This window comes from Benincasa hispida, chromosome 11 (genome assembly GCF_027475165.1).
Source record: "Benincasa hispida cultivar pf3 chromosome 11, pf3_genome.v1.1, whole genome shotgun sequence".
NCBI lineage: Eukaryota > Viridiplantae > Streptophyta > Magnoliopsida > Cucurbitales > Cucurbitaceae > Benincasa > Benincasa hispida.
This window is the reverse complement of record NC_143488.1, coordinates 68,328,151-68,400,239: the sequence shown is the minus strand read 5'-3', so window position 1 is coordinate 68,400,239 and position 72,089 is coordinate 68,328,151. Positions and strand designations below refer to the sequence as shown.

At 33.9% G+C, this 72,089-nt stretch overlaps 1 protein-coding gene across 1 annotated transcript; it reads left to right on the top strand.

Annotated features, from left to right (window-relative positions):
• The first annotated feature begins 45,290 nt into the window (after positions 1-45,290).
• Positions 45,291-53,993, top strand: LOC120090470 (Leucine-rich repeat protein kinase family protein). Its single transcript, XM_039048163.2, has 15 exons — positions 45,291-45,661; positions 46,411-46,942; positions 47,161-47,666; positions 47,799-47,928; positions 48,027-48,098; positions 48,219-48,287; positions 48,368-48,439; positions 48,620-48,688; positions 49,064-49,215; positions 49,296-49,537; positions 52,236-52,362; positions 52,437-52,505; positions 52,603-52,789; positions 53,055-53,190; positions 53,404-53,993. The coding sequence occupies exons 1-15, from the start codon at positions 45,595-45,597 to the stop codon at positions 53,734-53,736; spliced, it is 2,763 nt and encodes a 920-aa protein (XP_038904091.1). The 5' UTR covers positions 45,291-45,594; the 3' UTR covers positions 53,737-53,993.
• Positions 53,994-72,089: the final 18,096 nt, after the last annotated feature.

The following is a 72,089-nucleotide window of genomic DNA, read 5'->3' as shown; positions in this document are numbered from 1 at the left end:
TAGGAGTCCACTCTTGACCAATCTCGCAATCCTATTGAGATTAATGTGTCCAAGTTTTAAGTGCCAAAGATAGGCATTAGGAGAAACTTTTTGCCTTTTATTTTTAGTTTCAGCTATTTTAAATATCTCTATATTTAAAATAGTTTTTGCCTTGGTTGTTTTAACATATATAAGTTTTTTTCAAGTTTTGTAGAACATAATTGGACACCTCTTGAACTAATGAACACTTCATTGATTTCAAAAGCAACTTTGTACAAATGTTTTAATAGCAGAGATAGATATTAAGTTCCTTCTTATATTAGGTACATGATATACATTTCAAGTAAAAGGTGTTTATCTCCAAAAAAACAATTCAAATCTCCCACTGCATTGGCTAAGACAACCTCTCCTATTCCTACCTTGAAAGTCATCTCGCCCTCTACAAGCTGTCTCCAGGAATTAATTTCCTGAATAAAATTTCAAATATGGTTAGCGGTGCTTGAATCTAATATCAAGGTCAAATGAGAATTCTCCACTAAACATGTTTCAATTATTAGTAAATCATATTTACCTTGTTTTGCCTTTTCAGCTTTCTTCTCAGTAAGGTATTTTGGGTAATTTCTCTTCTAATGCCCATTTTCATTGTAGTGGTAACATTTACATTTTGAAACCTCCCCTTGGCTTTCTTTGCAGGAGTCTTATTTTTCCCTTTTCTCTTATTCTTCATCTTGACACTTTTATGTTTAGAAGTTGAAAATCCAAACTTTATTCCTGAGGATGATCCCTTTTTGAACTTGTTAAGGGTGATAACATTTGCTTCCCTTTCCTGTCCCTTATTCTTTATAAGAGACTGGTAAATCTAAATCTCGTTTAGGAGAGTTGTTAGATTATACCTGATTTTATTCATCATTGCATTCGTTCGAAACTATAAGAAACTCTTCGGAAAATATTCCATGATGAAACTGACTTGACTCTTCTCATTTATGATAGCCTCGTTTGCTTCTGCCACATTAAAGTGGACCATCATATCCAGGACATGTTCTCTAATAGAGGTCCCTTCCTTCATATTGCAGTTATAAGTGTATTTGAGAGCATCGTGCCTTACCAACGTGGACGGTTGTCCAAACATTGCTTGCAACGACTGTAAGATCTCCTTAGCAATAACCATGCCTTCATGCTTCTTAGTCAAGACATCAGATATGTTTCCTAAGATGTAGGCTTGGGCCTTTTCATTTTCCCTTATCCATTTTTCATAGGCATCCTGAACATTTCGATTTGAGGTCGAGCTAGGAACTAAAGGACATTCCTCCGTTAAAACGAACCTTAAATCACCAATCACTAATATTGTGTTTATATTTGATTTCCACGTTGAATAATTTTCATTGCTAAATTTTTCAAAAGCAATTAGTTGTATAATAGAGTTCGACATGCTGAAAATATAAACAAATTCTATTAATGAAAAAGCAATCGAACCCAATTAATTTTAGCAAAAAGTAATAATGTACCCATATTTATTATTAATTGCAACGATACTTCAATGAGTTTGAATAATCGCTACCGAGGGGTGGTCAATTACTTCTTCATTGAACCAAGACATTTTTTATTAAATACTAATATCAGAATGACTCTTATTCCTATAGCATTTATTTATCAATTTTTGGTCAAGAACTTACTAACACTTAGTAATTCTTGTAAGTGGAACCCTCCATTTTCAGATCTTAGAGAACGATATCAACAAGCTACTGAGGGGCTGACAATGCTGAAGATGGAACTAAGAGAACCTATCCATTTTTGGAGTTTGTGGTGTTCTGATTCCCAAGCCACAACCCTCCCAATAGGTGGTCGCCTAAAAACGATACGTAGAAAGGACAAGAGAATCGCATGGTGCAACCTAATGGAGGAGACCGCTAATTATATTGACACATTTTCACTTACTATGAACTGAAGGTTTGTGAAAATTCTAGACGAAAACGAGATCGCTTCCTAATTTTAATTTACACGAAATTATAAAATTAGTAACCTAAATATGCATTATATAAAGAAAATTTACAGCATACTTCAAACTTCAGAGAAGAGGAGAAAAGGTTTAAGAAAAATACTAACCCTTGAAGTCCAAAAAACTTCACGAAATTCTCTCCAAACAGTCACGATCTATTCTTTGATCAACAACAATTCTACCGAAATAATTCAGTTGGCACCACCACAAGAGAACCCTCTGTATTCTCCTTAAGGTTGAGAATCGAAGAGAGAGTTGTGGGCTTCTTTCAATTGTTCAAGGAGAGAGTTAGAGATGAGAGGAATTTTTGTCAGAGCAAAATGGTTTGTGTAACTCATAGACTGTTCTACATACTGTATGAGGAAAAAGCGGTTCATCCAAAAAACCACCCACAATTTTCATTTAAGAGATGTTAGGGGGAGAGAGTTATCTCCTTAATTAGTTTTAAAAAAAGTCAAAATTTGAAAATTAATTAAATTGATTAATATATACACACTATTTTATTATGTATATAATATATATCAAACTATATGTTATATCTAGTATAACATATAACCTATAATCTATATTACATCAAATATAATATAACCTATGGTTTGAAAATCTCTCAATATCTTATGGTACTTAATATGAATCAAATTCTTATTAAATTTAATTATATGAATCCAATTCATATAATTAATATTTGAATTATATTCAAATATCTATTTCTGTCAAATAAACTTTATATTAGAATTTATCAAATATATTATATTAATTATACCACATGCAATTGATTTAAATTAATTATATCACATATAATTAATTTAAATAAATAATATCATATATAATTAATTCTCTCAATTAATTTAAACAATTAACTTGATTCTTAATAAACTGTACTCTTCGTACTACAGGTACATTTCTGTGTCCACTAGATATAACCAGTTAATAGTGAGATGACCCTTCATAAATTGCTCGTAAGTAAAACTTGGCTAAATTAACGTTTTGCCTTTGTAGTTACATCTAACTCCTTAAGTACCATTGATTCCTCTAATGAATAATAAGTCATAGTCCAACTATGACTAAACCCTTATCGAGCCAAGAGAGGGTGTGACGCCACATTGTTTAAAACCTGGAATCAACCCTTAAGGGAGCAATTTATCTATTTACCCTGACAGTAGGAAAGAAATGAATTCTATCTTGTATAACTGTGTTCTCAACTCCCTAATCAGTCGAAACCTCAAAATGGTAAGCATATTGAGTTGGTGAAATGGCCACTCTCACTCACGTAGGTCAAAGGACCGCCTTCATAGGCAGGAGTTTACAACTTACTCAAGATTCAGGTCATGTGACCTATGGTCATCCTGGTGAAATGTAAGTCTCTGCTATTGACAGTGTTATATAATGAAACTATTCATTTCATGGTCCGATCTTATACAGACCCTTTTGTATAGAACAACCCCGCTCACATATCTCTATATGAGTAATTAGGATCAGATCATTTATAGAACTTTACAATAATTGTAACATCTATAAAGTGGGTCGTATTCGTAGTGACACCAGGATAAGGTACCCAACCTTATCCATCTACTACAGACCGTTCAGGCTATCACTTAAATACAATTCACCTGTGTGTCTTTGCATACATGTTTAAACTACAAAAAATAACCTTGGATGTTTGTTTATTGGTTTTGTGGGTTAATGCTACTACATGTCGAATAAAAACTCATATTTTATTAAATAAAAAAATTGTTTATACAATATAATTACAAACTACAGAACCCACGAGATTTAGGGTATCAATCCCAACATGAACTACTTCCTCTATTCTCCTTGCCATTAACCCATGCAAACACCTTCCGAATGGAACAATTATGATAAAAGCGACATGAAGCTGAGCATGAATCCCACGATATGAACTCTTAGGGACGTGAGAACTAAGAATAATATATCATATATATTATTAGTCTCCCACTAAAGTGTTCTAAATAGTTTGGGAATATATTTATTCAAGTATACTTCGGTTAATAAATACAACCTAAGTCTAGGTGTTTATCCAAGTATAATGTTTATATTTGTATTTATACGATGTCTAAGTGATAAACCATTTTATTACCTCACATCACTCACGCATTCTTATAAAACCTAATTAACAATACTCAAGAATCGGCTAAATCCCTAAGTAACAGGTGTTCCATAAACCACTTCATTACATCCAGCCTTAGACAGAATCTTGCTGGATGAGTTTGTAACTGAAGTTTTATAAGATAATGATCTATTTTAACTATTAAAACAACTTATTATTTGTCAACCCTAGGTGAGCATGCATTTATCTTTAATATAGATTTTAAATGTCTAATTCATTTAATAACAATTATAACTTAGACAAATCTATAACATACATCATGCATTCCATAATTTAATATAATAGTTTATATCAAATCTCATGAAATCCTAAACATGCATACTATACATTATGACATTTATAACATACTTTCAATGCATGCAACATGCTTTTCTATGGTGGGATTTTAGATCTACATGGCATATTTTATGCATAAACAAGATTAATTTAATTAATACATACATTCACAAGGCATAATTAATCAAACAAACACCGAAATGGAACAATTTTGGCATCCTAATCAAGCAAACACCTAAATTATTACAATAATAATAAGTTTTCAGCTCCAAACCGCCCCTAAACTGCTCGAACGACCCGAAGCGGCTGAAAGACCCTTGAATCAGACCTCTAAGGCATGAAACCAGCTAAATCGAACCAAAAATGGCTGAACCGGTTCAATTGGACTGGATCCCTCATGAGCGCGCGTGTCTGGGCTAAAGGAAGAACGGCTTCGTGACATTGTTTCGCGTTTTTGGGCTAAAGGAAGAACAGTGTCGTAGGGCTGCTTGACAGTAGCAATCTGATGCTAAAAAATTGTTGTTGCTTGCTTCGTTTCTCCTTCAGTTACAACATAATTTCCACTCTATTGACTCTAATAAATTTATAGACCCTTAACTACACATTAAGATTCATAAACAAGAAGCCAATTACAACAATTGCAACAAAATTGAAGCCAAAACCATAATATATCCATATTAGTACCCTTTTCATACATCTCATGAAAAACACCCACCAAGCTAAAATTAATGAAAATTGAGTGCTTAAATCATGCTTTGATATCAATTGTTGGTGTTAACAATTAACATGCGGAAGCATTACATCAATTTTAGAGATTAAGCATGCATGTTCATAATGAAAATTAGGGTTTGAGATAAAACAACCTTTGAAGAACTCAAAATTCCAAAAATCTCTCCTTAAATTCTGATCATGAATAGTTCGTGGACCACCGAAAGAGTCTACCCTACTATTCTCCAACCTTTAGAACTGAATCCTATTCATGAATAGAATATTTAAATCATATCTAAATATTTCCAATTCTCCAATTTGTTTAATTATATCATATATAATATTTTAATCTCTAATCCAAATTTGAATGTTTCAAATTCTTTCAACATACTGTTCCAAGGTTTAGTTTGATATGAGCTAGCAAGGGGACTTAATGAAACTACAGATTATGAACTTCAATGGTCTGAAATTAACCGCCCAATCTCATTAACCCAATTAACCAACATTTGTTAACTACCTGGACACTCCACTAAAGCCTAGTACCTGCACCTTCCTCACTATAGATGTATTTTTGTCCACTTGATTTAACCATGATTATTAAGTCGATCCTTCATAGGTTGTTCGTAATTACAGGTGGGTTAAAATTATCATTTTACCTTTGTAATTACATCTTGTTCCTTAAGTCTCACTAATCCTCTAATGAATAATTTCGTTTGTGGTCCAACTAACAAACCGAGTCCCTCTCAAGCTTTAGAGAGGGCAGGGCCCCTTGTTCAAGACTTGAATTCAGCACTTAAGAGAACAACCTATCTACTAACCATAGAAGCAAGTAAAAGTGAATTTCATCTTATAGAACTATGTCCCCAGCTATTTACTCGATCTTACCACTAAAATGGGAGGCTTATTAAATCGAAAATGTTGAGTCACTCTCACCCATGTAAATCAAAGGATAATCTCGAATAAACAGAAGTTCATAGTTACCTCAGGAATAAGATCGAGTTACCTGGGTTATCGAATTGAAATAGTCAATCTTATCAGTAAACGTTGTTATAAAGTAAAAGTGACTATTTCGTGGTCCAGTCTTATGCAAACATTTTTTCCATAGGATGCCCCAACTTTCATGTCTCCATATGAATGATTCAGGATCACATCATTTGTAACCCTTTACAACTATTGAAACAATTACAAAGTGGGTCGTATACATAGTGTCCTTAGGATAAGGTATCCAACCTAATCCCTATACTATAGACCGTTTTGGCTATTACTTGAACTTGATCCCCTTTTACAAACTCTTTTGTATAGGATACCCCCGTTCGCATATCTTCACATGAATGACCAGGATCAGATCATTTATAGCACTTTACAACACTTGTAACATCTACAAAGCGGGTTGTATCTATAGTGTCACCAGGATAAGGTTTCCCTCCTTTATCCATCTACTATAGACCATTTAGGTTATCACTTAAGGCTCGATCCACTTGTGTGTCTCCACATACATGCTTAAGTTACAAAGATAACCAAGGATCTTAGTTTATTAGTTTGTGGTTAATGCAACTAAAATATCTCATATTTCATAGACAATAGTGAATAAAATATCTCATATTATTACATCACAAATGTTTGTTCATACATGTGTTTACAAACTACAGAACCCTACGAGATTTAGGGCATCAACCCCAATAATCTTCCATTTTTCCTAAAGTTAATGGGGTGTATAAGATGATTACAAGTACAAAATAATAAACTAGGGCACTAAGGCCCAACACTAAATCTCCCACTTGCCCTAGTCCAGCTGCAGTCAGTCTCGTAGACCCATGCTCTATAGGTGACCCTCAAACATGGTAGCCATGAGAACCTTCCTAAATGGATCAATAACATTTTGCTCCGAAGCAATCTTTGTGACTATCACATCCACTCAATGCACAATCTCGTGGATGAGATGGTATTTTCGCTCTATATGCTTGTCGTGTTTGTGACTTCTAGGCTCCTTGGAATTCGCTACAGCACCATTATTATCACAATAAAGTGTGATGGGCCTACACATGTATGGAACAACTTCTAGATCAGTCAGAAACTTTCTGACCCAAATGGCCTCCTTAGCCGCTTTATAAGCTGCTACATACTCGGTCTCCATGGTGGAGTCAGTGATACACCCCTGCTTAGTGCTTCGCCACACTATAGCTCCTCTGTTAAAAGTGAACACTGATCCTGAAGTGGATTTCTGAGAATCTTTATCAGTCTGAAAATCAAAGTCTGTGTATCATATAAGGATCAAATCCTTAGATCCATACTCAAGCATGTAGTCCATTGTTCTCTGAAGATACTTGAGGATGTTCTTGACGGCAATCCAGTGACCCTATCCTGGATTAGACTGATATCTACTGGCTATCCCCACAGCGAAGCAGATGTTAGGTCTAGTACATAACATCACGTACATCAAATTTCCGACGACAGATGCATAAAGAACCCATCTCATTTCCCCAACCTCTTGAGGTGTTTTAGGACACTGTTCCTTAGACAATGTAACTTCATGTCGAAAAGGCAGTAGGCCCCTTTTGGAGTTCTGCATCGAGTACTTGATCAATATCTTGTCAATGTACGATGCCTGAGACAGTGTTAGCACTTTGTTCTTCGGTCCCAAAAAATCTGAATCCCAAGAACAAACTGAGCCTCTCCTAAATATTTCATTTGGAATTAGGTCGCTAGCCGGTTTTTAACTGAAGTCAGTAAACTTAAATCATTCCCAATGAATAGGATATCGTCTACATATAACATTAGAAAAACTACTAAACTGTTGATGATTTTCTTTTAGACACAAGGTTCATCAACATTTTGGTCAAAGCCGTAAGATTTGATTCCAGTATCAAACCTTATGTTCTAAGATCGAGATGCCTGTTTCAGCCTATAAATGGACCGATTCAGCTTGTAAACCTTTTGCTTTTGACCTTGGGCTATGAATCCCTCGGGCTGCATCATGTAGATGGTCTCCTCAAGATTACCATTCAGAAAGGCAGTCTTGACATCCATTTGCCATATATCATAGTCATAATATGAGGTAATAGATAGGAGGATGCGAATAGACTTCAACATGGCAACAAGCGAGAAAGTCACCTTATAGTCAACTTCTTCCACCTGGGTAACCCTTTGCCACAAGTCTAGCTTTGAAGGTTTGCACCTTCCCATCAGTACCTCGTTTCCTCTTGTAGATCCATTTACAATCTATAGGTTTAACCCTATCAGGTTGATCTACAAAATCCCATCTCAAGATCTATGGCTTTGACCCATTCATCTCGATCAACATCTTCCATTGCACTCTTGTAAGACAAGGATCCTCAACCTCGCCATCGGCTACCATAGAAAGGATTTTAGTTAAACCCATATAGCGAATAGGTGGGTTTGTAACTCTCCAAATACGTCGAGGTTCTCTCAACTCTTGAGGTGGATTTGACCTACTAGATGAACTCACATTAACAACTCTTATTGATGTAGCAGGTTCTTCAACAACTCTTGTTGAAGTTTTAGTAGTTTCGTTGGAAAGTTCATGCAACATGATTTTACTTCTTGGACTGTGCTCCCTTATATGATCCTCCTCAACGAAGGTAGCATTTGTCAATACAAACACCTTGTTTTCCTGAGGATCATAAAAGTACTCGTGTCCCTTTGAGGTAGCCTACAAATAGGCACAGCCTCGAACGTGGTTCCAATTTCTTAGGATTAGCCTCAAGCACATATGTCGAGCAACCCCAGATGCGAACGTGATGCAAACTAGCTTTACGCCTATTCCAAAAATCTAAAGGTGTTCTGGCAACACTTCTTGAGGGAACACAGTTGAGGATATAAGCTGTAGTCTTTACTGCAAAACCCCAAAACGAGTCCGGTAAGGAAGCATAACTCATGATCGATTGGACCATGTCCATCAGGGTTTTGTTTCTCCTCTCTGATACACCATTCTGCTAAGGTGTACCAAGTGCTGAGAGTTGGGAATGAAGGAACTCTTATCAAAGAGTACCTCTGAGCGGAAGCGAGATCGTTCCAAACTCATTGTGATAGAATTACCACATTCACAATCAAACAGAATAGATATGCATTTAGTAACTAATTACAAGCATGCTTTGAAAATTTAAAAAAAAAACAAAGAGAATGAAAACATACCATTTGAAGAACCCTTTTTCACAGTAAAACTCGTTCTCGTCAAACGGACTGCTCCTCTCGCTCTCGCTGAGATCGTCCAAGCAATCATTAACTAAAACTTGGTTGTTTACCCACGAACTTCCTCCTCACGAACACGGCAGCAAGGAAGATACCACCACTTGGAACCCTCGGTATTCTCGGTTTGAGAATCCAGGAGGTGTAGGCTCTGTTGGATTTGGCAGAGGGAAAGAGGAAGAGGCAATCATATACCACGATCAAGAAAGTAGGAGAAGGCAGGTGTCTATCATATAGAAGATGCTTGATCGTTTAGGTAGAGGTACATTGTTGGGAATGTCTTAGAACTCGCAGTTCGTGTTAAACATTCTATTTTATCAATAATAATGACTTGGTAATTTTGCATCTTATTATGAAAATCCAATAAATGTATCCCTAGCTATAATCTGAATGTTATAATTTTATGTAGTGACATAAACAGGATCAAGTTGATAATATATAGCCTAAATGGTCTAATAGGTATATGGATGAAATTGGGTATCTCATCCTGGTAACACTATTGGATGTGGCCCACTCTGTAGTTGTTACAAGAAGTTATAAGATGCTACAAACGATGTGATCCACAAAATGTACATGTTGAGATATGAGAGTGGGGGCATCCTATGCAATGAGTTTGCATATAGACTTGACCGCGAAAATAGTCATTTTTCTTTATAACGATCGTTTACTGTTAAAACTGACTATTTCATTTATCATATAACCTAGGTTAACTCGATCTTAATCCTGAGCTAGCTATGAACTCCTATTTATTCGGGATTATCCTTTGATCTGTAAACGGTGAGAGTAGTCCAACAGCACTGCTTAATAAGCTTACCATTTTGGGGATAAGATCGGATGAATAGCTGGGGACATAGCCTTGCAAAATGGAATTAACTCCTACCCTATTTAGGGTTAGCATATAGGTTGTTCTCTTAAGTACTCACTCCAGGTCTTGAACAATCGGGGCCCCGCCTTCTCATGATAGAGAAAGGATTTGATTCATAGAGATTATGAATCAGAATTGTTCATTAGAGGATTAGTAGGAACTTAAGGAATAAGATGAATTCAAGGGGTAAAACGGTATTTTTGACCTAGCTTTGATTACGAATAACTTTCGAAGGATCGAGTTACTGATTATGGTTATTAAGTGGACATAATATATCTACAGTGAGGGAAGTTCAACTATGGGCTATAGTGGAGTGTCTCATTAGTTAACGAACGGGGGTTAGATCGGACTAATGAGTTTAGCCAATTAATCTCAAATCGTTAGAGCCCATGATCTGTAGGTTCGCGAGGTCCCCCTACTAGCTCGTAAATGGATAAGCTTTAGGGTATCTTGAGAAATTAATTTGAAACGTTTAAATTAAATGGAACAAGAGAATATATATTTAAATATGATTTAAATATATTAAGATGATTATTGTGCAAAAATTAATTTAATATTTGATAGTAAATTAGTTTATGAAATTAATTTAAGAAAATCCTTTTTGAATTTAAATGGTTTTAAAATCAGTTTTTGTTTTAAAAGAGAAATGAAAAATCGTTTTACATGGTTGCACAAAATGGAGATTAAATTTTTTTCATTTCCTTCATCTTCATGCTCACACAAATGCCATTATCCTCTCTACATTGATTCTTTAAGCATGAGTTGCAAACCATGTACTCCACTTCTTTGCAAATTCATCTACTATATATAAAAAAGATTGGAGTCATTTGAGGATGATGAATGCATAATTTTTTAGAGAAAGATTTCTATGAGAAGAGATTGTTGTGAGTTCAGAGTGATATGAGTTCTTGTTGATTCTTCACTTCTTCAAGCTGTTCTTGAGTCCCACAACTCTACCTAAAGCTCCAAGAGGATAGTAGGGAAGGTTTTGAGGTGGTTCATGGTGATATCAAGAGAAGACTACTGCTATACACCCGTTTTCTTGGAGATTTCTTCAAAGGTATGATCTTAAAACCCACTTTTCAGTAAAACATGCTTTAGTTTCTACCAAAATTAATGAATTCGAATGCTTATGGGTCCTTCATACTTCCGCTACATGTTATTTAACTCTTTCAGTATATGATCGTTCAGTAAAAAGGTCGCGATCGTAAAGACGATTGTTTAATAAACGCTCAGGCGCGCGATCGTATAGACGATCATTTAAGAAAAAGCTAGACGATTGTTTAGCAAATCCTATGTGACCGTTTAGGAACTGCGCGCGTGTATACAATCGTTAAGCTATCGTGTAGGCTCTCAGTTTGCTATGCGATAGGCAGTACACACCAAACGTGAGCGAATATATGATCTCTTAGCAAAATAAAAATGATTTTCATTTTATCCTTCAATAACGAAAACTGAAAGCAACCTCCCATTATCACACGGTTATGGAGAAAATGTCGGCACAATTATCCTATAATTGTCCAAAAATAAATAATAAATATAATCATATTATATTCATTAACCTATAGTTTAATATCACATCAAATGCAACATATGAACTATAGTCTTTTCTCCTCCACTAGATATAAATCATATTTATATCATTTTCCTCCAAATAATGTATCTCATACATAATGTCGATCATATCATATATAATTAACCAGTTCAAACATATCATATATGATCAAATTCCCTCTTGTCAATTTGAACACTTCAAACTGACCCAAAAACTTATTCTCAACTTAAATCCATTAAGGTACCAAGGGGACCTTATGGACCTATGGCTCCAAGCTCCAACGGTAGCTGACTAAACTCTTTAGCCACGAGACCCACCATTCGTTAACTATCAGGCATTCCACTAAAGACCGACAGTTGCATTCTTCTCACCACAGATATATTTCTGTGTCCATCGAATATAACCAATCAATAGTATGATAACCCTTCACAGATGCTCGTAAGTACAGTTGGGCCAATTTACCGTTTTGCCTCTGTAATTACATCTAAATCCTTAAGTACCACTGATCCCTCTAATGAACAATACAACATAGTCCTACTATGGTGGACACTCTCAGGCCATGAGAAGGTGTGTGGCGCCACATCGTTCAAGCCCTGGAATCAACCCTTCAGGAAGGAATCTATCTATTTACCCTTGCTTCGAGGAAGGATTGAATTCCATCTTGTGTAGCTAAGTTCCCAGCTCCCAAATCAGACGAATCCCAAAGTGGTAGGTTTGAGTCGGCGATCTGGCCACTCGCACCCATGCAAATCAAAGGATCACTCTCAAAGGCAGGAGTTCTAAATTCACTCAAGATTGAGGTCATGTTACCTATGGTCATCCTAGTAAAGTGAAGTCTTTGTCATAAACGGCCTTATATAACGAGACTTTAACAGTTCGTGGTCTGGTCTTATACAAACTCCTTTGTATAAGACGCCTCGCTCGCATGTCTCTACATGAATGATCAGGATCAGACCATCTGTAGCAAGTCACAACATTTGTAACTATTCTACAAAGCGGGCCGCATCCGTAATGTTACCAGGATAAGGTTTCCCTCCTATATCAAATACTACAGACCATTTTAGTTATCACTTAAGACATGATCCACCTGTATGTCTCTACATACATGCTTAAGTTACAAACGACAACTAGGAATCTTAGTTTATTGGTTTGTGGTAAAGCAAATAAAACCTCCAATGTTCATAGACAAAAGTGAAGAAAATATCATATATTATACATCACAAGCATTTGTTCAAACTGTGTTTACAAACTATAGAACACAAGAGTTTAGGGCATCATCCCCAATAGGGAAACGATTCCATGTTCTATCATATAGTTCTGGAACTCAGAATCCAAAAACTCTCCACCTCCATCAGATCGAAGTGTTTTTATCCATTTATCTAATATGTTTTCAACTTCAGCCTTGAACTCTTTGAACTTTTCAAAGGATTCTAACTTATGTTGCATTAAATAAACATACCCATACCTCGAATAATCATCAGTAAAAGTGATGAAATACTCATAGCCTCCCCTGGCTCATACATTCATTGGACCACAAAGTCTGAATGCACTAACTCTAGAAGCTCTTTGGCTCAATAACCTTTTCCAGTAAAAGGTTTTTTTGTCATTTTACCTTCAAGGTATGACTAGCACACAGGTAAAGAATTTTCCTCTAACTCGTTTAGAATTCCATTCTTCACCAACCTTTCAATCCTATTGAGATTGATATGCCCTAATCAAAGGTGCCAAAGTTGGGCATTTTCTTTAGGAGAAACTTTAAGTCATTTATTTTGAGTTACGACAGTTTTAAACATCTCTATGTTATGGAGGGAATTTGTTGCTAATGACCTTAGCACATACAAATTATTTTCCAGTTCAGCTGAACATATCTCAACACCATCTTGTAGAATAAACACTTTATTCACCGAAAATTTGAGAGTATATTTACATTCAATCAAGCACTTTACATAATTTAAGTTACTCTTTAACTCGGGAAGTACATATACATCATGCAAAATGATAAATCTATTCTGTAAAGTCAATTGGAGGCCTTCAATTTCCACAGCTGAGATGACGTGCCCGGTGCCTACTTGCATCATCATCTTACTAGCCTCAAGCTGCCGCCAGGATCTAATCCCCTGAAAAGAAGAATAAACATGATTAGTGGCCTTAGAGTCTATAATTCAAGCAGAATAATCATTTTCCACTAAATAAGTTTCCAAAAGTAGTAAATCATATTTACCTTGTTTGGCCTTGGCCTTAGCCTTTTCTTCTCCTTTAACCAGCGTGGACAGTTTCGCTTCCAGTGCCCATCCTGGTTGCAGTGGAAATATTTTCTTTTTTCAATCGACAATGTTAGCCTACGCCGCTAGCGGCAGGTTGTGGGTTAGCTGGTGTCTTCCCCTTACTACCCTTCTTTTTCTTCCATTTGTTAGTGTTGGAAGTAGAAGGTGCAAATTTAGTTTCTGAGGTCGAACCCGATGGAACTTCTTAGATGATGAAGAAACATTTGCCTCACTAACCTTCTTCTCCTTGCTATTTAGCAAGGATTGGAATGTCTGCAACTCATTGAGGAGAGTTGTAAGGGTGTAATCAACTTTGTTCAGAACAATGTTGCTGACAAAGTATATGAAGCTTTCTTGCAATGTGTGCAGAATAAATCTAACCTGGCTGCCCTCATCGATGCAAGCCCCATTCATCTCTGCCACATTAAAGTGGACCATCTTTTTCAGAACATGTTCATGAACAAATGTACCCTCTTCCATTTTGGAGTTGAAGATGCATTTAAGAGCTTCATGCTTGAGCTGCCCGGACGGTTGTTCGAACATTCCCCTTAGGGACTCCATGATCTCATGAGTAGAGACCATGGGCTCATACTTCTTGACCAAAACGTCGTTCAGACTGGCAAAGATGTAAGCTCGGGCTTCTCGTTCGCCCGTGTCCATTTCTCATATGCCTCTCGAACAGTTCGAGCGGTGGTTTGTGTTGGAATAGGAGGACACTCCTCTGTAAGGATGAACTTGAGGTCATCGATGATTAGTATGGTATTAATCATGTTTTTCCAACCAACATAGTTTTCTCTAGTCAGTTTGTCGGCAGATAATAGAGCTAAAGTGTCGATTGCCATTTTTAAAGTTGCTGAAAATAATGAACAAACTTAATAAGTCTATTTGCAATACCACTTTTAACACTAATTTTAGGTTTTAGCAAAATAGTTCTAAAGTGCCTAAGTGAAATGACATCTATTTTGCAATGATTCCCCAGCAAGGCAGGACAAAAGTCACCAGTGGGATGATCAAGTGCCCCTACACTGGGATGAGACATTCTCAACCATTAGACAAAAATAACTCTTGTAACTGACTCTAATAGTCACCATTTTTTTGGTCCAGAATTTGTTAACCTTTAACAATTCCGCGTAAGTGTAACCTCTCATTTTAGGCCCTAGAGTCCGGCCCTAATGCGCCCATCATAGGGAAAAAGCAGATTAAGACAAGAGACTAAAGTAACCCTATCCTTTTCAGGAGAACAGATAAAGAGTTGTGCAAAACTACCATCCTTTAGGGGGACACTCTCAGGGTGCCTCGAGGCGATGCACGAAAACGTTATCCAACCTAATGAGAGAGACTGCAGGATATGTTGTCACACGTCCCACTCCCATTTACAATGAACATTTTCTTCATTCATCTTGGTATTGACCTACCCAAACATCATTCTTTAGGGGGACACTCCCAGGGTGCCTCGAGACAAAGGATAGATCTCACGGTGTGAACTTTAAGGAGAAACGTGTAGAGGTTTAAGTGAAGTATCATATACCCAAAGTACCTCCCATTGAATGTTCTACCTAGGGATTCATTAACTTAGACAATCCAGCTACTGATTTTATCTAAGTGAGTTTAATTTGTTAAAAAATAACTCTTTTTTTTATATATATAATTAAACAAGTTCGAATCAAGTCCCAGTAAACACTTTAACAGACTATTATCAAATTTGCATGCATGCACAAATCTATGTAATTCACCTTTCCAGGTAGGTTCCCAGGTAGGGATGTTCCGTTTCCATCAGCTTAAATACCCCAGCCTAGACAAAACTCGCCTTAGACAAAAGGTCTGTTATAGATAGATTTGGTACATATTTAATCTTTTATTAGTCAATTAATCCTATTAAACTAATTAAAAGATTAAACTTACATTTCTAATACCATTAGAACCATGATCTTAGGTCTATCTCAATCAAAATTTAGAACTCTTTTAAAACATGATTCAAGCCTAAGTTTGCATGCACGTCTTTCTTATTGATTTTAGTTCTAATTTCCATTACAACTCTTATAAAAGGAAACAACTAAAACCATTCACATTGCTAAGCTAGACTAGGTATTTATAACTTTTATAAATTAACCTATGTGTCATGCCCCATGCAATGTTCATTCATTACTATATATAACTCTTATATAAATTGTAGTGAACCAAGCGTACATGCTTTCATACACCCTTATACTATAACACTTATAATATAAAGATGATGCACGGATATGCTTAATGCATGTATATATTATAACTCTTATATTATATGATGCATGAGTATGCTCTAAAGTATGCAAGCTACTATATTATAACTCTTATAATATAAAGATGATGCATGAATAAATACATAACCTATGGTAGGATTTAAAACTATATGGCATACTTTATGACATATAGTTTAAACATACATCACATGTACATTTATCAAAAAATTAATGGACCGGGATGATTAGCCTAAAAATACAGAAATTAAATCTATCTATTACATTAATCCATCAAGTCAACCGGTTCAAACAAGCAATCTAGGTCTTGAACTGCCCGGGCGAAGCCTCGTTCCTCTGATCGTGTAGCTTTTCCTTGTGATCATCGAGTAGCCACGATCATGTAGCATGGATCGAACGCCTTTCACTATATGATGAAGCATGAAGGCCACTCGAATGAGTATAACACCTTCCTAAACGATCAAGTAGACGACAACTATGCGATGAAGCATGATCGTCTAAATGATTGAGGAGCAAGTGTTGAGTATCACATACCGAGTGATCGAGTAGCCAGTGACTATGCGATGAGCATGTTTGCCTATACAATCTTTTAGTGTGCAGCCTACCATACAACAGGTATCCCATACTCAACGATCGTTTACCCCCATTGTTTAAACGATCAAGTAGCCAATGTAACACGATTGAGTAAACTCTTTACTCGATCTCGTAGCATCAGCTATGTGATCGTTTAACAAATGCTACACGATCGAGTGGAACTTTTCTACACGATCTCCTAACCAAATCTAAACGATCGTTTAGCCTGGGCTACACCTTTGGTCTTCTTCCTGGATATGAACTGCATCTTCACGCCTTGAAGCTTCATCACAAACGACTCTCACAGACTCAAACACTTTGAATATAGACTCGATAGCAAGTTAATATGCCCAAAAAACACAGGGGCTCTTACAAATCAACTTTGAAATGTAAAAGAAAGCAGCAAACAGAGGAAATCATTATAGAAACTCCATTAATTCACATTCACAACTACATCTAACACTTAAACGTAATGTAGACATGCTTAAAACCCACCAAGAATGTAAATGCAATTCAATACATCAATGAAAGTTGGAATATCAGAACAACCTACCTCTAATACCAATTTAAGGAACTCTATATAAAGAGAACCATTGAGCGGAAGCAAGATCATTCCAAACTCATTGTGAAAGAACAAAACATTTACAAACAAACAATAATAGTTATGCATAAACTTGAAATTACAGCATGCTTCCAATGGAAAATACTAAGGATCGAGTGAACTTACCCTTGGAGAACTTTCTTCTTGTTTCCCTCGATCTAACAGCACGAATGTCACGTTTCAGCAATCTCCTCGAACAGAAAAAAATAACACTCGACTCTCGAACAGCAAGCAGACACCACACGAGGATACCTTGGTATTCTCGATGTGAGAATCCAAGAGTTGTGGGCTCTATATGGATTTGGAAGAGGGATGAAGGATGTATACAATTAAGTTAAACAATCGAGTAAGTGGGAGAAAGGCTAAGTCTATCGTATAGACTGGGTACTTGATCGTCTAGCAAACGAGAAGTTGTCGTCTAGTAAACTTGATGCCTCGTCGTTCACTCTCTCAAAGGCTATCGTATAGCTTTTCTTTTTAACTTAATCGAATGTGATGCAATTCCCAAAAATGAAAATCATTTTCATTTTTATTCTTCAGTTATTAAAAACTGATAGTAACTTCCCACTCAAATGGTTTAAGGAGAAAATATAACCAACCACCAACGATTATCTCATAATTGTTTTATTATAAATAAATATAATAACTAATTTATCATATTATATTTATAACCTATAGTTTTAATATCACATCATATGTAATATTTAAACCATAGTTCTTTACTCCTTTATTTAATTTAATATAAATCATATTTATATTAATACATCCAATTAATGTATCTAATACATCAAATCAATTATATCACATATAATTGAATCAATTTAATTATATCATATATAATCAAATTCCTTTTTGTTAATTTGAAACTTCAAACTAACCCAAAAACTGATTCTCAACATGGATCCACTGAGCTAGCAAGGGAACCTAATGGACATGTAGCTTGAAGTTCCAACGGTACGTGAATAACTGACTAAACTCTTTAATTACATTATCCACCATCTGCTACCTATGGGGCACTCCACTAAATATTAACAGCTACACTATTTGCATTACAAATATATTTCTGTGTCCATTGCATATAACCAATCAACAGTACGATGACCCTTCACAAATCACTCGTAAGTACAGTTGGCCAATTTATCGTTTTGCCCCTGTAGTTATATCTAACTCCTTAAGTACCATTGATTCCTCTAATGAACAATACATCATAGTCCTATTATGAGTGAACACTTCTCAAGCCATGAGAAGGCGTGACGCCACATTGTTCAAGCCCCGAAATCAGCTCTTAAGGGAGTAATCTATCTACTTACCCCTTCTTTGAGGAATGAGTGAATTCTGTCTTATGTAGCTGAGTTCCCAGCTTCCCAATCAGACGAATCCTTGAAGTGGGAGGTTTGAGTCGGTGATCTGGCCGCTCGCACCCATGCAAATCAAAGGATTGTTCTCATAGGTAGGAGTTCCCAACTCAATCAGGGTTAAGGTCATGTTACCTATGGTCATCCTAGTGAAATAAAAGTCTATATCATGAACGGTGTTATATAACGAGACTAAACATTTCGTGGTCCGATCTTATACAAACTTCTTTATATAGGATACCCCCGTTCGCATGTCTCCATATGAATGCCAGGATCGGATCATTTGTAACACTTTACAACACTTGTAACATCTACAAAGTGGGTCATATTTGTAGTGTCACAAGGATAAGGTTTCCCTCCTTTATCCTTACACTACAGACCATTTAGGTTATCATTTAAGGCACGATCCACTTGTATGTCTCCACATACATGCTTAAGTTACAAAGATAACCAGGGATCTTAGTTTAATTAATGCAATTAAAATATCTCATATTTCATAGACAATAGTGAATAAAATATCTCATATTATTACATCACAAATGTTTGTTCGTGCATGTGTTTATAAACTATAGGACCCTATGAAATTTAGGGCATCAACCTCAACATTCCTGCACACATGCTAGTGACAAATCCAAAGAAGTTGGAATCACGTTCAAGGTTATGCCAATTTGTTGGTTACCCTAAGGAAACGAGAGGTGATCTATTCTATGACCCTCAAGAAAACAAGGTGTTTGTATTGACAAACACTATATTCTTGGAGGAAGACCACGTGAGAGATCATAAACCATAGAACAAATTAGTATTAAATGAAGCTACTAAAGAATCAAAAGGGGTTGTTGATGCAGCTGGTCCTTCATCAAGAATTATCAGCACTTCAGGCCAGTCTCTCCTTCTCAATCGTTGAGAGTGCTTCGACACAATGAAAGGATTATATCACAACCTAATTGTTATTTGGGTTTAACTGAAACTCATGTTGTCATACTAGATGATGGCATTGAAGATCCATTGCCCTATAAACAGGCAATGAATGACATAGACAAGGATCAATGGGTTAAAGCCATAGACCTTGAAATGGAGTCTATGTAATTCAATTCAGTATGGGAACTTGTAGATCTACTTAAAAATGTTAAACCCATAGGGTGTAAATGAATCTATAAAAGAAAGAGAGATGTAGCTGGAAAGGTACAAAGTTTCAACATTAGACTTGTAGCAAAGGGTTATATCAAGAAGGAAGAGGTTTACTATGAGGAAACTTTTTCCCCTCTTGCTATGCTTAAGTCTATAAGAATTATCTTATCCATAACCACATATTATGACTATAAGATATGGAAAATGGATGTCAAAACTGCTTTTTTGAATGGCAATCTTGAAGAGAATATCTTTATGTCTCAGCTCGAGGGATTCGTAGCCCAAGGTCAGGGGCAAAAAGTTTTCAAGCTGAATCGATCCATTTATGGGTTGAAGTAAGTGTTCAGATCTTGGAACATTAGATTTGATATTGCAATCAAATCTTTTGGTTTTGATCAAAACATTGATAAACCTTGTGTCTACAAGAAAATCATCAACAGTAAATTAGCTTTCTTGAAATTTTATGTGGACGATATCCTACTCATTAGGAATGTTGTACAGTACCTTACTGATATTAAAAAATGGTTGGTATCTCAATTCCAAATGAAAGATTTGGGAGAGGTGCAGTATGTACTTAGGGTCCAAATTATTAGGGATCGCAAGAATAAAATGTTGGCTCTGTCTCAAGTAACTTATATCGATAAAATGTTGACTTGATATTCGATGTGGAACTCTAAGAAATGTTTATTAACTTTAAGGTACGGAGTTCACTTGTCTAAGGAACGGTGTCCTAAGACACCTTAAGAAGTTGAGGATATGAGACATATTCCCTATGCTTCAGCTGTGTGCAGCTTAATGTATGTTATGCTTTGCACTAGGCCAGACTTTATTATGCAATGAGAATAGTCAGTAGGTACTAGTCCAATCCAGGATTAGACCACTAGACTACAGTTAAGAAAAATCAAGTATCTTAGGAGAATGAGAGACTACAAACTGGTGTATGGGTCTAAGGATTTGATCCTTACGGGATGCACCGACTCTAATTTTCAGACTGACAAAGTAATTAGGAAATCTACGTTAGGATCAGTGTTTACCTTGAAGAGGGGAGCTATAGTATGATGTAGCATCAAACAATGATGCATTGTAGATTCCACCATGGAGGTTAAATATGTAGCTGCTTGTGAAGTAGCAAAGGAAGTAGTTTGGCTCAGGAAATTCCTAAGTTATTTGGAAATGGTTTCAAACATGGACTTACCTATCACCTTATATTGTGATAACAATGGGGCAGTAGCCAACTCTAAAGAGCCTCGCAGCCACAAACGAGAAAAACATATTGAGAAGAAGTATCACTTGATACGAGAGATTGTGCAACAAGAAGATGTGATCGTCACAAAGATCGCTTGAGAGCACAACATTGCTGATCCTTTTAAAAAGGTTCTCTCAACTAAAGTGTTTAAGAGTCATCTAGAAAATCTAGGTGCGAGACATGTACATTGTATAATCTAGGGCAAGTGGGAGATGTGTAATGGGTATATGGATACCCTAGTTTATTGTATTTATTTACCATTCTCGTTGTTTTGGATAGTTATATTATGTACATCCCACTGACTAACGTAATGATCCACCTCACTTTATATTTGATACAAACGTAAAGATCCAACATGTTCATGTAGGTGACACACGAGTGGGGGTATCATATACAATAAGTTTGCATCAAACTAGAACGCAAAATAGTTAACACTAGATGTAACACCGTTGACTAGTTAGGTTTATATTTCAATAGGATGACCTAGGTGACTTATTCTCAATCCTGAGTATATTATGAACTCCTGTTCACGAGGGATTGTCCTTTGATTTGCATGGGTGAGAGTGGCCAGATCGCTGACCCAATATACCTATCATTTTAGGGACAAAACCGAGTGGGGAGTTAGGAACATTATAATAGAAGATGAAATTCGCTCATTCCCTCCTTGAGGGTAAGTAGATGAGTGTTCTCTTAAGTGGTGTCTCTGAGGCTTGAACAAATGGGGGTTTTTGTTTATTCGTTGGACCATAAACAGATTGTTCATTAGAGGAGTACTGGTACTTAAGGAGCCAAAGGTAGCCCAAGGGTAAAATGGTAATTGACCCAATTGGAGTTACAAACACTTGTGAAGGACTAACTTGCTAGTATTGATCTACATCCGTGGACATGAAAATTTATCTATAATGAGAAGAGTCAAACTGCAAGTCTTTAGTGGAGTGTACTCACAGTTAATGAATATTGATTAACTTGGTTAATGGGTTTAACCAACTAATCTTATATCATTGGAGCTTTTGATCTACAGGTTCACTAGGTCCCCTCATTAGCTCACTAGAGGATACTTAAGAAGGATAATTTGAATTGTTCAAATTAATTTGAGGAAATTATATAATGTGATTAATATATAATTAATTATGAATATGATCTATAATCAAATTGGAAAGTAATATTTGAATAAAATTCTAATTGATTACTTCAAGTAAATTAGATTCACAAAGAATTGGGTAATAGAGAGTTTGCACATATACATGAGATATATATGATAATTAAATGTATACATAAATTGGGTTTAATGTATAAGTAGTTATTTAATCAAAATTAAATAGGCGTGACTTAATTGTACAAATTAAATAAGTGTTATTTAATTTGGCTAATTAATTGAATAAGTGTTATTTAATCAAATGAGCCAATTAATTAAATAAATGTTATTTAATTAATTATAGAAAAGAAAAATATATTGGGAAAGATACTTGGTCCTTCTCTATATAAATACCTCCCCATGGCCTTTTGGGAATGCATTGAATACACAATTCTCATTGCAAAGAAACTCTAACAATACACAATTTCCTAGTGTTAATGTACAGAATGTTATCTGAGCCTCTCTACTCTCCAAAACCTTATTCTCCTCTCCCTCTCCCAACAGTTGGATACCACCTATCCTTCTATTGGAATCTCAGAGAATAATGAGATAACTCTCGTGGTAGTGTTCGAGATCGCTCAAGGAGTTATTCATGATCGACCGTTTGGAGATTCGTTCGTTGGAACCTTGGAGAGGATTGTTCATGGCACCTGGCGAATCTAAAAAGATAAGAACTGTTCTAATCCTTTCCCCAATAGCATGCTAGTTTACGTGTTTATCTATTCTGTCTAGTACAATGATTTTGTTTAAAATCAAATCGCAAGATGCAAGCGATCTCACATGAGAAACGCTTTTGCTTCGGGATTTGATTTCTTCAATTGGTATCAGAGCCAATTCCTTGCATCTTCTTTTTTCGTATTTTTTAAAACATAATCGTTTAAAGGTGGGTTTATTATGCATTATGAATGTTTTGAAAAATGGTTTGAAAAATTGGATGTTTTCGATTTTGGCCTTGGATTACTTTTAAATTTGACTAAATTGTATGGGCCCGTTGTATTTTGGGCGTTTTAATTCTTGCTTCAATTCTGTAAGTCCATGTCGAACGATAGAGCAACAGTTGTTGAAGAGATCGGGATCAAACAGAGGTGCTCGGGACAAGTTTGGAGCCGAAAACGATGAGAATAACAACATTCTTCTGCATAGCCTCACAACGTTGCCATCGTAGTGTTGCAACACTACAAGAAAGTAGCAATGTCTCATAAGTTGCAGCATTGCAACACTGTCCTCAACGTTGTAACGCTCCAAGAGTTGACGAAGCAAGGCGGAGATGGAGCAATGTGACGCGTGCGAGGGCTTACAACGACTGAAGATTTTAATCTAATTTTCTTTCCTTGTAATGTTTTATATTAATTATTTAAATTAATATAATCATTATATTAATTTAATCAACTAATTTTGTTTTAGGCTGCCAAAGTTAGTCCAATTTTTTCTGTTTAATTTAATTATGCATTGGATGTATGTTTTAAATTAATATATGAATTCCTATTAGATATTGTATGTCATATAGATTCAAAAATTCCCACCTTAGGATAAACATGTACATGCATCATGATTAAATATAAAGGGTTATACCTTTTAGATGCATGATTGAATTAGCATGCTCATGCATCTTAATATAAGAGTTATGTTAGTGATATATGTTTAATCAAAGCATGTCCATGCATCATACTTTATATTAAAATTGTTCTAATATATAATAGAATGATGTATGTGAATGCTTGATGTGCTTATAGTTTTGATAATTCATTCATTTGTTTTAGTATTAGTGAGATTGATTAAAATCTATAATCTAAATTACATGCAAACATAGGTCCAATTAATTTTTAAGTGGTTTAAAATTGGCTTATGTTATTTCTAATGGGATTAGGAATAGGTTAATCTTTTTAATTTATTTTAATAGAATTAAAATGAATTTCAATAAAAGATAAAATTTATAAAATAATTTCCCATAAGGGACCTTTGTTTAAGGAAGGTTTGTCTAGGAAGGGGTACTTAAGCTGATGGAAATAGAACAACTCTATCTGGGAACCGACTTGGAAGGTGAATTTGGCAAATATTCTATAAGCATGCAATAACTAATTGCTTTTATTAAAAGAGTTTAATAAATGAAATCAAGTATTGTCAAATCATTCAATATAAATGCTATATTGAGAAAATTTAAAGGACTTAAAAAAAATTATTAGCCGGGGTTTTAACTAAGTATAATAAAATCCTAATAAAATATTAGAATACTTTAGTCGGAGGAAGTTAGTCTATATGATATATCAAATTTCAGTTCTCAGGTCCTCAAGAGTCTACACCGTGAGATCCATGCTCGGCTTCGTGTCGTCCTGGGAGCGGCCTCTCTTGGGAGAGTGTTTGCATGGGCCAATAACAAGGTGAATGGGGAAAGTATTCATAGTAAATGGGATAGGCACCAACGTATCCCACAGTCTTCACCATTAGGTTTCATTGTGAGATTCCTATGGTCTGCCTGCCTGTCGTCCTAGAGCGACCATCCCTTCAGAGGGCCTCATCATAGGGGTCGGAACAATGCAATCTCAAGTAATGGATATAGTTTCTTAGGTTAATCTTCAACAGTTATCTTTTCCTTCGGTAGCCTGTTGAAGCATACTTGTGGGATTAAAAAATGGGAGGGTCACACTTACCGAAGGAGTTAAGACAGATAATGAATCCGTGATTGAATCAACGGTAGCTAAAAACTACAGGAATAAGAGTTATGTTGATATTAGTAATTGGCTGAGATTGTCTCAATTCAGGGGAGGAGTAGTTGATTACCCTTCGATGACTGTTGCTCTAAACCTTTGAAGTATCGTTGCAAAAATTGAAATCACTAGTTTAATTGAGGTTCTTTGATTAAATATGTTTTTGCTAAATTGATTGGATAATTTGGTAATGATTTATGACAAAGATAACTAATTAGGTCAATTGATTGTTATATGTTTCAGCATCTCTTCCACAATCACAATCATATCTTTACTTAAAAATGACAAAGTAACCAGTGAAAACTATGCGATGTGGAATTCTAACCTGAATACGATTCTAGTTGTTGATGATTTGTGGTTTGTCTTGACGGAGGAATTCCTCCAATCCCCGCTCGAAATGCATCTCAAGTGTTGAAGGAGGCTTATGACCATTGGATGAAAGCCAATGACAAGGCTTGAGTCTATATTGTTGGGAATGTCCTAGAACTTACAGTTCGTGTTAAACATTCTATTTATCAATAATAATAACTTGTTGATTTTGCATCTGATTATGTAAATCTAATAAACATATCCTTGGCTATAGTCTGAATGCTGTAACTTTATATAATGACATAAACAGGATCAAGTTGATAGTATATAGACTAAATGGTCTAATAAGTATATGGATGAAATTGGGTATCTCATCCTAGTAACACTATTGGATGCGGCCCACTTTGTAGTTGTTACAAGAGGTTTAAGGTGCTACAAACGATGTGATCCACAAATCGTTCATGTTGAGACATGTGAGTGGGGGCATCCTATGCAATGAGTTTGCATATAGATTGGACCACGAAAATAGTCACTTTTCTTTATAACGACCATTTACTATTAAAACTGACTATTTTATTGAGCATATAACCTAGGTTAACTCGATCTTAATCTTGAGCTAGCTATGAACTCCTGTTTGTTCGAGATTATCCTTTGATCTGCAAACGGTGAAAGTAGTCCAATAGCACTGCTCAATAAGCTTACCATTTTGGGGATAATACCGGATAAATAGCTGGGGACATAGCCTTGCAAAATGGAATTCACTCCTACCCTATTTAGGGCTAGCAGATAGGTTGTTCTCTTAAGTACTGATTCCAGGTCTTGAATAATCGGGGCCCCGCCTTCTCATGATAGAGAAAGGATTTGATTCATAAAGATTATGAATCATAATTGTTCATTAGAGGATTAGTAGGAACTTAAGGAATAAGATGTATTCATAGGGGTAAAACGGTATTTTTGACCTAGCTATGATTACAAACAATTTGTGAAGAATCGACTTAATGATTATGGTTATTAAATGGACATAATATATCTACAATGAGAGGAGTTCAACTATGGGCTATAGTGGAGTGTCCCATAAGTTTACGAATGGAGGTTAGATCGGACTAATGAGTTTAGCTGATTAATCTTGAATCGTTGGAGCCCATGATCTGTAGGTCCGCGAGGTCCCCCTACTGGTTCGTAAATGGATAAGCTTTAGAGTAGCTTGAGAAATTAATTTGAAACGTTCAAATTAAACCGGAACAGGAAAATATATAATTAAATATGATTTAAATATATGAAGATGATTATTGTGCAAAAATTAATTTATGAAATTAATTTTAGAAAATCATGTTTAAGTTTATTAATCAAAATGGTTTTGAACATTTTGTTATTTTAAAAGAAAAATGAAAATATGTTTTTGCATGCCATACAAAAATGGAAAATGTTGTATTTCCATTATCATCTTCATTATGCTCACATAAACCCCATCACCTTCTCTCCATTAATACTCCAAGCATGAGTTGTAAGCCATGCAATTCACTTCTTTGCATGTTCAACTATAATAAATAAAGACGTTTGGGGTGATTTGAGAAGGCCTAATGCAGAAATTTTGAGAGAAAATCTTTGTGAGAAGAAAGAGTTCTTTCATTTGGGTTGTTGTGTATTCTTCACTGTTCTACATCAATTCAAGCTGTTCTTGAGTCCCACAACTCTGTCTAAAGATCCAAGAGGATAGTGGGGAAGATCTTGAGGTGGTTCACGGTGATCTTTTGTGAAGACTGTTGCTGTACAATCAAGATCTTAGATGGTTTTTCAAAGGTATGATCTTAAAACCCTTTTTTTCAGAAAAGCATGCTTTAGTTTCTGCCCAAATTAGTGAATTTGAATGCTTATAGATCCTTGATACTTCCGTTGTATGTTATTTAACTCTTTTTATTGGTATCAGAGCATCTTTTAAGCATTCAATTCGGTTTAATCTTGGTGTGGTGGGTGTTTTTCATGAAATATATGAAACGGATGCACTGGTATGGTTTTCTGAGTTTTAGAATCTTAATTCTCTTTAATTTCTCAATTAAATTTGTAATTGGCTCTTGTTTGATGAGATTTTATGTGTTAGAAAGAGCCTGTAATTTATTTGAAGTCATTAGAGTTGAAATTAAGATGTAATTCAAGAAACAAGTGAAGGAGGCCGAGCTGCTGTTCCAGTTTTTTCAGCTTCTGCTCAAATTTGTTGCTGAGGTTCAGTTACTAAGTGATTGTTTAGTTCCAAACGTTACACAATGTGAAGAAAGGCTAGACGATCATTTAGCAATGGGCACTGGTCATTGTGATGTTGAACGCTAAGCGATCGTATACCTGCGGGAGCTAAGCGGTGCGTGAATTTGCTATACGATAGCACTACGCGATCGTGTAGCTTTGGCATGGAGACTAAACAATACGTTGAATTTTCTAAACGATGATCGTTTAGCTACGACGTGCGCTAATCGATGCGATGAAGTGCTACGCGATAGCAATGAGCAATCGTTTAGATGCGGAGCTAAGCGATCGTGTAGAAAATGCTAAGTGACGCGATGATGTTCTATATAATGGAGCTAAGCGATCATTTAGCTGCGACGGATACTAAGCGATGATATGAAAGGGTTGGGCGATGGTGTTAAGCGATTATTTAGTTTTATGCGATGGCACTAAGCGATAGCAAGGCGATGGAACTGAGCGATCATTTAGTTCTATACGATAGAGCTAAGCGATCGTTTAGCTTCGATGAAACACTAAGCGATCGTGTACCTCCTTTCAACATAAGGCGATGACACTAGACGATTACCTTCAACGCTACACGATCGACCTTAGCAGCATTTTGAGGTTGGACCGAGAGCAGCCGGTTCGACCAGTTTTCTCAAGGTCCAATCCGGTTCAGCCTCAACGGGTTTTGGTTGGTCTGGTTCAGACTCATCCAGCCCGGTTCAAGATGTTTAGGTTCGATTTGATGTGGTTCGAGCGGTTCAAAGATGGTTTTGAAGTTGTTTGTAATAGTTAGACATCTGTTTGTTTGTTTATGCCAAAACGAAAACTATATTAGTTAGTATTTAATTGTTTATGCATGAGATGTATGTAATAATTAAATAATTCATGTATATGCATACAGTATTGTTGGGGTTCATTCCCCAAAGTCTCGTGTCCTATAGTTTGTAAACAGTTTGTACGAATGCTTGTATTGTATAATATATGATATTTTACTTCACATCTTGTATTTTGCTCAGTTGCATGTTTTACTTGCTTTACCATAAACCAATAAACTTAAAATCCTTGGTTATCTGTATGTAACTCGAGCGTGTATGTAGTGACATACAAGTGGGTCATGTCTTAAGTGATAACCAAAATGGTCTGTAGTATATGGATATAGAAGGAAACCTTATCCTGGTAACGCTACGGATGCGGCCCGCTTTGTGGAATGGTCACAAGTGATGTGACTTGTCATAGATGGTCTGATCCTAATCATTCGTGTTGGGGACATGCGAGCGGGGGCGTCCTATACAAAGAATTTGTATAAGATCTGACCACGAAGTGTTAACATCTTGTTATATAACACCATTCATGACAGAGACTTTACTTCACTAGGATGACCATAGGTAATATGACCTCAATCCTGAGTGAATTGGGAACTCTTGCCATTGAAGGCTGTCCTTTGATTTGTATGGGTGCGAGTGGCCATGTCGCCGATTCAAACTTACCATTTTGAGGATTTGTCTGATTTAGGAGCTGAGAACTCAGTTACACAATATGGAATTCACTCCTTCCCCAAGGCAGGGGTAAGTAGATAGATAGCTCCCTTAAGGGTTGATTCCAGAGCTTGAACGATGTGGCGCCATACACCTTCTCTAGGCCCGAGAGGTGTTCACACATAGTTGGACTATGTTGTATTGTTCATTAGAAGAATCAGTAGTACTTAAGGAGTGAGATATAACTACAGGGACAAAACGATAATTTGGCCCAGCTATACTTACGAGCATCTGTGAAGGGTTGTCGTACTCATGATTGGTTATATTCGATGGACATAGAAATATATCTATAGTACGAAGAGTTCTATATCTGTGGTAAGATGAGTTCCGCTGTTGGTCTTTAGTAGAATGTCTGACAGTTAATGGATGGTGGATCTCATGGCTAAAGAGTTTAATAAGGTATTCACGGACCATTGAAGCTTCGAGCCACAGGTCCATTAGGTCCTCTAGGTAGCTTGGATAAAGTCGAGAATCAGTGTTTGGGTTAATTAGAAATGTTCAAATTGACAAGAGGAAGTTAGATTATATATGATATAATTGGACTGGTTAATTATATATGATATAATTGGCTAAATGTATGAGATACATTATTTTAGAGGAAATTAGATTTAAATATGATTTATATCAAGTAGATGAGAAATTACTATAGTAGATATGTGATATCAAACTATAGGATAAAAATATAATATAATTATATTTATTAATAATTTAATTAGTTAATTATATGATAATTAACCTAAAAACTCTCTCGGATGTGCGTTAGTGAGAAAACCGCGTCGGTTATTGTAACTGAAGAATAAAAATGAAATTTTGTTTCATTTTGTAAAGTTCAGAAAAATATCGAAAGGTTTTGCATTGGTGTGGAAATGTAAATGATCGCATAAGTCAAGAACCTATACAATAGTCGCTCAGCGCCTAAACGATCGCATACCCGTGCCTAAACGATCACATGCTAATTCCTAAACGATCAGATAGTTTTCCTAAACGATCGTATAGTGTGCTCTTTTCCTAATCGATCGTTTAGTAAAACCTACACGATCGTGTAGTTTCTTCTAAATGATAAGCATCTAGCTATGCGATAGCTTCCTATTCTCTCCCACTTGCTTATCGTCTACATGATCAGTTCTTCCTCCTACCTCTACCAAACTCACCAAAGACCACACTTTGGATTCTCACGCTGAATATCAATGGCTCCTTTCTGGTGGTGTCGTCTTTGCTACGTTCGTTTGTTTGCGGTTGTTCGTGCTGCTATAGCCGACGCATCTATTGGGCGTTTGTTGATCGGTTAGAGGTCTTTCGCTGCGTTGAGTTCCAAAACTTGAAGAACATCTTTAATTGGTATGAGAACTTTTTCCTTTACATTTAAGTGTTTAAAGCATGTCATTAATTACTATATTTTTGCATAACTGTATGTTCGAATGTATATGGTGTATTTCGGTCACGGTGAAATTGGAGAGATCCGATGGCGCTCATAGAACTCTTCGTTAAGATATCCTTCAAGTATGCCATGTAGATTTAAAAACCCACTGTAGGAAGCATGTTACATGCATTGAAAGTATGTTATAATTGTTATAATATGTTATATGCATGTTAGGGTTGTGTTTAATATAATGATCATATTAGATACCTTTGTTGAATATTGTGGATGTTAAGCATGTCTAAATTTTGTAAGTTGTTATGAAATTGGTTAGACGTTTAAAATCCATAACAAAGAACAGTTGTATACTCACTTAGGTTAATAACTAATTTTAAACGTTAAAATAGATTGTTACCTTATAAAATACGGTTACAAACTCATATCGGTTCATAAACCTGTCTAAGGCTAGGGGTACTTAAGTTGACGGTTTACGAAACACCTCCTACCTGGGGATTATGACCGAACTATTGAGAGTTGTTAACTGATTTTATGAGCTTGCGTGAGCGATGTGAGGTAATAAAATGGTTTATCACCTAAACATTGTAGGTTAAATCCAATTATAAGAGTTATATTTGGATAAATCACTTAGATTTAGGTTGTATGAAAATAGTCGTCACGCCTAAGTAAATTACCCAAATTTTTGTAATACCTCAGTGGGAGATTAACAATATATTTGATATATAGTTATTAGCTCTCTCGTCCTTAAGAGTTCACACCGTGAGATCCATGCTCGGCTTCGTGTCGATTTTACCTCGACTGCTCCATACAGAAAGTGTTTGCATGGGTCAATAACAAGGTGAATGAGGGAGGTGGTTCATAGTAAGTGGGTGTCAACATTGTCCTATGGTTTCCTCTATTAGTTTGAACGTGAGATTCCGATGTTACGCCTGCTGTCGTTTTTATGCGGCGCTAGCTAGTCGTTAATCGCAGCGATCCCTACGGAGGGTTGTAACATAGGATTCGGAACAACCCAAGCTTCAGTAAAATGAATAGGGCCTTATAGTTCCGTCTTGGATATTGTCTTCTATCTCGGAGGCATATTCATGCCATCCTATGAGATCTGAAAATGGCGGGTCACACTTACGAGAATTACTAATTTTTAGTAAAGATCTTGACCAAAAACGATAACCAAAAGAACTATTGGAATATGAGTTATTCTAGATAATAGTATTTGGTCAAGAACTATCTTGCTTCTATAAAAGTATTCTTGACTGCCCCACGGTAGCATCTATTCTAAATCACTTAAGTATCGTTGCAAATGAAGATTTATTGGGTACTTTATTAGTTTTGCTAAAAATGGATTTAGATGCATATTTAATAGAGTTTGTTTAAAATGTTTCAGTTATGTCGAACTCAATCATACAATTGCTTGCTTCTGACAAATTTAATGGAGAGGGTTATTCAAATTGGAAGTCAAATATCAATACAATATTAGTAGTAAACGATTTGAGGTTTGTGTTGGCGGAGGAGTGTCCTCCATGTCCCAATTCAATGACTACCCGAAATGTTCGGGATGTCTATGATAGATGGGTGAGGGCGAACGAGAAAGCCTGGGCCTATATCTTGGCGAGTATATCTGATGTACTCAACAAGAAACATGAGGTCATGCCCACAGCTCGTGAGATTATGGCATCATTATAGGATATGTTCGGGCAACCGTCATCATCTGTTAGACATGAAGCCATCAAATATGTGTATGTGACACGCATGAAAGATGGGACCAACGTAAGAGAACACGTTCTCGACATGATGGTCCATTTTAACATTGCGGAGGCTCATGGGGATGATACTAGAATCTCTTCCTGAGCGCTATTTGCTATTCAGGACAAATGTTGTCATGAACAAAATCACTTATAACTTAACAACGTTGTTGAATGAATTGAAAACTTATCAATCTATGATGAAACTGAAGGAAAAAGAAATAAACGTTATTTCGAAATAAAGGTTTATCCTCTAGAACTAGGTCTATTCCTTCAAACTCTGGTTCTAAGAAGATCCAGAAAAAGAAATGAGAGAAGGCTCCCGCTGCTGGCAAAGGCAATGGCAAATGCTTCCACTATAATGTGGATGATCATTGGAAATGCAATTGTCTCAAGTACTTTGCTGAGAAGAAAAAAGAGAATGAAGGTAAATATGATTTCCTAGTCTTGGAAACTTGTTTAGTGGCAAATGACCATGATGTCTGGATACTTGATTCAGGAGCCACTAATCATGTTTATTCTTCTTTACAGGGAAGTAGTTCCTTTCAATAGCTAGAAGAGGGTGAAATGACGCTCAAGGTTGGAACGGGAGATGCCATTTTAACTCGTGTAGTGGGAGTTGCTAAGTTGCTTTTAGAAAGAGATTTTTGTTTTTAGAAAACTTATACATTGTTCCCAAGATGAAGAGGAACCTTGTTTCTATTTCTTGTTTAATTGAACAATCATACTCAATTTCTTTTAATCTAAATAAAGTGTTCATTATGAAAAATAGTGTGATTATTTGTCCAGCTATACTAGAAGACAACTTATATGTGTTAGGACCAACTGAATCAAAAGCACTTTTAAATCATGCGATGTTTAAAACTACTAATACTCAAACTAAAAGACGAAGAATTTCTCCAAGTAACAATGATATGTACCTTTGGCATTTGAGATTAGGTCACATAAATCTTAATAGGATCGAAAAATTGGTAAATAATGGATTTCTAAGCAAGTTAGAAGATGATTCATTACCTCCATGTGAATTTTATCTCGAAGAAAAAATGACTAAAAGACCTTTTAGTGGAAAAAAGCCAAAAAGCCCTTAGAGCTCATACATTTTGATCTATGTGGTCCGATGAATGTAAAGGCTAGAGGAGGGTACGAATACTTCATCTTTTTTATAGATGATTATTCAAGGTGTTGTTACTTATACCTAATGGAACATAAGATTGAAACTTTTGAAAAGTTCAAAGAGTATAAGGCTGAAGTTGAAAACCTATTAGGTAAAACAATTAAAACACTTCGATCTGATTGGGGTGGAGAGTACATGGATTTAGAATTCCAGGACTATTTGATGGAACATGGAATTCAATCCTAACTTTCAACACCTGGTACATCTCAGCAAAACGGTGTATCAGGAAGAAGAAATAAAATCTTATTAGATATGGTTCGTTCTATGATGAGCTATGCTCAATTGCCTTACTCGTTTTGAGGGTATGCAATAGAGACTGTAACTCACATCTTGAACAATGTTCCTTCGAAGAGTGTTTCTGAAACACCTTTTGAGTTATGGAGAGGGTATAAATTGAGCTCACGCGTTACTTCAGAATCTGGGATTGTCATGCACATGTGTTAGTGACAAATCCTAAGAAGTTGGAACCTCGTTCAAGATTGTGTCAATTTATTGGTTACCCTAAGGAAACGAGAGGTGGTCTATTTTATAACCCTCAAGAAAATAAAGTGTTTATATCGATAAATATTATATTTTTAGAGGAATACCACATGAGAGATCATAAACCACGTAGCAAAGTAGTATTAAATGAAGCTACTGAAGAATCAGTAAGGGTTGTTGATGAAATTTGTCCTTCATCAAGAGTTAATGAATGAGCCAACACTTCAGGTCAGTCTCGTCCTTCTCAATCATTGAGAGAGCCTCGACATAGTGGGAGGATTATGATATAACCTGACCATTACTTGGGTTGAACAGAAACTCAGGTTGTCATACCAGATGATGGTATTGAGGATCCATTATCCTATATATAGGCAATAAATGACGTAGACAAATACCAATGAGTCAAAGCTATAGACCTTGAAATAGAGTTTATGTACTCTAATTCAGTATAGAAGCTTGTAGATTTACCTGAAGAGGTCAAACCCATAGAGTATAAATGGATCTACAAAAGAAAGAGGGATGTAGATGGAAAGGTACAGACCTTCAAAGCTAGATTTGTAGCAAAGAGTTATACCTAAATGGAAGGGGGTTGACTATGAGGAAACTTTTTCCCCTGATGTTATGCTTAAGTCTATAAGAATTCTCTTATCCATAGCCACATATTATGACTATGAGATATGACAAATGAATGTCAAGACTACTTTTCTGAATGGCAATCTTGACGAGAATATCTTTATGTCTCAACCTAAAGGGTTCTTAGCCTAAGACCATGAGCAAAAAGTTTGTAAGTTAAATCAATCTATTTATGGGTTGAAACAGGATTCCAGATATTGGAACAAATTTGATACAATGATCAAATCTTTTGATTTTGATCAATCTATTTATGGGTTGAAACAGGCTTCCAGGGTATAAATCATTGATGATCTACAAGAAAATCATCATGATAAAATAGCTTTTCTAACACTTTATAGGGACGATATCCAACTTATTGGGAATGATGTAAAGTGTCTTACTGACATTAAAGAATGTCTGACAGCCCAATTCCAAATGAAAAGATTTGGGAGAGGCGCAATATGTACTTGGGATCCAAATCATCAAGAACTACAAAAACAGAATGCTAGCTCTGTCTTAAGTAACTTATACTAACAAAATGTTGACTCGATAGTCGATGCAGAACTCTAAGAAAGGTTTGTTACCTTTCAGGCACGGGGTTCACTTGTCCAAGGAATATTATTGTAAGACACCTCAAGAAGTTGAGGATATGAAACGTATTCCTTATGCCTCGGCTGTGGACAACTTAATGTATGTTATGCTCTGTATTAGGCCAAACATTTGACATTTTTTATGCAGTGAAAATTTACAGTAGGTGTCAGTCCAATGCAAGGTTAGACATTGGATAACGGTTAAGAACATCCTTAAGTATCTTAAGAGAACGAGAGACTACAAGTTGGTGTATAGGGCTAAGGATTTGATCCTTATAGGATACACCGACTCTGATTTCCAAATTAACAAGGATTTTGGAAATCCACGTCAGGATCAGTGTTTGCCCTAAAGGGGGAGTTGTAGTATGGCTTAGTAAGCAAGGATGCATTGCAAATTCTACTATGGAAGCTGAGTATGTAACTACTTGTGAAGCAGCAAAGGAAGCAGTTTGGTTAAGGAAGTTCCTGAGTGATTTGGAAGTAGTTCCAAATATAGATTTGCCCATCACCTTATACTGTGACAATAGTGGGGCAGTAGCTATTGCCGATCAATTTACGAAGGCTCTCGCGGTTAAAGTATATGAGAGTCATCTAGAGAATCTAGGTCTACGAGACATGTATATTGTATAGTCTAGGGCAAATGAGAGATGTGTAATGGGTATGGATGCGTTAGTTTATTGTATTTATTTACAATAATCCCGCATTTGGATTGTGTACAACCCACTTACTAGAGTTTTAGTTCAAGTGGGAGTTTGTTGGGTTTTATGCCATAAAACTCGTAGATAGTAATGTTATTAATTGACCGTCATCAATAAAGTGTTATAGATGTTAAATCAATAAATGTTATTGTTTGTATTGTTGTCCATTTTGTCTTAATAACCCTAAGTCTAATAACCTAACATCTAAGACTGTCTTTATGAGTCTTGAACTGTATGTGGAGACATACAAGGATCAATGTTCAAGATACAACCTAAAGGTATAGGGATAAGGTTGGGTACCTTATCCTGGTAATAGTATGGATATGACCCACTTTGTTTTTGATACAAACGTAATGATCTAACGTGTTCGTGTAGGTGACACGTGAGTGGGGGTATCCTATGTAATGAGTTTGTATAAGACTGGACTGCGAAATTGTAACCACTACCGTTGACTAGTTAGGTTTCTATTTCAATAGGATGCCCTAGGCGACTTAGTCTTAATTTGAGTATATTATGAACTCTTGTTTATGAAGGATTGTCCTTGATTTGCATGAGTGAGGGTGGTCAGTTCGCTAACCCAATATGCCTACCATTTTGGGGACAAGATCGAGTGAGGAGCTGGAAACATAATAATACAAGATGGAATTTTCTCCTTCCCTCTTTGAGGGTAAGTAAATGAGTGTTCCCTTAAGTGGTATCTCTTGGACTTGAACAAAGGGTCCTACCTTCTCATTGGTCGAAGAGGGGTTTCTGTTTATTGGTTGGATCATCAACAGGTTGTTCATTAGAGGAGCACTGGTACTTAAGGAACTAAAGGTAACCCAAGGGTAAAAACGGTAAATTGACCTAGTTGGAGTTACGAACACTCGTGAAGGACTAAATTGCTGGTATTGATCTATATTTGTAGACACAAAAATATATTTATAATGAGAAGAGCGGAACTATGGGTCTTTAGTGGAGTGTACCCACAGTTAACGAATATTGATTAACTTGGTTAATGAGTTTATCCAATTAATCTCATATTGTTGGAGCTTCTGATCTACATGTCCACTAGGTCCCCTTGTTAGCTCGCTAGAAGATACTTAAGAGGGATAATTTGAATTGTTCAAATTAATTTGAGGAAACTATATATTAATGTGATTAATATATAATTAATTATGGATATGATCTATAATCAAATTGGAAAGTAGTATTTGAATAAGATTCAAATTAATTAATTCAAGTGAATTAGATTCACAAAGAATTAATGAATAGAGAGGTTTTGCATACATGGAATGTATATGATAATTAAATGTATACATTAAATTGGGTTTAATGTATAAGTAGTTATTTGATCAAAATTAAATAAGTGTTATTTAATTGAGCTATTAATTGAATAAGTGTTATTTAATTAAATGGGTTAATTAATTAAATAATTTTTTTAATTAATTATAGAAAAAGAAAATATATTAGAAAAGATCTTTGGTTCTTCCCTATATAAAGACCTCCCCATGACCCTTTGGGAATGCACTAAATATACAATTCTCATTGCAGAGAAACTCTAACAATACACAACTCCCTAGTGTTATTGTACAAAATTTTCTCTAAGCCTCTCTACTCTCCAAAAACTTATTCTCCCTTCCCTCTCCCTATAGTTGGATACCACCTATCCCTCTGTTGGAATCTCAGAGAATAACGAGGTAACTCTTGTGGTAGTGTTCGAAATCGCTTAAGGAGTTGTTTGTAATTGAAATCATTTAGAGATTCGATGGAATCTTGGAGAGGATTGTTCATGGCACTTGGGGAATCTAAAAAAGTAAGAATTGTTCTAATCCTTTCCCCAATAGCATGTTAGTTTACGTGTTTATCTATTCCATCTAATACAAACATTTTGTTTATTGAAGATATTGAATTGCGGGATGTAAGGCGATCTCACACGAGAAACGCTTTCGCTATGGGATTTGATCCCTTCAAGGTTGTCTTCCATGCATTAGCAAAAGATTTAGGCAGAAAAAGGAACCGACCTTTTTCAATGGCTCTTGGATGTCTCGAAAACCCAACTATAGTTGAGGAATGGAGCTTTGATCAACAAAGATTTAGGCAGAGGTTCTCCTTCTCGTTTTTTCTATTCAACAGTCAAGCGCCAATGAACTCCTTAGACAACCGAGGTTCTTAGAGGAATCTTGGGGGGCCCTAGATCCTATTATTATTGATATTTCCAAAAACTTTTTTTGGCTTCTATGTTACAAAAGTTTATACTTTCAACCTTAATTTATCATTTAATACTCACATAGTCTTCGATGTTGATGTCTATTAATTAATTTTTTTGAAAAAATTATAAAGTAAAATTTTAAATTTATTTTCAACAATGAAGAAAAATAGTAAATTTTAATTAATTATAATTCTTTTAAATTAATAATAGGCATATAATAAATATGGAAAGTGAATATTTAGCCCAAAAAATTAAGGTTAAAAATGTAAATCTTGAAACTTAGGGATCAAATTGAAACAAAACTAAAATTTAAATGTAAAATTGTAACATTTTGGAATTTTGGGATTAAATTGAAATGAACTTAAAACTTAATAACATAACATTTTGAAATTTAGAGATTAATTGAAAACTAGACTCAAAATTTATGGGTGAAAAAGTCATTTTCCCAAAATTAAAAAAAATAAAATAAAATAAAAAAGAACGTCTGGAGATGAAATTGAACTCAAGTAACATATAAGATCTGGTTTTTAAAACAAGATAATTAAAACGCATTCAAAACTGAAAATAAAATGCTGAAAATTTGTGAAAGCTTTTATTTATTTGTTTGTTCATTTTGACAATGTGAAAGCTTATTTTTAAAATCGAAATTAAAAAATGTAAAAAAAATTAAAATGCCAAACAACTCACACTTAGCCATGCAAATACTAAAAATAAAGAAATCTATGATTAAAAAATAGAGAGATTATAGAATGGAATATATAGAACAACTCAAAATATAGAGATATAAATTGATTTTCTTTTCCTTTAAAAAAAAACTATAAATAAAGGTTCCATTGCTAATTATTTTATTTTTTGTTTTTGTTTTTAAAAATTAAGCCTATGGACAATTATAGAACAACTCAAAATATAGAGATATAAATTGATTTTCTTTTCCTTTTAAAAAAAACTAAAAATAAAGGCTCTATTTGCTAATTATTTCATTTTTTGTTTTTGTTTTTGAAAATTAAACCTATGGACACCCCTTTCAACTTTAAATTTCTTAATTTGTTATCTACTTTTCAATGACGATTTAGAAAACCAAGTCAATTTTTTGGAACTAAAAAAAGTTGTTTTTGTTTTTTAAATTTGACTAAAAATTCAACGATTGTATTAGAAAGATGTAAATCATTATAAAAAATGTGAATGAAACAGACTTGGTTTTCATTAGGCCAAAGAATTCAACCACCTTACAACTTAATTTGTCATCAATTTGACTAATAGTAAAAGAAAAAAAAAGGTCCAATCACTAAAATATAGAATATGAACTTTAAAGAGATCTTTCTTCAAGAGAAATAATAATATTAATATTAATATTAAAATGGGCATAAATTATAAATAAAAAAACAAAATTTTATACAACCATCTCTATATTATGAAATTGAAATTGATTACAATCACACTTATAAACTTTCAAGATCAGATATATCCTTGATTTCTTCTCCTATTAAAAAGTTGATTTAAAGGGAAAAAAAAGTTACAACAATCATAAAGAAATGATATAATTGATCATCTATGATGATTTGTGTGATTTTTCACAAAAACAAAATACAATATTGTAATTAAAAATTTAAAAGAAAGAAAGAAACAAGCTAGCAAGTACATACCATAATTCTCATTCAGATACTTAGTCACTAAGCAAATGTTAGAAAAAAGTGAAAACAATCATGAAAAACGCACTATCCCTTTGTCGTTTTACTGCTTTACTTTTATAAAATACAAAATACAAAAATATAAAATATAAAAACTACAAAAATAAAATAAAAAATAAAAGAATCCCCAAAAAAAACACCAGCTAAAATGAAATAATACATGAGCTGTTAGGCATTTTTTCCACTAAGCAATGGGAAAAGGGAGCTTAAAAGGAAGAGATATTAAGCATCTTTTTAGCAAAGCTCTTTCTTTCCCCTTTTTTTGCCTTCCCATCTTTTATGTCATGGAAACCCATTAAAACTTTTAATGTCACTTTTTAACACATAGTCATTGATATTGTTTGGTCATTTCAACTTTATTTGCACATTGGCTTGTAGAATTGAAACTACCAATTGGACCATGAAGAAAGGGTTAAAAAAAAAACACCCTAGTGAAAATAACAATATACCTAATTTTCATAATGGGATTGAGAAATTATTTGCAAAATGAAAGATGAGGGAGGATGGACTATTATCTTTTCTAGTCATTAATGAGTGAAAATAAATGTAATAGATTTATTTTATTTAATTATTCTTGTCCATAATTTTTATTATTATCTTTCTCTAACTTTTTTGAAGAAATTTTATTAAAAAAAATTGAGAAAATGCTTGGAATACATTTTCAAGTGTTTAATTTAAAAAGTAAGTTATTTTAGAAAAAAATATATAAGTGTTTGGCAATGGCTCAAAATAGCTTTTCAAGTGTATTTTTAACCATTTTTATAAAAAATGTTTAAATAAAAATGAGTTTTTTCAAAAACATATTTTTTTTCAAACCAGTCCAAACAGGCCCTCGTTTAGACTAAAATTTAAAATAGTAGCAACATACATTATATTGAAGGTAGCATAGAGTGGAAGCTTCCACGCTATATACTATGTGAGCAGTATTATCAAAACTCACAATGTGCTTATTATCATCCATAAAAATTAAAATGGTTTGATTTTGGGTCATCTTTCTTATTCTAAGTTTGTTCCAAAATTTACTTTGTTTTTATGTTGTACGATTAATTCTCATGGTGTTTTTAATAACACATTTCAAAATTATGTGGCCGAGCTATCTTAGTTATGAGACTATTCAAATGTCATAATTTCAAATTCCTGTAATGGATCTATGCTATGTAATTAATGAAAAATATCATGGACTAACATTTTAAACCTTATAATAAATGACTTCATCAAAATGCATAAGAATGAGTTTATATATATGTGTATGTGGATCTTATTGAAAATCTTTTATTTAGAAGAGAGTCGATATATATTATAGGATAACTATGAATTGTATAGTATTTTTATTTAATTTAATTTATCCAATATTAAACCAAATCACATCTTTAAAATATAATTATTTATTTCATTTGACATGTTTTTTTTAATATATTAGAAGAAGGTAAAACTTGACTTGGCCTATCATTTTTTTTTTCTTTTAAACAAATGATAATGTATAAATGTGAAGTTGAAGATTGAATTTTCAATCCAAACGAAGATGATAGATGTTTTTATTGATTAAGCCTATGATCGAGTCGTGAGAAATAACTATTTTTTTATTTTTGTAATGTTCATAGTTTAGATGGAGAAATTAAGAGTGGTGAGTATAGTATTATCATGCAAGTATAATATATTTTGAACAAAACCAAATATTTGTACTTTACATTATCTTTTTGGTAGAATCAAATAGTTACGCCAATATCATACAGCTAGTTAATGAATTATTATTGGTAAAAATATAAAGTTTTTTCAAACATATTTAAATTTAAAGTTAAAAATATATATTTGTATCACATTATCACGCTTCAAAGCACTGTACACATGATTAAAAGTCGCATATAAATTTTTTTATTCATATAATTGTTGTTTTATTATTTATCTGTATTTGGAATGTTTTTAAATTTAGTTTATGCACTTTTAATGAATATAATAATAGAATAACAATGCTTTTTATTGAATCAAATTTATATTTAATTTTTTTCAAAAGATGTTTGTCTCAATTGTCAATAATTTGATTTGATATTTCTGATTATCTCAATCATGCATTTCATGTAAATTAAAAGCTTAAGTTGGTCATTAGCCAATTGCTTTCTTTCTTCAAATTCAAAGAAATAAAGTCTAAAGATAAAAGGTACTCTTTTTCTTTCTTACTTTTATTTTAAACATTGGGAAAGTTACTTTGAAATTTGAATCCTAACGAATTGGTTTTCATTTTAAATTAAATTGCTCCAAAATATGTCCACTATCCATTCCCGTCAACCAACCAACTTAATATTCTACTTTATTAGATAAAGATATCATTTTTGTCTCTATACTTAATTCCTATTATATTTTCGTGTTCGTAATTTCAATTTTTTTATTATAATCATTTTACTTTGATAAAGATAATAATTAAGTGCATACTATATTGAATTATTACCTAATAGAAAAAATGGTAATTCGATATTTCAAAATATATATATATATATATATTTGTCATGTGAAAAATTTTAGATGATGTATCACAAGTACAATTTATTGGATTTTGACAAAATATTAGAAGTGCAGTTTGTGCCATATTGGTTAAATTGAAGAATAGAGATGTGTTCCAAGGAGTCTATATCTTTAGTTTCAAGTTATCTCAATTAGAAACACTTTAAACTTGACTGTGCTAACTTTAGCTAAATTTTCTTTATGTATTCTCTAATTTGATAGTGGGAAAAGAGTGTGAGTACTCAAAAGTTTCAAGAGAGTGCTTGAGATCGAGAGAGATAATTGTTCTATGTGATATTTTTCAGACAGTAGAATTTTTTCTGAGAATTTTTCACATAGTATTTTTAATTTTATTGTTTTCTTTTAATTTGTGTGTTAGTTATTTACTCCTATAGGGAGGTTTTCCTAACACAACCAACACCTAAATATTATCTTTTTAACCGATCATAAATTTTGTCTCTTATTAATGTATTGATGATTAAGAAAAAAAAGTTTGAAGATGTATTCCCATATTATTTTTTATGAAAATTATTAATACTATTTAACTAATTATTTTTTAATAGAAATTAACATTATAAATTTAAATACAGGAAGTAAATTAGTGGAGATTAAAGTGGAATGGAGCCCGGTGTCTCGTAAAGACAGCACGTGTGCAGCACTCTCTTTCTTCGTTAATGGGAGCTGAAATTCGCTGTTCGGTTTACCTTCATTCTTCTGACGTCAAATAATTAAAATAATCATGAATTTAACCCCATTTATCTTTTTAATTTTATTTTTACTTTTACGCTTTCCAGCAGAAGTTAGATACAGTGCGACGCAAATCCAACGTAATGGTGGACCCTTTCCGCAGTAAATCACATTCGTCCACGTGTACCGCCTATCCTACTTTGTTGTCTAGACGTCTAAGTATAATTGTATCTCACCTTTCTGTTGGGTCCCACGCATCCCGATGACCCGATCCTGACAAAAGTAACAAATTTAAAATTAAAGTAGATTTATTAATTTTAAGTTTAATGAATAATTGTTTTTAGAATAACTAATTTTAAGTTGATGTACACCAAAAATAAGCCTATACTACTGGAAGTTATAATTTGACTTTTTCACATTATATATTGTCAAAATGTATGAAACATAGATACTTGAAATGAAGGTTTTTTTTATTAATAAAAAAGGAAAAAGAATTTCAAATACGTTTATCCCTTCCAGCGAGATAAAAAAAAAAAAAAAAATTGACACTGAACTAAATTTTAAGCCCAAAATCCATAGCTCGTTTAATTTCATTATTATTACAATTACAATCACATTTAGTTCAAAAGAAAAATAACTAAAAAAACAATAAAACAACTAAAAATAATAAGAGAAATAAAACAAAAACCCTAAAATCATTTCCTCAACTGGATAGCTTCTATTCCTCTCAACAAGTTGCACCCGACCAAACAAATAAATCTCAAAATCCACCAAATATCCTATCCCGTCTATGTTTCTTAAGTCAAAATAGCAATAATAATAATAATAATTTTAATTATGTATGACTTTGATGTTTAAAACTTTTAAAGGATAAAAAATCAATTTATACCCCTAATCTTTAAAGGTTGTATAAATATGTAAACTTATAATTGTATCAATTAAATCATAGACTTTTATAAACTAGTCAAAAAATACATACAATGCACGTAAAATCTTGTAGTTCTAATTATTTTTTAAAATAGCGATTTTTTAACATATAATAAATAAAAATATTATACCATTTTATTTCGTTACCATCAACTTTTAAAAGTCAGATCATGTAACAATTTTATTTTAATGTTCTCATGTTATTGTCCTTTTTTTTAAAAAAAAAAAAATCTAATATTTAGCACAAAGAGAGAAATTTTATTATAGTAATTAAATTATCGTATTAATATGTTAATATTCTAGTATTGTATATAATACAACAATTTTCATTTTATTTTTTTTAAGAATGTAAATGTAAGTATTTATTTTTTTCCTTTTACGCGTACATCTCACATATATATTGGAATAATTAATGCACCAATTTGATGCATGTACCTCCACCCTAAATAGATGTATTCAATTGACATCTATTGTATCCGATCTCAAAAAATGTCATCTCGTTTAACATTATTTGCACTTATTCGACCTAAGGCTTGATTTTTTAAATATATAAAATTATCTTGTAAACTAAAAATTGGAAAAGTCACTTCCCCTGGTTTTCAAACAAACATATACACTCAAAAAGTCACAACCACTCAAGATTTGGCAATATGAAAATTCATGAAAAATGTAAGAGCAAAAGGGGCGTGTAAAGATTCTTCCTACATAGTCACTTTTTAACATAGTAAAGATAAAGATAAAGATGATACAATTTATACTCTTAATCACAATTTGTTGTTTTGTAAAACTGATATTTGAAGAACTTTACACAAGTTTGATAATCAAATACATGGATGATTTTCAACTATAATGGTAATGGGAGGTTTAAATTGATTGATTTATAAAAATTTAGAAGTTTAATTAACTCAAATCATAAATTTCACACGATATTAGTTGAACAACATTTTGCAAGGAGAGGGTATAAATTGATATACTTGAAAAAGTTCAAGGTTTAAATTTATACAATTATTATTTCCATTTTAATTAATGCAACTCAAAAATTCATGCGTAAATTGATATTTGTCTAAATTTTAAATTTTGAAACAACAAAACAATAAAATCATACATATGTGCATGTTAAAGTTTTATTTTAGGGTGTGTTTGGAATACATTTTCAAGTGTTTAATTTAAAAAATAAGTCATTTTAGAAAAAAACTGAACTGTTCGACAACCACGAAGTATTTTTAATAATTTATGTAAAAAATATTTAAATAAAAATGAGGTTTTTGAAAAATAGTTTTTCTTAAGTCAATTTAAACGAGTCCTTAATCAACTTACGTTAAATTCTAGTTTATGAATATACTTTAAAACGTCGAATTCTACCCTACATATTTTCAATAGGTTTTAAATTAGCAATAGTTTATTGTTGATTTTTCAAAATTTTTTTTATCATGGATTAGTCATTTCACAATAAAATTTTGGAAAATCTTTACATATTACATTTTCTTAAATTAAATTTAAGATTTATTGGAAGCTAAAGCATTATTTTTTTAAAAAAAAAATAAATTAAACAAATTAAAAAAATTAAACAAATTAGAAGGATCAAAATGGTATTTACTCGTGGCTCTATAAATTCACACATATATATATTTTAATAATAACAGAATCAGTGGAGCTCGCAGGAGAGAGAGAGAGAGCGCTCATTCGACTGAGTCCAATCTCTCACATCAATTTATTCCATTTCGCGATTGATTATTGAATAGAAGAATTGTTAATAATAATAATACCCATCCTTCTTTCTTGCTTACTTTACTTTCTCTGCCTCAGTTTCTTGCCCTTCTGCTTTCTTCAAGCTCTCAAATGCCTTCAATGGCTTCAAGAACGAGAGAATTCTGACTCTTCTTTCCAATCTTTTCTCCACGCTCGGGAAAATGGACGCCAAGCTTCTCCTCCTGCTTCTTCTCTTTCTTTTCGACGTCTCCTTTGCGCAGATGCCAGGCATTTACTCCATCTCTGTTATTCCGGTTTCTACAATGATTATCCATGCTTTATTTCACTCTATACTCGTTTTAGACTATAACTTTTATGTCTCGAGGGTTATGGAGCTATGCGGTTGTTGGTTTCTCTGTTTTTGTCAAGTTTTGTATGGCGTCATCTCCGATTCTTCAGTTTTCACTATTTCCGGTCTGCTAAAATGACTGTTGCTGTGTTTGTTAGATTCTGATTCGTTGTCTCTGAAGAATGAATTTTAGATGTTTTAGATTCTATCGCTACCGTCACCATTACCTAAACTTTGGTTTTAGATGATAAGTGTCGTTTTCCATTCATGAACTTTGACCGAACGTATTCAAAAGAATACATTCGATTGCGGAAAGAACGTGATGGTATTTATGTACTATAGATTCTTTATGGTCTTTGATTGTTTTGTTGGAGATATTTTGATCTTTATATCTTGGACTCAGTGTTGACTAACTTGATAATTTGTACTGCGTGGTTTATTAATATTTAATGTTGAAGTGATATTTAATTGTTCCTCCTTCCCTTTGAACATTCATGTGATAATATTTTTTTTTAAAATTTCTTCATTTTATTTTATTTTTTGATTTGATTGTCGTTTTATGAAGCCACAGAGCTTTTCTTACCATGTTGACTCTCAATATGAAATATAGATATCGAATTAATCACATGGTTGAGTATTTACTTCGAATCTAAAGTGTTCTGTATATTGTGTGTGGACCGTGGAGTAGGTTTTGTAAGTTTGGACTGTGGAGGTCAAGAAAGTTTCACTGATGATATCGGTCTTGAGTGGGTTCCAGATACTCAAGTTCTTTTTGGAGAAGCAATTAACATTTCTGTTGCAAATGAGACAAGAAAGCAATATATGACTTTAAGACACTTCCCTGCTGATTCTAGGAAGTACTGCTACGCACTCAATGTCACTACTAGAACACGTTACCTTCTCAGAACAACATTTTTGTATGGTAACTTTGACAATAACAATGTGTATCCGAAATTTGACATTTCCCTTGGGGCAACTCACTGGTCAACAATTGTCATATCTGACGCCAACACTATCGAGGTTCGAGAGCTCATATTTCTGGCTTCAACTCCTACTGTAAGCATTTGTTTGTCAAATGCTACAACTGGACAGCCATTCATATCCACGCTTGAGCTCCGACAATTTAATGGCTCTATCTATTATACTGAATTTGAGGATCGGTTTTACCTGCGTGTCTCAGCAAGGATTAATTTTGGAGCAGATTCCGAAGCTCCAGTAAGGTCAGTCAGCATGAGTAGTATCGTTGCTTTCTCATATACTCATGTAGTCATATAACTGTAGGAATAGGTCCATAAGCAGCCAACAGTAAATAAGTAAATCAATAAGTAACTGAATTTTTTTACCAATCTTTGTTGGGCCACTATTGTGGTACTTCTTAGGATACTTTTATGATGTTTGAAAAAACAATTATAAAAATAATATGAAACCAACATGTCAGGTATCCTGATGATCCGTTTGACCGGATATGGGAGTCGGACTCTGTGAGAAAAGCAAATTACCTTGTTGATGTTGCTGCTGGTACAGAAAAAGTTTCCACCAAATTACCAATAGATGTAGATAGAGATGAAAGACCACCTCAAAAAGTAATGCAGACAGCTGTAGTTGGCAGAAATGGTTCATTAACTTACCGGTTAAATTTGGATGGTTTTCCTGGCTTTGGATGGGCAGTTACCTACTTTGCAGAAATTGAAGACTTGGGTCCAAGTGATACAAGAAAATTCAGGCTTGTACTTCCCGGAATGCCTGATATCAGCAAACCTGTAGTCAATATTGAAGAAAATGCTCAAGGAAAATTTCGGCTTTATGAGCCTGGTTTTACCAACTTAACCTTGCCTTTTGTATTATCTTTTCGGTTTGGGAAAACATCAGATTCTTCATTTGGACCTCTGTTAAATGCTATGGAGATTAACAAATATCTTGAAAAAAGTGATGGTTCTCTAGATGGTAAACCTAAATTCAAATTGATTTTAAATTTAAACTCTTGAATGTTATATATTTATCGTTTATGTCCTATAATGTATTAACATTTATCTTGGCTGATCTATTATGTTTGATATTGGAACATGTGAACTTCAGGAGCAGTTATTGCTAGTGTAATTTCAAAATTTTCATCTTCAGATTGGGATGAAGGTGGTGATCCATGCATGCCAGTTCCTTGGTCATGGCTGCAATGTAACTCTGATCCACGGCCAAGAATAGTTAAAATGTAAAAGTTGTTACTATTGCTGCCATTTTTCAAGCCTATTTATGCTTACGTATATTTGATCATTCTAGTTACTCTATCTACCTTTGGCACTTTGTTAGTTCATTGTCCAAAAAGAATTTGACGGGGAACATCCCTACAGACCTTGCAAAGTTGAGCGGTTTAGTTGAATTGTAAGTTCCATTTTACATTTAACTTTTTTCTTGGTTGTCCAATGGTCTTTTTTTCCATTCTACATCCATAAAGGCTGTTGTGTCTTTTGATTTCACCCTCTGTTTTTGGCTTCTATGCAGATGGCTTGATGGAAATTCATTTGTTGGTCCTATTCCCGATTTTACTGGATGCGTGGACTTGAAAATCCTGTAATCTCTAATGACTTCATTTCTATCTCATAATCTGTTGAAGGTTTTTTAAGCTGACTGAGAGATCTTTGCTTTTTTAGCCATCTTGAGAACAACCAGTTGACAGGAGAGCTGCCTTCCTCTTTAGCAAATCTACCAAATTTACGTGAGCTGTAAGTATCATGGATAATGGCGTTGCATTCTGTATTCCAGAATGAATATTGACGCAAATGTCAAGGATTTTTTGCTATATATTTGAGTTGTCTTCTTTGTAATATTTGACAGAGTTTACATTTGTAAATCCATTTTCCAAGTGAGCTGTCTGACATATTTCATGTATCTGATGTTTGTAGGTATGTGCAGAATAACATGCTATCTGGAACAGTGCCCTCTGGTCTTCTCAATAAAAACCTAGTCTTTGAGTGAGTATCAGTTTCGATACTTGGTTTATATGTCTGTTTGTGTATATATATATATTGTGCTAATATTTGAAACCATTTGCTTTCCTTGAAAAGAGATTCTACCTACCTGCATATTGTTTTTTTCAGGTGAATTCTTGTATGTTATGCTGAAATGTTGTCTGTGGAAATAGTAGAAATATATGATAAATAAATATCTATATGTGAATTTACTTTGTTTCAGATAGTAAATTATTCCTAGTCTGCAATATATGGTCGTAGTTATTTATCCAAATGGCTAAATCCTTACCCTTTGTATAACCTCCAACTATTTTAGTTTTTGGGCAAGTTCATTACTCTCGATACTTGCCTTCACTATGTGCTCTCGTTCATTTACAGCTACTCTAGGAATATTAATCTTCACGAAGGGGGAAAAAAGAACCACGTTTATATCATTGTGGGTTCAGTAATTGGTGCTGTTGTCCTGCTGTTGGCTACTGTGGTATCTTGCTATTTCTTGCATAAAGGAAGAAAAAGATATCATGAACAAGGTACATGCAGAAACCTTTCCCTTTCAAGATCATGAGTTGATTTGACATGGTTATCTTTTTAATCAAAATTAATTTACCAGATCTACTTGAAGGATCCTTGGCTGTACAAAGATTTGCCTCTTCAAAGGGTGATGCCCCCAAGGAAACCGCACATTGCTTCAGTGTTAATGAAATTGTAGAAGCAACGAAAGATTTTGAAAGAAAAATTGGGTCTGGAGGTTTTGGTGTTGTATACTACGGGAAATTAAATGATGGAAAAGAAATTGCAGTTAAAGTTTTGACTAGTAATTCCTTCCAGGGAAGGCGAGAATTTGCAAATGAGGTAATATTCGTATAACTGATCTTCTATTCTATTCAGTATTTTCCGTTCAAAGATACTTTAATGTATGGCGCAGTATGGGTTGTGTTGGCCAGTTCCATAATACTTTCTTATATCATTTTGTTCTTTTTCTTTTATGTCAATAATGTGGTAGAAAACACATGCATGGAGAGGATCATGTGGGGCTGACTAAATTGCGAGTCTTGTGGCTGATGAGCTATAAGATGTTGGGGCAAGGTTAAGCTAAATATTTGTGCACAACCATTTGGGAGAAGTTTTAGTGGGGTCTACTACTAGTGCTATAAGGAATGAGAGAAAGAGTCTAGGGAGTGTAGGTTGTCGGGAAAAGATAAAACAAACCTTCAAACGTGGGAGAAAACAAATCCTGAAAATTTTGCGATTTTGTGTCTTCCCCTATTGAATCAAAGTATGCTTTATTTATTTATTTTTACTTTTTTAATCTTGAATTCTAATCAATTTAGAGTTCTATCTCGGAAGAAGCTAGAGAATTAGACTCAGGATTGGATGTGGTAACAGTAGAGAAAAACATACTGCATTACTAGAAGGAATGAATCAGCTACTATGACAGCAAAACGACTTGGAAAATTTTGAACACCTTTACACAAAAACAATCCTAGGAAGGGTAAGACAGTCAATCAGGTGTAAAGTGGAAAAGTTGGGTCATCAAATGAGTTTACTAAAGAGAGGCAAGTGTGGGGAATTGTTTATGAGAGTGGACTCAAGAAAGAGGTCACTATGGCGACTCAATTGTGAGAAAGGCAGGAGTTGCTGTAATCTGACAGAATCAATATTTCTCAGGTTTAGCAGTTCCTTATGGTTAGTTACATGATCAAAGAGGTGAAGATGAAATTGAAGATCCTAAGCTAGACTGGAGATTCTTTACTTGGCTAGTACCAGTGGAGTAATAGTCGATGTCCAACTCAAACATGGCCAATATGCTAAATGGTGCTCATCACATGATGCCCTACTTCACAAAAAGGGATGTCATATGAAAGTTTCTTAGCTCTCAAATAAGAAGTGGGTGTTAAAAAATATTGGTGTTAGTATGAAATAGTCGTGGAAGCAGTGCCTAATATCCCTAATTTGGTACAATGACCATCTTGTGAGCTTCTCAAGTTATGACTGCGGTTAGGGTCTAGTCAGTGGAGTTTAGGACCAGGGTTTGTGTATTGAATGAAGGTATATAGAGTAAATGCTTGTGGGGCATAGTCTTGGTCCAGTAGTTTGAGTGACGACAATGACCTGACCCGATGGCTCTGGTGGTGTGGTAGGACATGCTAGCTAGCAGGTGAGAAGGGTGAAATGAAAAGGATACGGTCACGTCAATCTTTGTGAGGGCACACTAGGCATTGATGGATGCTTAATTCTAATGTAGACGTGAGAAGGGGTTAGGGGTGGAAAATCGATTAGGTGTCTACAAGGCTCTGCGTCATTATTTAAAAAATTGAAGTTGGGAATGGAAAACAATTCTCCCAATCTTTTTTTACCCTTCCTGGGTTAGGGATCGGAATTTACCTTGACCCTGCCCCAACCTAAAAAATTTTCAAGGAAAGGAGCATGGAAACTCATTTATCCTTGATGACTTGAAATTCCAGTTAAATTGAGCGAGATCTTCTGATGGGCAGAGCACTAGAGGGACATGAAGTTTAAGGCGAGGGAGTTGGTTTCCATTTGTTTAGCAGGCCACAAGCAATAATCCCTATCAACTGATTACCTCAAATCGTTGGTGAAGAACATTACGAAGCTGCGCAAAGAATTAAACAAACCTTACAACATTACAAAGAACTGCAGGACATTATAGCTATCCTTGGGTTAATGAGAAGCTTGCTTCTTTCACTTCTATATCTTTAATATTTCACAACTTAAACCAGCAAGAAAGGTCTGGTTTTCAGCCTAGCCCTTTATGTCTGCTGCTGAGTCATAAGTCGGATCTCAACTTGTTGTGGAGGCTATGTTAGGAGTTCATCTTGTGCCTGATCATAATTCTCAAGATTTAGTGGTCCTTGTACAGTGGGAAAGGTTAGCATCATCATCATGGGAGAACCTTGAATTGTGAAACTAACACCTTCCTATTTTCCACCTTGGACAAGGTGAAAGTTTTGGCTGTAGGTATAGATAGAAGCATAAGCATCCACACGTTCAATTTGTATATACAAGGATATACTGGTGGCTCTTAAGTGTAGGGAGAAGGCAAGCTAATCATTCGAGTAAAACTGTCCAGGAGAATGCTTAATCAGTCCTTGGTCTTCATAAGGGACGAGAGAGGGAGCCAAGAGAGGGATCCAAAAGGTCTGGTGTTGAGAGCACCTGACCTTTTGGATTGTTTGGCCATTGTGCTCCTATCCTTTCCCGTCTAAATCAAATATAATCAGCTGTTCTTCATCTATATACTTTTATCATAATGCAATGCACCGACAATGGACATGAGAGAGAGAGAGAGAGAGAGAGAGAGAGAGAGAGAGAATACATTGCAGAGCTGTAGAGTTCAAAATTAGAAGAAAATGTTCATGCAAATAAAATCATCCCATGTGTAACTTTTCACTCTCAACATGGACAAATTGAACTTTTATTCGTCTACTCCCTTTTTTATTTTGTTGCATTGAGTGGATTGGTACTAGGTAAATCCTAATCACATTAGAAATTGATATTTGTGGCTGATGGATGACAATTGGTTATGAAGGTGACTCTTCTTTCAAGAATTCATCACAGAAATCTTGTACAATTTCTGGGATATAGCCAAGAACAAGACAGAAGTATGCTTGTGTATGAGTTCATGCATAATGGAACTCTCAAAGAACATCTTTATGGTAAGCCCACATGTTATTTTTGCAGAGAAAAATGCAGGTTCTGAAGGCAATTAGCTTCTTGTTTGTGTACACAGGTCCACTAACACGGGAAAAAACTATCAGTTGGATAAAGCGCCTCGAGATTGCTGAAGATGCTGCTAGAGGTTTGAATAAAAGCTATGTGCATCTTGTTTTGCCCCGTGTATGGAAGAATCTTCCTTGAATATTTTCCTGAACACATTCTGCTTGTTATGTTTTCAGGGATCGAATACCTTCACACAGGCTGTATTCCAGCAATTATTCATAGGGACTTGAAAAGCAGTAATATTCTTCTTGATAGGCACATGAAAGCAAAGGTTTCAGACTTTGGTCTTTCGAAGCTTGCAGTGGATGGGGTCTCCCACGTTTCCAGCATCGTTCGGGGAACTGTAGGATATTTAGATCCAGAGTAAGTTTCTTCCCCTTTTCTTGAGAATTTATATATATTTCCTGAGGTAAAGTTATATGGCTATAATATATATAGAAAATATACACACACACACACTGTCAACATACCACTACAAACTTCTGGATCCTTTTGAGCAAACGTAATTCTGAATAATCCTTTTTGGTATTGTGGTCGTTATCTATCACTCACCTAATTAATATTGTTTCTAGTTGGTTGCTAAAAATTATCGTAACGTGCTTTTCTTGTTTCATTATTTTACTATCAGGTATTATATCTCTCAGCAGTTAACAGACAAGAGCGATGTATATAGCTTTGGCGTTATTCTTCTCGAGTTGATATCTGGTCAAGAAGCTATATCTAATGTTAACTTTGGTGTTAATTGCCGCAACATCGTTCAATGGGTGAGTCTAGATTCCTTTAACAAAAGTACAAACTACAACATATTATGGTACTTAGCCAATAAGTCAGATTTAAATTCTTTACTATAAGAAATCTTTAGATTCTGTTAATGAGAAGGAAAGAGAAATTTTTATCCTATCCCCCATCTGTGCTATATGCTCATGAAATATAATTTGAATTATGAATGGCGCTCATTGATTGATCATAATGCACAGGCGAAATTACACATTGAGAGTGGGGACATTCAAGGGATCATCGATCCATCACTGCACAATGAATATGATATTCAATCGATGTGGAAAATCGCAGAGAAAGCGTTGATGTGTGTCCAGCCACATGGGCACCTGAGGCCGTCCATATCTGAAGTGCTGAAGGAGATACAGGATTCAATTTTGATTGAAAGGGAAGCTACTGCAACTAGAGAAGGTAACTCTGATGACATGTCTAGAAACTCAGTCCATTCTATGAATATGGGATCTCTTGATTTGTGTGGAAATGAAAACTATGTGTCGTTTGACGAATCCATTGCTCGACCTACTGCAAGGTAGGTAGCTGGTTATATTGTACAAACACATCATTTTTTTAGGAACAAAAATTTGCATTCTTTTTGGTTGCAGTTAGGTCAAAGTTTGTCAATGGTGTCCCCATATTTTGCCACTCTTATTACACCTCTTAAAAAGAGATGAAATGGTTAGCTAGTTGTAAATTCTTGAACAGCTTATTTTTGCTAGAGTTGTCATTGAGTACTCCATTTGTTCAACACTGTTAAATTCTATCAAGTCTACCCCCTACTTATTTGTGCTTTTGACCTGGAGTGATTTCAAAGTGCTTTGAAAGAAATTGATAAGCATTAGCCTGTAATGCTTCTTTGGGTCCAATAGCTTGTTAGAGAAATACCTGCGAATACGTTTGGGAGATAGTTAAAATCATTTTTGTCATATTTAAACTCATTTGAATTTTGATGGTATGATATGAAAGTCATATTTAAAAGTGATAATCAAATGTCAAAACAAATTTTATGTTCCTTTTACCAAAAAGGAAAAAAAAAAAAAATCAATTGTTAAAGCAATTTTTTTAACGTCTAAAAATATGTTTAAGAGTGATTTTAAACATTTAAAAATCACTTTCAAACATATCTTAAACTAAAAAGTACTTTTTGTTTTATCAAATGTTAGAGCTTTTTTCAAATAAAGGAAAATGACAAATAGAAACCACTCCCAACCTCACTTTTATTTAGAGTTGTTTTTAAAAGAAAGGAAAACAAGCCAACTTCTTTATAAATATAGCAAAATGACACTATTTATTAGTGATAGAGCACGGTCTATCAATTTTATCATTCAAAACAATTACCGTATTATTTATGTTCAAATATAATAGTAAGTTAAATTGTAAATTTAACACCCATGATTTGGAAGAAGTTAGAATTTAGTGTTCCTATGATTTGATAAAATCAAATTATAAGGATTATTTGTGAGATTTTAGACTAAATTCTAACTTCTAAAGGATATGAGAGTAATTTTGTACTTTTAAGGTAATAATATTATAGTAGTCCATTAAAATAATATACCCATTAAAAGAATTCTCGAGTTAAAAAGTGTAGAATTCCAATCTCTTGATTCTTGTATTTGCTATGGTGAGATGATTATGGGTGGAAATCTGACACTTTTGTAATAAGTGAAAGGTAGATGCTTGATCATTGAAAGAGAGGGACCAACCAAACCCTTTCACAACAGACATAGATGTGACCACCATTTTCTACTTTATTTTTAACTACACATGTAATAATGGATACCTTTTGCTTTTACTCCACCATCACATATTTAAAACAATTATTTTTTTATTAAAAAAAAATTTAAAAACAAGTATTATTTTAGATATTTTAGAAAGTTAGATTTAAAAACACCCTTTTGGCATGTGGACTTCTTGCAGTCACAAAATTTACAATTCACATGTTCATAAGCATAATAAAATATACATTCTTGATTGATTGAGACTTTGGAGAAGTGTGGCATGATCTTTTATTAAATAATTTATTGAGAAACAAATATCAATTTTCTCATTTATTAAAAACTTTAAGTATTTAAAACCAATTTTAATGATATGAAAATTGTATATAAAAATATAAGATTAAATGTTAAATCAAGTTTGAAAATTAAAGACTTATTTTGGAGTGATCTTGAAAATGACAATAGTGATTTAATTTTTTTTTAAATCACTTCTAAATATGTCCTTGATCTTTTAAGTTATACCATTTGCTCCAAAAGTAAGGTGAGATCTACCCAAAGTTACAGATTTTAATATAAATTAGGCCTAATTACTTTGGTGAATTACATTTTCAAAATTCTCAAATTTTAACAATACCAACTCTATCTTCTTTTTTTCTTTAATATTCCATCATTTTTGTGTCAAACTTATGCTTTCTAACTCGTTAGATGCGTATGAGGACGATTTTTATAAAGACTTCTTCAAACGAAAATATATACGAAAGTAAAACTTGACTTTTATAAAAAGTTTAATGTAAAAATTACAATATTTATCTAAATGAAGAATGCAACGCCCGTTCAAGTTTAAGACAAAGACTATAGTTATTCAAGTTCTAGGATAAATAAGGCATATATCAATAACCAATAGTCAAACGTTCTAATCCACCACCTATATATTCTTGAACTAAAAAAAAGTATATATATGATGAGCTTTCATGAATAATATAAACTCCGTTTGATAATCATTTTATTTTTTAAAATTAAGTTTATAAACATTACTTTCACCTTCAGATTTCTTCATTTGTCATCTACTTTTTCCCAATATTTTAGAAAATCAAGCCAAATTTTGAGATTAAAAAGTAGGTTTCAAAAGGTTGTTTTTACTTTTGGAATTTGGCTAAGAATTCAACTATTGTACTAAAAATACAAGTCATTGTAAGAAATGGAGATGAAATAGACTTATTTTTCAAAAACTAAATGGTTACAAAATGGGATCAGAATATCACGTTTTTAATTTCATATTTTTGTTATTTTCTCTTCAAACTTTTTTTACTTTGTGAGAATAAGTCTATAGTTCAAGCTAGGGGTGTACATAGTCCAGGTTGGACCGGATTGGAAGATTATTGTGGACCAACCCAAAAATTCGATTCGCTAATAATGAACCTTATTAGTTTTTTTTTGGAGGGTCAACCCAACCCAACCCAACCCAACCCAAAATTTTCGGGTTGGGCCGAGTTGGGTCACTGGTTCTATTTTTTTTTTTAAACTTTAATATATATATATATATATATTCGGGTTGGGCCGGTTGACCCGACCCTAAATTGGGATAACCCAGACCTAACCCGAGTTTAAAATAAAATCTAACTCAACCCAATCCTGGATAGTCCGAGTTGGTCGGGTTACCAGGTTTTTTGAACACTCCTAGTTCAAGCTCCCTATCCCCATTATAGTTTAATAAGAAAACAAAAAATAACAGTTTAGTATGAATATATATTTTGTGTTAAGAAAGAATAATATTGTGGGAGTAACCCTAATTGTTTGGTCTTTGCCTCCCAACCGTCAATGAGAACATAAAATTTGTCTTTTAGCTATATAATTATTAAATTCGGATAATCACGTCTAATGATGCATGAACTCATTTGTTATGAAATAATGTGATTAAAAATCTATACTTCACCGAGTAGAATGATTAAATTGTTATAAAATTGAGGAGCACAATAATACACAACAAAAATACAGATATGGAGAAAATATAATATAATAATAATATATAAAATAAATAAATAACAAAAGATGAATTTATCCACTTTTTTCAATTTTTTTAGATTGATCACCAATGTATGTGTATTCTCTCAAGCTCCACCAAATGCCTCTATTTATAGGCAAAATGACAGGTAGAAGGTGGCTTATTATGGACACCAATAATGTGTAGGTATTAGACATATGGGTAAAGTGACACATGGCTTGGGTATTTAATTACACCCAATTTGACATATTTATAATACTTCCCCTTAGATACCTATATATGTGTGAAATATGCCTCATTAAAACATTACTAGAAAAAATCCAATGGGAAAAAAATCATAGTGAAGGAAAAAGAGTATATATTTCATATAATTTATACTCCTAAAAGTATACAATATGTTTGGTCCCCCTCATAGGAACATCACTTGAGATCTTTGAGTCGTCGCATTCTAATGTTGTGTATCAACTTTTCAAAGGTTGCGGTAGGTAATGCCTCTGTAAATAAGTCGGTCAGGTTATCCTTCAAACAAAATTTTTGTACAGTGATGTTGTCATTTTTTTCGAGATCATGAGTGTAGAAAAGTTTTGGTGAAATATATTTTCTTCTATCTCATTTAATATATCCTTCTTTGATTTGGGTAATGCATGTTGTGTTGTCTTTATATAATATTGTTGGAAGAATTTTACTAGAAGATAAGCCACATGTTCCACGAATATGCTGAGTCGTTGATATTAGCCATACACATTATCGATTCACTTTATGAATTGCAAGGATTTCAACATGATTTGAGGAAGTGACTGTTATGGTCTGTTTCATTGATCACCATTATATAATAGTTCCTCCATATGTGAATAGATAACCTGTTTGAGATCTAACTTTGTGTGGATCATATAAATATCCAGAATCTGTATAACCAACTAGATAAAAAATTAATTTATTTGGATACAATAAACCCATATCAATTGTTCCTGGGAGATAACGGAGTATATGCTTAATTACATTCCAATGTCTTTTTGTTGGAGAAGAACTATATCTAATTAATAAACTTACTGAAAATGCAATATCTGGTCTTGTATTATTAGCAAGATACATAAGTGCACCAATCGCACAAAGATATGGTATTTCAAAACAAAATAGCTCTTCATTATCATCTCGAGGTCAAAATATATCTTTTTTCACATCTAGTGAATGGATTTCCACACGAATGTTCAATAGATGTGTTTTGTCCATATCGCATCTGCTAAATGCTCAACTTGCAAACCAAAGCATTTTGTTTTTTCCAAGATCTTTCATCTCAAATTCTTTCTTAAGATAATCTATTGCCTTTGAATGCTCTTCAAGAGTTCCAATTATATTTAAGTCATTAACATATAAAGTTAGAATAACAAATCCTGACTATGATTTCTTTATAAAAATTCACAGACATATTGGATTATTTTGATATCCTTCTTTCAATAAATATCTATGCAGGCGATTGTTCCTGATTGTTTCAGTCCATCTAGTTATCTTTTCAACTTTATTGAATACAATTCTCGAGAACTTAATTTATGCATTTCAAGTATCTTAAATCCTTTTGGGATTTTCATATAAATATCATTATCAAGAGATCTATATAAGTAACTACATCCATAAGATGCATGTCCAAACTTTCATACACAATCAAACCAATTAAATATTTTAGTGTAATTACATTTACCACCGGAGAATATGTCTCCTTATAATCAATACCAGGTCTTTGTGAAAAACCTTGTGCAACTAGTCTTTCTTTATATCTTGTGACCTTATTATTTTCATTTCTTTTTCTTACAAATACTCATTTATATCTCATAGGTTTGACACATTCTTGTGTTCAGTATTGGTCCAAAAACCTAACCTTTTGAAAGTGAGTTTAATTCTGCCTCGATTGCTTTTTTCCACTGAAGCCATTCTTTTCTATGTCGACATTCTTCAACAGATTTTGGTTAAGAATCCTCATTTTCAGATATAATATCAAGAGCAATATTATACTAAAAAATGTTGTCAATATTTACATTAGTTTAGTTCCATTTTTTTTTCCTGTCATGACATAGTTTATTGAAATCTCATTATTATCTTTGAACATTTTACCTTCCTCACTACTCATGTCAAGGATTTCTTCATACAGTAAATACATCACCTGTTAGGGGTTCAAGATATTTAATAATTGATGGAGAATCATATCCAACATATATTCCTAACCTCCTTTGAGGATCCATCTTAGTACGTTGTTGTGGAGAAATTGGAACATATACTACACATCCAAAATTCTCATATGGAAAATATTTGGCTCTTGACCATAAGTTAATTGTAATGGAGAGTATTTATGATAAGCTATTGACCTAGTGCCTACAAGGGACATTGCATGCAAAATAGCATGTTCCCATACATATGTAGGAAGCTTAGCTCTCATAAGTAATGGTCCAGCAATTAATTTCAAACATTTTATAAATGATTCTGTTAAACCATTTTGTATATGAACATGAGTTACGGGATGTTCAATACTTATCCTAGTTGACATACAATAATGATCAAAAGCATGAGATATAAATTCACCAGCATTATCAAGACGAATTGTCTTAATTGTATAATTAGGAAATTGTACTCTTAACTTAATTATTTGAGTAAGTAATCTTACAAATGCAAGGTTTCGACTTGATAATAAGCACACGTGTGACCATCTACTGGATGCGTCTATTAATACCATAAAATACTCAAATTATCTACTTGGTGAGCCAATAGGTCCACATATATCACCATGAACTCGTTCAAAAAATGCAGATAATTCAATTCTCACTTTAGCTGGTGATCAAATTGAAGGAACTCTTATCAAAGAGTACCTATGAGTGGAAGCGAGATCGTTCCAAATTCATTGTGATAGAAATACCACATTCACAAACAAACATACAAGTTATGCATTTAACAATAAATTATGGCATGCTTAGAACAAAACTTAAGTGCAAAGGCACGAGAGACATACCAGTTGAAGAACTCTACTTCACTTTAAATCTCGCTCTCACTAAGTCAGCAACTCTCACCATTGCTGAGATCGCCAAGGCTATCGTCCACCAAATCATGCTGTCGTATGCCACCGAACAAACTTCTCACGAACAGGCAGCAAAAGAGGACACAACCACTCGGAAACCTCGGTATTCTCGGAGTTAGAATCCAGGAGGTGTGGGCTCTGTTGGATTTGGTAGAAGGAAGGAGGAAGGAACGATCGTTTACCACGACCAAGCAAGTGGGAGAAGTCTAAAGTCTATCGTATAAACGGGTGCTTGATCGTTTAGCAAAAGGTGCACGATCGTGTAGTAAATGGGGCTGATCGTTTAGGTAAATTGCTCCACGTGCGCGATCGTTTAGGAAAAGCGTTCGTGTACACGATCGTTTAGTAAACTTTGAGCTATTATGTATGCTCTCATTTGCTAGGCAATGGGTAGTGTACTAATTCATGTAGCGATTATCCGATCTATTTGCAAAATGAAAACCATTTTTATTTTATCCTTTAGTTACGAAAACTGATTGCAACCTCCCACTATCTCATTCGGTTACGGAGAAAAAACCACCAACAATTATCTTATAATTGCTTAATTAGAAATAAATATAATCATATTATATTTATAACCTATGGTTTAATATCACATCATATGCAACATATGAACCATAGTCCTTTTCTCCTCCATTAAATATAAATCATATTTATATCCTTTTCCTCCAATCAATGTATCTCATACATTATGTCAACCATATCATACATAATTGACCCGTTTAATTATATCATATATAATCAAACTCCTTCTTGTCAATTTGAACATTTTAAACTGACCCAAAAACTGATTCTCAACTTGAATCCATTGAGCTACCAAGGGAACCTTATGGACATGTGGCTCGAAGCTCCAACGATACGTGAATAGCTGACTAAACTCTTTAGCCACGAAATCTACCATCCGTTAACTATCAGGTATTCCACTAAAGACCAACAACTGCATTCTTCTCACCATATATATATTTCTGTGTCCATCGAATATAACCAATCAACAGTATGATAATTCTTCACAGATGCTCGTAAGTACAATTAGGCCAATTTATCGTTTTGCCCCTGTAGTTACTGTTGGGGTTGATGCCCTAAAGTCTCGTGTCCTGTAGTTTGTAAACAGTTTATACGAATGCTTATGTTGTATAATATATGATATTTACTTCACATCTTGATTTTGCTCAGTTGTATGTTTTATGTTTTATTTGCTTTACCACAAACCAATAAACATAAAATCTCTGGTTATCTGTATGTAACTTAAGCATGTATGTGGTGACATACAAGTGGATCATGTCTTGAGTGATAACCAAAATGGTCTGTAGCATATGGATATAGGAGGGAAACCTTATCCTGGTAACGCTACGGATGCGGCCAGCTTTGTGGAATGGTGACAAGTGTTGTGACTTGTCACAGATGGTCTAATCTTGATCATTCGTGTAGGGGACATGCGAGCAGGTGTGTCCTATACAAAGTGTTTGTATAAGACCTGATCACGAAGTGTTAACATCTTGTTATATAATACCATTCATGACAGAGACTTCACTTCATTAGGATGACCATAGGTAACATGACCTCAATCCTGAGTGAGTTAGAAACTTCTGCCATTGAGGGCGGTTATTTGAGTTGTATGGGTGCGAGTGGCCAGGTCGCCAATTCAAACCTATTATTTTGGGGATTTGTCTGATTTGGGAGCTAGGAACTCAACTACACAAGATGGAATTCACTCCTTCCCCAAGGCAGGGGTAAGTAGATAGATAGCTTCATTAAGGGCTGATTCCAAGGCTTGAATGATATGGCGCCACACACCTTCTCTTAGCCCGAGATGTGTTCACACATAGTTGGACTATGTTATATTGTTCATTAGAGAAATCAGTGGTACTTAAGGAGTGAGATGTAACTACAGTGGCAAAACGGTAAATTGGTCAAACTATACTTATGAGCATCTGTAAAGGGTCATCGTACTCATGATTGGTTATACCCGATGGACACATATATATATATATATATGTGGTAAGAAGAGTTCAACTGTTGGTCTTTAGTGAAATGCCTGACAGTTAACGGATGGTGAATCTCGTGGCTAAAGAGTTTAGTCAGCTATTCACGTACGGCTGGAGCTTCGAGCCATAGGTCCATTAGGTCCCCTGGGTAGCTTGGATAAAGTTGAGAATCAGTGTTTGTGTCAGTTTGAAATGTTCAAATTGACAAGAGGGAGTTCGATTATATATGATATAATTTAACTGGTTAATTATATATGATATAATTGACTAAATGTATAAAATATATTAATTTGGAGGAAATTAGATATAAATATGATTTGTACCAAGTGGAGGAGAAATTACTATAGTAGATATGTGAAATCAAACTATAGGGTAAGAATATAATATGATTATATTCATTAATTATGAAATTGGTTAATTATATGATAATTGGTCGAAAACCTCTCATCGGCCATGCGTTAGTGGGAGAATCCGAAGTCCGTTATTGTAACCGAAGAGTAAAATGAAAATTTGTTTCATTTTGCAAAAGGTTCAAAAATTCACAATCGATGTGAAAATGTAACGATCGCCGCGTTTGAAAGCCTATACGATAGTTGTTCATTGTCTAAACGATCGCACACCAATACCTAAACGATCGCACACCCATCCCTAAACGATCGCTTAGCTTTCCTAAACAATCGCATAGCGTGCTGCGTTTTCTAAACGATCGTCTACCATTTATTAAACAATCATCTATCATTTATTAAACGATCACTTAGTAAAACCTACACGATCGTGTAGCTTCTTCTAAATGATAAGCACCCTTGTTATGCGATAGCTCTTTTTCTCTCCCATTTGCTTATCGTTTACACGATCTGTCTTTTGTCCGACCTCTACCAAATTCACCAAAGACTACACTTTGGATTCTTACTCCGAGAATACCAAGGGCTCCAACTGGTGGTGTCGTCCCCGGTGTTCAATTGTTTGTGACTGTTCGTATTGCTGCTGTTCGTGTAAACAATCGTGCTGCTGCAGCTGACTGGTTTGCTGGGCGATAAAGTTCACGTAGAGGTTCTTCTGCTGCGTCTGAGTTCAACGTTTGAAGAGGGTCTTCAATTGGTATGAGAACTCTTTCTTTTGTATTTTTATTGTTCGAAGCATGCCGTTAATTGGTGTAAATTGCATAACTATTTGATAGAATGTGTGTGTGGTAATTTTGGTCAAAATGAAATCGAAAAGATCCGAACGCGCTCATGGATGCTCTTAGTTAAGAGTTCCTTCAGTTACATTTAACTTCTTAAGTACCACTGATCCCTCTAATGAAAATACAACATAATCCTACTATGTGTGGACACCTCTCGGGCCATGAGAAGGTGTGTGGCGCCACATTGCTCAAGCCCCAGAATCAGCCCTTAAGGGAATAATCTATCTACTTACCTATATTTCAGGGAAGGAGTGAATTTCATCTTGTGTAGCTGAGTTCTCAGATCCCAAATCAGACAAATCCCCAAAGTGGTAAGTTTGAGTCGGCAATCTGGCCACTCGCACCCATGCAAATCAAAGGATCGCCCTCAAAGGTAGGAGATCTCAACTCACTCACGATTGAAGTCATGTTACCTATGATCATCCTAGTGAAGTGAGGTCTCTATCATGAACGACGTTATATAACGAGACTATAACACTTTGTGGTCCGGTCTTATACAAACTCCTTTGTATATGACGCCCCCGCTCACATGTCTCCACATGAATGATCAGGATCAAACCATCTGTAGCAAGTTACAGCACTTATAACTATTCTACAAAGAGGGCCACATCTGTAGCGTTACCAGGATAAGGTTTTTCTCCTATATCCATATACTACAGACCATTTTAGTTATTACTTAAGGCATGATCCACCTATATGTCTCCACATACATGCTTAAGTTACAACGACAACCAGGGATCTTAATTTATTGGTTTGTGGTAAAGCAAATAAAACATCCAATGTTTCATAGACAACAGTGAAGAAAATATCATATATTATTACATCACAAGCGTTTGTTCAATATAGTGTTTACAAGCTACAGAACCCAACGAGAGTTTAGGGCATCAACCCCAACAGGTCAAATTATCAATTTTTCTTGAGAGCAAACATCAAATGATAATTCATTAGATTAAATAATCTTCTGACTCTTTAATGGATGTCCATTTGAATTTTCAATAATTCTTCTCATCGTTATAGACCCCAGATGACTTAATTTGTCATGCCAAATAGAAAATTGTTGGGGTTGATGCCCTAAATCTCGTGGGTCGTAGTTTGTAATTGTATTGTACAAACACTTTATTTATCTAATAAAATAAGAGATATCTTAATTGATATTTAATTGTGTTAACCCACAAAAACCAATAAACTAAGATCCAGGGTTATCTTCTGTAACTTAAACATGTATGTAGAGATATATAGGAGGATCATTTTTAAGTGATAACCTAAACGGTTTGTAGTAGATGGATAAGGTTGGGTACCTTATTCTAGTAACAATACGAATATGACCCGTTTTATAGTTGTTACGATTGTTATTAAGTGCTACAAATTATCTGATCCCGATCATTCATGTTGAGACATGTGAGTGGAGGTATTCTATACAAAGCGTTTATATAAGATCGAACCACGAAATGAATAGTCTCTCTATATAACATCGTTGATAGATGAGACTTACATTTTACCAGGATGACCATAGGTGACTTGACATGAATCCTGAATGAGGCAGTCCTTTGATCTGCATGGGTGAGAGTATCCTATTTCACCGACTCAATTTCCTACCATTTTGGGGATTCATCTGATTAGAGAGCTAGGAACACAACTACACAAGAATGAATTCACTCATTCTTTATAGTTAGAGAAAGTAGAGACATTACTCCCTTAAGGGCTAATTTTGGAGCTTGAACAATGTGGCACTATACCTTCTCTTGGTCTGAGAGGGGTTCGGTTATAGTTGTTGGGGTTGATGCCCTATATCTCGTAGGGTCTTATAGTTTGTAAACATTGTATGAACAAACTCTTTATGTGATTAGTAAAATATATGATATTTTATTCACTTTGTCTATGAAATATGTGATATTTTAATTGTGTTAACCACAACCCAATAAACAAACATCAGAGGTTATCATTGTAACTTAAACATGTATGTGGAGACATACGGATGGATCATGTTTAAGTGATAACCTAAATGGTATGTAGTATATGGATGAGGTTGGGTACCTTATCTTGGTGACACTACGAGTATGGCCCATTTTGTAGGTATTATAATTGTTGTAAAGTGCTACAAATGATCTTATCCTGATCATTCATATATTAGACATATGAGTAGGGATATTCTATACAAAGAAGTTTGTATAAGACCAGACCACGAAATATTTAGTCTCATCATATAACACCGTTCATAATAGAGACTTACATTTCACCAGGATGACCATAGGTAACATGACCTGAATCCTGAGTGAATTGTGAACTTCGGTCTATGAAGGCGGTCATTTGATTTGTATAGGTGAGAGTGACTAGATCGCCGACTCAACAAGCCTACCATTTCAGGGTTTCGTCTGATTGGGGAGTTAGGAACACAGTTACACAAGATGGAATCCATTATTTCCATGAAACAGGGGTAAGTAGATAAATTGCTCCCTTAAAGGCTAATTCCGGGTCTTAAACAATGTGGCACTACACCCTCTTTTAGCCCGAGAGGGGTTTAATTATAGTAAGACTATGATCTGTTGTTCATTAGAGGGATCAGTGGTACTTAAGGAGTTAGATGTAACTACAGGGGCATAACAATAATTTGGCCTACCTGTACTTATGAGCAATTTGTAAAGGGTCATCGTACCGTTGATTGATTATTTCCAATGGATACAGAAATATATCTATAGTGCGAAGAGTACTGTTGCCGGTCTTTAGTGGAGTATCTGTCAATTAACGGATAGTAAATAATGTAATTAAAGAGTTTAATTAATTATTCATGTATTGTTGGAGCTTCAAGCTACAAGTCCATAAGGTCCCCTTGGTAGCTTAAAAGGATTTAGTTGAGAAACAGTTTTTAGGTTAATTTGAATTGTTCAAATTAATAAGGATTTAATTATATATGATATAATTAAATTGTTTCAATTATATATGATATAATTCTCATAATGTATTTGATACATTATAGCTTAATGGGAGGAAATAAATATTTGAATGAGATGCAAATATATTTTTCTATGAATTGGATTCATAGTTGTTAAATTTAACATAAATATGATTTATATTAAATGTCATAAAATAGAGAAAAGAAACTATAGTTTATATTGCATGTGATACAATATTAAAACTATGGGTTATATGTTATATTTGATATAACATATAATTTAATATAAATATAATACGATAAGTTAGTTATCATATTTATTTATATTATATTATTAATTTTTGAATAATATTTTCTATCTTTTCTCTCCAACCACTTTAGGGGTTGTTATGGTTTTTATGGCAAAAAGGAGAATAAAAGAAAAATAGTTTTCCTCTTTCTTTCTTTCTTTTTTTTTTTTTTTTTTGGTACGTTACAACTTGTTGAACGATTGAGAAACTTATAGAAGTGTTTCGTGTGAAAGCTTTTTCAATCTTCTTCTTCCTCCACCAAAACTTATCCCTCCTAACCAAAATAATCAAAGCCCACTACTCCTGAGTTCTCACCCCGAGAATACCAAAGACTCCTTTGTGATTGTGTCCGGGTTTCTATTCGAGGTTCGTGACTATTCGAGGGAGGTTTTGTGAAGAAAAGGTTCTTCAAAGGTAATGTATCTTGAATCATTTTCTTGAAATAGCATGCTGTAATTTAACTTTAAATGCATATCTCTTGTATGTTTACTATAAACTTAGTATTTAATAATTAATGGAATTTAGATGATCTGCTTCTACTCAAGGTTCTCCTCACACGAGCTCCTACAATAGTTGGACTATAACTTATTGTTTATTATAGGGATCAGTGGTACTTTGTATCTACAAAAACAAAAAGGTAATTTTGGCCTAGTTGTACTTACGAGCAATTTGTGAAGGGTCAATGCATATTGATTAGTTATATCCAATGGACACAAATATATCTATAGGGCGAAGAGTGCAACTGGCGGTCCTTAGTGGAGTGACCGATAGTTAATGAAAGTTTAATTAATTTAATTAAAGAGTTTAATTGATTAATCAAGTACCATTGGAGCTTCAATCAATAGATCCATAAGGTCTCTTCATTAGCTCAATTGGGATTGATGAGAATCGAATTAATTTTGGATTAATTTGAATTGTTCAAATTAATAACCAGAATTAATTATATAAGATATAATTAATATAAAATTATATGAGATATAATATAATCTATATGATACATTATAATATAAAGTTTTATTTGAGAGGAAAATAAATATTTGATATGATTCAAATGTTAATATGAATTTGATTCATAGGTTAATGAGAGAATAATAAATTATAGGTTATATCATATGTGATATAGTATGAACTATAGATTATGTGTTATATTTGATATAACATATAATTTGATATATATATATATATATTGAAATTAAAGTTTTTTTCTTTTATTTAATAATCAAATTATTAGGGGAGTTGTTTGATAACTCCCCCATTAGTTTCTCTTCATTTTCAAGGATTCGTTTAATGTTCGTGAGCGAAAACGGGGATCAGACCCAAATCCCAATTTTTATATAATGTGAATTTTACAGATTGAACAGAACTGAATCATAATGCATTAACTTAATTTTATAGCATGCTAAATATGAATAAAAGAGAAAAGAGATAAGAATACCCTTACCTTTGAAGAACCCTTCTTCAAATTCCTTCTCTAGAAAATCACGAACAATCAAGATGGCGACCACCAATTGGTTTCCTCCGTATTCTCTGGTATGAGAATCAAGGAGTTGTGGGCTCTTGGTATTTTGAAATAGAGGGATAGAGTTTGAGAGGGGAAGAATAGAGAACTTGAAAACTTTTCTTAGAATAATTTTGTGTGTTCTATACTGTCAAATTCAAGAGAACATATAATATATATTTATATGATAACAACTTTATCATATAATATATATATATTAAACTATATATTATATCAAATATAACATATAACATATAACCTATAGTTTAATATTGTATCAAATACAATATAACCTATAGTTTTTCATTTTCTCATTAATGTACGATATTTAATATAAATCTCATTTATACTAAATTTAGTTATATGAATCAAATTCACATAATTAATATTTGAATCATATTTAAATATTTATTTTCTCTCAAATAAACTTTATAATGTATCAAATACATTATAGTAATTATATCACATATAATTAAATTAACCCAATTATATCACATATAATTAATTCCCTCAATTAATTTGAACGATTCAAATTAACCAAAAATTGATTTTAATTTAATCCCTATTGAGCTACAAAGGGGACTTCAAGGACCTGCAGATGGAAGCTCTAATGGTACTTGAATAATTAATTAAACTCCTTTAATTAAATTATTCAATATCCATTAACTGTCGTGCACTCCACTAAAGACCGACAGTTGCACTTTTCACACTATAAATATATTTTTGTGTCCATTGGATATAACCAGTCAACAACATGATGACCCTTCACAAATTGCTCGTAAGTACAACTAGGCCAAAATTACTGTTTTATCCATGTAGCTACATCTAACTCCTTAAGTACCACTGATCCCTCTAATGAACAATAAATCATAGTCCAACTACGGCTAAACCTCTCTTGGACAAGGAGAGGGTATGACGCCACATTCTTCAAGCCCCGAAATCATGACGCCACATTCTTCAAGCCCCGAAATCAACCCTTAAGGGAGTAATTAATCTACTTTTCCTGACATTGGGGAAAAAGTGAATTTTGTCTGGTGTAGTTGTGTTCCCAGCTTCTCAATCAGAAGAATCCCAAAATGGTAGGCTTGTTGAGTCGACGATCTAGCCACTCTCACCCATACAAATAAATGACCGCCTTCATAGGTAGGAGTTCATAACTCACTTAGGATTCAGGTCATGTCACCTATGGTCATCCTGGTAAAATATAAGTCTCTATTATGAACGGTGTTATATAATGAAACTAGTCATTTTGTGGTCCGATCTTATACAAACTCCCTTGTATAGAATACTCCCATTTACATGGCTCCACATGAATGATCAGGATTAGATCATTGTAGCACTTTACAACAATTGTAATATCTACAAAGCATATCATACTCATAATGTCACTAGGATAAGGTATCCAATCTTATCCATCTACTATAGACCATTTAGGTTATCACTTAAATATGATTCACCTGTATGTCTTTACATACATGTTTAAGCTATAGATGATAATCTTGGATGTTAGTTTATTGGTTTGTGAGTTTAATGCTACTAAATGTCAAATAAAACATCTCATATTTTATTAAATAAACAAAATATTTGTACAATACAATTACAAATAACAGGACCCTACGAGATTTAGGACATCAATTCCAACACATTTAACATGTGGAAGATAAAAGGTTGAGTTTTTTCATCTTCATCATCCTCTTATATAACACCAAAATGTGCAGAATTTTGGTAGTATGGTTGCTTTGAATTTGCTCTAAAAAATCAAGAAATTCTTGTTGGGATCAGTGTCCTAAATCTCTTGTATTCTCATAGTTTATAAACATTGTATAAACAAATTGTTATTAATAAAATAATAGTTATTTTATGAGCATACACTCAATCCAATAAACTAAGATCCTAAATTATTTTATGTAATTTAAACAAGTATGTAGAGACATACAGGTGGATCTTGTTCAAATAATAATCTAAATGGTTTATAGTAAATGGATAAGACTGGGTGCCTTATCCTGGTGACACTACGAATATGACTCGTTTTGTAAATATTATAAGTGTTGTAAAATGCTATATCATTCATGTAGAGACATGTGAGCGGGGGTATCCTATACAAATAGTTTGCATAAGACCGGATTACGAAATGATTAGTCTCATTATATAATATCATTAATAATAGAGACTTACATTTCACTAGGATGACTATAAGTGACATGACCTGAATCTTGAGTGAGTTGTGAACTCCTGCTCATGAAAACGGTCCTTTTATTTGTATGAGTGAGAGTGGCCAGATTTCCAACTTAATATGCCTACCATTTTGGGAGATTTGTCTGATTGGGGAGTTGGGAACATAGCTATACAAGATGGAATTCGCTCTTTCTCTGTTGTTGGGGTAAGTAGATAAATTGCTCCCTTAAGGATTGATTCCAGGGCTTGACCAATGTGTCACTCCCCCTCTTGGCCCAAGAGGGACTTGGTTATAGTTGAACTATGACTTATTGTTCATTAAAGAAACCAGTGGTACTTAAGGAGTTAGATGTAACTAGAGGGGCAAAACGATAATTTTGGCCCAGCTATACTTACGAGCAATTTGTGAAGAGTTATTGCACCGTTGATTGGTTATATCTAGTGGACACAGAAGTATATCTGTAGTTCGAAGAGTGCAGCTGGCGATCTTTAGTGGAATAACCGGTAGTTAATGGAAGTTGGTAATTTAATTAAAGGGTTTAATTAATTATCTAAGTACCATGAGAGCTTCAATCTACATATCCATAAGGTCCCCTCTGTAGCCCAACAGGGTTTTTAATTGAGAATTAATTTGAATTGTTTAAATTAATTGAAGGAATTAATTATATATGATATAATTAATCAAATTAATTATATTTGATATAATTAATCAACTTAGTTATATTTGATATAATTAATATAATGTATTTGATACATTATAACATAAAGTATTTTGAGAGCAATTTGAATATAATTCAAATATTAATTATATGAATGAGATTTATATAATTAAATTTAATATAAATATGATTTATATTAAATACCATAAATTTTTAGAGAAAATAAAACTATAGGTTATATTGTATTTGATATAATATAAAACTATAGGTTATATGTTATTTTTTATATAACATATAATATATATATATGATAAGGTAGTTATTATATATATATATATACACACACACACATATATTATTTAAATTAAATTAAATTTTAATTTAATTTAATTAAAAGAAGGTAGTTACAATTCCCTTTCCCCTAATTTTCTCTAAACATTACGTGCATGGTGAGTATTTATTTATTTATTTATTTTGAGTACTCTCCATCTTCTTCCTGGGGATAACAAAGAAAAGTTATCTGGAAAAATCCTTCTCCTTTCTCTTTTCCCTCTTCCAAGAATTCAAGAAAAGCCCATAACTATTGCTTGAATTCTTAATCCCTAAAGAGAATACTAGAGGGTTCTGAAGTGGTGGTGCCCAATTAGTTATTTCGAATTTGAAACTAAAGGGATTGTGATCAAGAGGGAATATGTGAAGAAAATCGGCTTCAATGGGTCCGTCATTTTCTTCCCTAATTTATTTTCAAACAACATGTTATAATTTATAATTGATAATGTATAATTGTTTTTTTTTTTTTTTTTGTAATTTAAAGTTCTGTAAAAAATTAGAATTGGGAACGATCCACACTTTTGCACAGGGACCTTCATCAATTTCCTTTCAATCCTTTCCTTTCCAAAATTATCCTTGAAGCCCATAAACTCTCAGTGGTTCTCTACCCTTCAAGAATATCGAGGTCTTTATGTGGTGTTGTCCGTTGATTAGAAATTTGTTGGTGTGTTTTTGGGCGTTCGTGATTAAAGAGCTCGTTGTGTTTGAGAATTCGAAAAGGAATCATGAAGAGATTATTCTTCAAGAGTAATTGATCTTTGGATCTCTTCTTTCTCTTCATTTTCTATACAAGAGCATGCTTATTTTGTTAAGTAAATATTATTTCTACCCCGTATGTTTTTCTGTATGTTCTAATTAGAATTAGGACATGATCGTTTCCGATATGGGTACTCGTGTATTCTTTCAAGCAAATATATCTAGATTCATGAACTTCAAGTTCATCTTTGCATATGTTTCAATTATTCGTATATGAATATAATATAATCCAGAAGATAAAGCAGACAACTTTTCTAATATACATTTTTCATTTGAGACAATAGAGATAATATATACATATTCTATATTATTATTATTACCAGACTCAATATGATAACCATTGCA

What these genes read in the sequence shown, in the direction of transcription:
- LOC120090470 (XM_039048163.2), top strand. Translation starts at nt 45,595, where the DNA reads ATGGACGCCAAGCTTCTCCTCCTGCTTCTTCTCTTTCTTTTCGACGTC. An exon ending in CTCCTTTGCGCAGATGCCAG is followed by an intron (nt 45,662 to 46,410) that starts GCATTTACTCCA and finishes ACCGTGGAGTAG; the next exon opens with GTTTTGTAAGTTTGGACTGT. An exon ending in TTGAGCGGTTTAGTTGAATT is followed by an intron (nt 48,099 to 48,218) that starts GTAAGTTCCATT and finishes GCTTCTATGCAG; the next exon opens with ATGGCTTGATGGAAATTCAT.